Here is a 68,801-nt window from a genome sequence, read left to right as displayed (position 1 = left end):
GTGTGCACAAGATCAGAGTGAAACACGGCTGATGCTCCAGAGGAGGCCTGCCTGTGGCTAATGCCAGAAAGCCTCACTGGCAGCGCAGTGGCACACTCTGTCATCCCGGAGCTCTGGGAGGCTGAGGCAGGAGGGCAGAGAGCTCAAGTTCCATCGAGGCAGCTTAGCAAGCCCCCAGCTCTAGTGAAAAATTTAACAAGGGCTGGGGAAGTGGCTCGGCTGAAGCCATATCCTCACAACAGACACCCCCCTAGGCAGGCTCCGACGACCCCAGTGAAACCAGCTCCTGTTTTTCATCAGGTTCCCCTTGGTGACTCACTGCAGCTGCCGTGGCCGTCACAGTGACAGCAGTGCTGGAGGCAAGGGTGTTTGGAGCTTCCGTCCTACCCTGTACTGCAGTGACAGGGGTGGAGGAGCTGGGACACCCAGGCGCAGTCTAAGGCTGACCCGGGTCATCCTGCTGCCTGGTGCCTGCGGGCTGTGGGGCAGACCCCTGCACACACACACACACACACACACACACACACACACACCCAAGAGTCACACTCAGCCACATGTTTGCACAAGCCTGTTGGCGCTTTCTTTCTGTTTTTTTTTTTTCTTTCTTTCTTTCTTTGTCTTTTTGAGACAGGGTCTCTCTATGCAGTTCAGGTTGGCCTTGAGCTCACTTTGTAGCCCAGGGTGGTCTCAAACTCACAGTGATCCTCTTGCCTCAGCCTCCCAAGTGCTGGGATTACAGATGTGTGCCACCTGGCGTGGCTGGCACTTTATTGCACACTGCCCACATCTGGGTGACACCGAGCAGGGTGAGTGGTGTTTTGCTGAGTGCCATGCAGTGCTAATGACCTTGCTCATTGTCCTGTTTCCCACTGGACAGTGAAATGTACTTTAACCAAAGCAACAATGTCCTCTGTAGGCCCCCATGGGCACACTCCCAAGAGTGGTGATCCTGGGAGTTGCCCAGGAGGGGGTGAGACACTGCTGGGGACACGGTATAGGTGACCTTGGCAGGGCTGTCTGCCTTGTCACTTGTCCTGTCAATGTCCATGAGAAATTTGGTCCCAGGACAGCAGCCTCTGGTTCTTAGCCTGGGTCCCTTCCCTGTCCTGGGCACCCGCTGTGACCCAGCTCACCTGGTGCTTCAGGAAAGCAGGCGGAGGGCAACCCACAAGCCCCTCTGTGGCACCGGCCTTACTCAGCCCCAGATCTGGGATGCCGAAGTCTCCAGAGCACGTCCAGCTCTGCAGGGAGCAGCTGGCCACAATGCCACTCCAGCCGGCACAAGGGCCTCAGGAGTGCTAAAGAGCTGACCTGCCCAGTCGCCAAGCGTGACCCAGGCTGCTGGGCTCAGGACCACCAGGCTGCACAGGACTGATTCTCAAGACCCCAACCAGCCAGGACCTGAGTCTAGCAACCACCTGAGACCTCAGCACGCACCCAAGGCTGAGGCCCTGAGGCCAGAGTGTCCTAGCAGCCCTCACGAGAGTGAGGAGAGCGGCATACAGCAAAGTGTGACACGCAAGGCCAGCAAAACAGGAGACCAAGGCCCAGTTGCACTCTGGGCCCCCAGAGGCCCAGTCCAAGTGGGCTGCCCTACAGGCCTGGGCAGGAGGCTTTCATGTGGAAACGTCCCCTGTGGCTCATGTTTAATTGGATTTAATTATTTTCCATTTAATTGCATTTCTAAAGCTCTCCCAGCAGGTCTCCTGGTCTTGGATTCTCCTCTCCTCTCCTCTCCTCTCCTCTCCTCTCCTCTCCTCTCCTCTCCTCTCCTCTCCTCTCCTTTCCTCTCCTCTCCTCTCCTCCCTTCTCCCCTCTCCCCTTCAGGCAGGAGAACTGATTGTGGCAACAACCTGCAGCAGAGCTCCAGGGCCACGCAGCCTCCCTCTGGGCCTGGGAGGGGTAGCAGGGGTCCTGAAATCCAGTGCTGCCCTCACCGGGCCTGGGGGAGGGAAGCACAGTCCCTGGAGAACCCTGCTGTCCAGACCCACACCTGAGTGTGTCCAGGCCCTCCCCACCTGGTAGGTAGATGGGTAGATGGATGGTTGGGTGGGTGGGTAGACTGGTAGTGGGTGAATGGGTAGATTGATAGTGGATGGGGGTGGATGAGTGGATAGATGGGTGGGTGGGAGGGAGGGTAAATGAGGGGTTGGAGTCCAGGAGAACATCCATGAGAACAAGCAAAGGTCGACTCCCAGATTGGCAGCCCCCCTTGGACAGGGCAGTTCCAAGCACCTGACTGCCAAGACATGAAAGCTCAGGGAGCTGCAGCTCTGGGACCCCTCCCTCTCCCTGGGGGCGATGTCCCCAGTCTCTGCCTGACTGGGTGAGGCCAGGTGCTGGGAGATTCTGGGCACAGTCCCTTCCCTGACGGCCTCTGGGTTAGGCCCTTCCAGCACGGCTCCCGGGTATTACCCCACTAGTGTCCCTGGGAAGCTGAGCCCAGGGGGTACACTGGGGAGGGCCCAGGACGGCAGCCGGCCAGGTTCAATGGCCACAGGACCTGTCCTCCTGTCTTCGGGTCTCTGGTTGGCCCTGTAGGGGCTCCCGTAAGGGTCGCAGAACCAGCCAAGAACTGTGCCGTGGGTCCAGTGCGTCCGGAATACACTGTGCGACTTGCAAAGGTCTCGTCTGGCCAGAGGGCGGCACCTGCCTCAGCCCCGCACCTGTCTCTGAGCCTTGCTGGGCCTCAGTCTCCCCACAGAGGACCCGCTGCTGGCCTCATACCTTTCCATGCTGGGCATGTGGCTGACGCCCCAGCAGACCCTTCCACCACAGCATGCATGACCACTCAAGGCCAGGGTTGCAGGCTGGCCACAGAGCCCACGGACACCCCAGTTCTATCTCTGGGTGCATGCTGGGAAGGTGGGGGGGAGGAGCCCAGGTCTGAGGTCACAGGAAGGCTGGGGACAGATTGGCTCTGGGGCCCCAGCGAGAAAGGGGTGAGGGAGAAGCAGAGCTGCGGCAGCCTGTGCTGGGAGCTGCTCAGTCCCCAGGGCCAGCAGACGTTTCCGGCCTCAGACAGTTTCATGTGGACTCATCTTCTGAATGGGGCTCTGCTCAGCGGGCCTTGGCCCGCCCCCATCCCACTCTGAACAGGGCTGTGGGAGGTGACACTGTGCCCACCTGCTTTGCCCGAGGGACAGGCAGTGGGGAGGCAGCTACCACCAAGGCTCTGGGCTTCACTGTAATGGGGGAGCAGCAGGGCAGCGGAGAGCGGGGGGCTCCCCCTCAGCACAACCCCTGCCACCCAGGCATCCTCCAGGGCACGAGGTCCCCGGTTCAGAGTCCACACCATGACAGATGCCTCGTGCTTACACGAGGGACCCTGGTTCTGTGTGTCCAGGCGGGCACAGCACTGAGGGGACGGCACATGGCCAGCAGAGGCCAGGACCCAACCTAGCCTCACCAAGCCCATATTCCACATCCCTGAAAGACTGAACTGGCAATGGTATCCACCCCCTAGGCCAGCATGTCCCCTGCACAGCCCACATCCACCCTGGAACCACCACTGCCCACACTGGGGTGTCTGCCCAGCCCTGGCGCAGGGTCAGCCTCTGCCAGGACAAGGAGGAGAAGCCAGTGGGTCAGAACCCAGCTGAGACAGTCCCAAGAGCCACTGTCCCTGTGGTTCATGTATCCACACTGCACCTGGGCCACTTAGATCCCTTCCCTTGGTTACCCAGGTGCAGAGCAGGGGGTGGGTGCTGCCCTTCCTGAGCTGTAAGAATTGTGGGGAGTGAACACTGTGTCTGTGGTCCACCTCGCACACAACCCAGACCGGTGCTCTTCCTGTGGCCTGTGCCTTTCCCCAGTGTAATCCACACTGATATTTATAACTGTTGGTTTTAATCCACAAAAAGTTAATCTTTGCGATCCTGGTTTTAAAGCCCTGCCCAGGATAGCAGCAGAGCCTGGGCAGGAAGGGACCCGTACCCCCATTCAGGGAGGGCAGCAGTGTCCCTGTCTCGTGCCAGGCTCCACCGGGTGCAGCATGCCCATCCCAGCTGCTGGCCTGCAAGCAGAATGCAGGGGGCCCCAGCGACTCCAGCTGGGGCAGCTCAGAGACCAGCAGAGCCACGTGGGCGCCTGCTCCCAGAGTATCTGTCCCCACCTAGATGCTGCATGTGAGACACCGTGTGTGCACCGAGGGCAGAGGGCCCTGCAGCCACGTGCACCTTGAAGCTGTGTCGAGGACCCCAGAGTTGTCCTGAGCCCAGTCCCCGTCACCTCTCCCTGCCTCTCCCTGGACCCACGCTCCTGGGTCTACTTTACCCACCTCTCCCTGCCCTTGGCACTTTGCCCCAGCCCTGCACATCACAGCCCCTGAGCTGGAGCTGTGCAGCTGTCTCTCCCAATCCCCAGTGAGTGTCTGGCACCTATGCTGCAGAGGAGGAGCCAGGCCACTCTGAGGAGATGGCACTGGGTGCGGGGCTTGGGGAGAGGAGGGACAGCTGTGGGCCCCCTGACACCAGGTGACCTGGGCAGACGCCTGGCATAGATGCCCTGTTTCAGCAAGGACCTCTTCCTGGGGGCCGTTCCCTGGGGCAGCATCAGGGTGACAGCTCAAGGCAGCCAGGGTCCACGGGGACCCAGCACCACAGGTGCCCTAGGGGCAGGTCTGGCCCAAGGCTACACACCAGGGACGGGGATAGAATGTGCACCTGCGCCTGCACTCAGGACTTTGTGCCCGACTCAGCCTCCAGGTGTGACCCGTGGGTCATCCGCAGGTGTTCGGAGGCTCCCCACCTGGCCCCCCCCACCTGCGTCCTCACGCTTTACTTCCAGGTGAAGGCTGAGGCCGGGTCGGGGCCAGCGGCTGGGGGGAGGTGTGGAGAGCCGGCTCCCGACGCAGTGCCACCTCCTCCGTGGCACTCGGATGCCTGCGAGCGGATTAATGAGGTCCCGGTAACAGCGGCGCCGTCTGCACTTATTTTATCTGCGGATCCTCCGTCAGGCATGAATATGGATGGCGCGGGATTGAGGACGCGCGGGCTTTATCTCGCCCGAGCAGGCTGCCTCTTATCAGCACGGAGCCTGCAGCTGCAGCCCCCGCCACCCCGCCTGCTTTGTAATCAGGGGAGAAGTTGCTGCCTTGATATTCCCATTTTTATCTCCTTTATTTACTTCACTGAACGCCTTTCAGAGAGCATTTTCTGTGCAGCGAGGCGGCCTGTGGGTCGCTCGTCGCTCGCATCTCCCCGGCCCCTGGCCCTGGGCCTGGCGGAGGGCAGGATCCCCGGGTGGTCTCGGCAAGGTGCCTGGCCACAGCTCAGTGCCAGTGCTGGATCCTCAGTCCCGGGCAGGGGCACAGCTGGCCCGAGGGCCCACGACCACAGCGCAGCTGCGAGCACCTCAGGTCTCCACTGCCGCCCCGATTTCAGGGAGAGGCGCTTATCTCCCTGCACAGCAGAGGAAACCCAGGTTCCGGGAGGTTATCGCTGAGGCCACTCACCCTGGCTGTCAGCCCACGATAGACAGGGAGGAGGAAGGACGCGCAGGAGCGGCCTTCAGGCAGCACGTGTGATGGCGCCAGCCAGCAAGGGCCACAGCGATCCCGGTCTCTGCGAGCAGTGGTCCCCATGGGCCATGTACTGTGTGATGCATATCAGGGCTCAGCACAGGAGGGGTCTCTGCCCACTCACGTCCCCCTAGTTTAGGGTACCCAGTGCCCCTGGGAAGTGGAAGGGATCTCCCAGAGGACACATCCACGCCTGAATCTCAGGGCCGTGCGGCGTGGCCTTAAGCCTTAGAAAGCTCATCACAAGGGAAGCTGCATGTGGGTACTGGGGGAGACCGCCTGGATCAGGGTGCATCCGAAATCCAAGCCCTGGGAAGAGAAGGGGGAAGATGGCCATGAGGACCGGGCAGAGGCCAGGGGTGTGACAAGCGGTGCTGGGCCTCGGGAGGGAGCAGGACACGGAGTGTGGCCAACAGCCTCTCAGGCACCCCTGCCCCTTGGAGAAGCCACACTGCTGTTTCGGGCCTGGACATGGCCCTTTGTCCTGGCCTCCTGGAAGTCCACCTGAGCCCAGCTCAGAGACCATGGCACTGGTCCCCGCACTTCCTGGCCCCCACCATCAGGCTGAGGGGGGCGGCTCATCTGCCCAGGGACCCGCCCAGCACCCAGGGCCATTTCCTGGCCCTCCTCTTCCTGAGGGTCTCAGTTGCCTGTTCACTGGACGTGTGTGCAGACAACCTTGGTGACTTGCTGAGACCTGGGGTGGCTTCCCTGCCACCGCCCAGGCCCCCGGAATGGACAAGCAGGGCTGGATATCTGCAAAGGCCATGCGGTTTTTGTCCTTAAGAAAGGTCGTACCAAAAGGACCCTGTGCCCCCTTCCTGGGACACTGAGCTCAGGGTTGGGTGGTCCCAGGGCAGGTGCTGTGCCCCAGAGGCCAAGACTGGGTGCGCAGGAGCCTTGGGGTCTCACTTCTCCAGTGAGTGGAGGGATTCACAGCAGGAAGAGGATGCACAGATCTCAGGACAGGCAGGGCCCAGAGGCTGGGCCTACGAGTCTCAGCCTGGGAGGAGAGGTGGGTGGGCAGGGGTTTGGGGGAAACTTGGGGAGACGAGAGTGGAGACCACGGGCAGACAGCACCACCCGGGGAGCCCAGGTGGGTCTGGGGAGGACACCAAGTGCTGCTGCCCTCCAGGTCTCTGCCCTGCAGTGGGCACAGCCTGACTCGAGCAGCAAGGTTGGACCGGAGACACCCAGAGCGAAAGACCTGCAGGACATGGACACCAGGGAAGCCCTGGAGGAGCCACAGCGCTCAACTCAGTGGGGAGGGGAGACCAGGCCAGTGGTGCCCACAGGGCAGTCGAGGGGCAGAAGGAGCCTGTGATGCGAGCGCGCACACCTCGCCCCTCGAGGAGAGGCGCTTGCCGCAGGCTGCCCATCCGCTGGACAAGGGCCGCCGCCATCCTGCGCGGCTCACATCGGGGGCCACCTCTCAGCACCAGCACTGCCTGCACACCAACCCCACACAGCACATGGCCGGTGTAAGAGGCAGTAGCCGGAAGTGCAGGGCACAAGCACAGCTGGCAGTGACCATCAGCTTTGTCCAGAACAAACAACCCGGCCCCAGGGACTTCCTGTCGCGCCCCACCCCACGAGCTGCCAGCAACAGCCATCCCCTCGGGTTTCATCCAGGGTGAGGACCGAACCTCTGCTCTCCACCGAGGGCAGGGAAGTGGCTGCTGCACCCTGCAGGGCAGGCACAGCACACAGCGGCCAGGCCTTCCTGTTCCCTGCAGGAACTGGGCATGGGCAGCGGAGCTGAAGGGGAGCCTGTAACCTGGCTCTGTCTCTTCCATCACCCACCTGGCCTCTGCTGCCCAGATGCCCAATGCCAGCCCAGCCAGCTGCCAAGTGGCCAATCGCATGCCAGATGCTGGCGGGCTGGGGGCAGCAGGTCCATCTGCTATTTTTAAAGCCAAGGCCTCAAAGCTGGGGTGCAGGTGAGTGGGCACAGGGAGGTGACGAGGTCAGCCTGGCCTCGTGGGGGTGCCTGAGCCTGGGCTCCTCCACCTCCTGCAGGACACCTCTGACAGCCTGGCCCAGGGCTATCGCTTCCTGTCTAGGTCACCCCATCATGCTGGGCTTTTGCCCTCCCTACTTTGCCCAGTGCCCACCTCTGGCAGTTGCTGACATCAAGGACCTGGAGGCAGAGCCGCCCTGCACACTGCACCCCGCACCCACCGTCAGGCCCCACCAGCACCCTGCCTCACACCTCCCCTCAGCATGGCCCAGAGAAGCTGCCTTTCTCCATGGCCCGGCCTAGGACCCCTGCCCCCACCTCACACTCCTCACTCCCGTCGGCACTGGTTTTGAGCCCCGGGCCCTTTGCATCCTCTTCTTGCCTGGGCCTTGCATCCCCCTTCACATCCCTGCTCCAGCAGGGCCTTGGGGATTCGCTGCCTGTTCCTGGGCTCCAACTCAGCTCCCAGGTCAGCTTCCAGAGCTGGTTCGCTGTTTCTTCCCGGGATGGGGCCGGACAAGCACTGCCCTCACAGACACTTGGGGAGGTGGCCCCTCAGGTCGCCATCGTGAAAGTCAGACGGTCTATGGCTGATGAGCGATCACCACATGTCCCAAGTGCTCGTGGCACTGTGCCAGATGAGGCCTCAGGACAGCCTGCAAACCCCACCCCCACCCCAGCCATGGGCTCCCCGCTGGCCTGGCTGGAGGGCTCAGAATGGTGCCAATAGTACCAATGCCATCAATGGCACCCAGGGCTGTGCTGACCCCAGCCCTCAGCCCCACAGGGCCAGTGACCATCTGGACTCCAGGACTGTTGCCAGCCCAAGTCCCTGAACCCGCAGCCAGCAGGGTGGCAGCTGGAGGCAGGGAGTCAGGGTTGGGGTTAGGGTTGGAGACATTCCAGATGGGGCAGAGGGTGTGGCCAGGACCCCCAGTTTGAAGAGCACACTCCTGAAGCTGCTTGCCCTCTGCCCAGAAGCAGGCTGCTGGGCAGGACTGGGACGGTGACAGGGCTGGCCACACTTCAACACTGCCATGCCCCGAACTCACCGCGGGACCTGGCCTTGGTAGCGGACACAGCGCCGCACAGGGGCCAGAGGTGACATGTACAGCAGCCAGGCCTCCTCACTCCCAGACTGACCTCTGTGGGACACCCCTGGGCACCTGAGGCAGCAGGGACTTTGGGGTCCAGGAACAGACCAGACAGTCCTGGTCCAGGGCCCTCCGAGGGCCACAGAGTCGGCCATCCCTGCAGGACCAAAGAGCCACCTGCTGCCCCCAGCCTGGCCCTTAGAACTGCTGTCCCCACAGCTGGCCTGATGGGGATACTGGCTGGAGGCCACCTGGGGACAGGGTATGGGGCCCAATGGGTTCCCTGTGAGGGGCTTCGTGGTCAGACCTGGGAGACTGCGCTCTGGCTGAAGCCTCTTTGCTGGCCTGGGGGCTATGACCATGGCTCTGTCCAAGCTGGAGGCCAAGTGCCAGGCTGGGGAGCAGAGGAGCCACCCTGGTGGGCCCGTGTGTGCCAGGTCTCCCTGCTAGGAGCCCGAGTCCCCCACACTCGGGTGGTGCAGCATCGCCTGAGGCTCAGCAGAGCAAATGCAAGAAGCTCAGTTCCCGTAGGTGCAATGGAGCGCCCAGGTCCGGTGCTTCGATCCAAGCACAGCAGCTCGGTGCGTGAGGCTAGGATTCAGGGCGAGGCCCCAGAAGGACCAGAACCCTCGTGGCGGCTACCCTTACCCAGAGGGAACCAACGTGGACGGAGACACACGGGAGGAGGCTTTGTGGAGACACAAGCGGGGATCCAGTGCTGCAACTAAGACCAAGGAGCACCAGAGATTCCCACAGGCCCCAGTCACTGCAAGAGGCCAGGATGGACCCCCGGAGCCCCGGCACCTGGGCCAGGGTTACTGGAGCTGGGTCCCCCAACTTACCCCTGGGGCTGATGGAGCACCCAGGGGCCCCCACGGGGAAGAGCTCTGCACCAGGGGGCAGCCAGGGCCACACATGCTCCCCGTTCCGGCAGCAAGGGGCTGACCCGTGGAGTGGACCCCAGGCAGGGTGGGTTCTCAGAAAGGAGCAGGACGGGGCCAGGACCCAACTGCTGAAGGAGAGAAGCAGAGCCAGTGAGGCCTGGAGTACGGCTGCGCTGGGCCGACGACCCAGCATTCCCCCCACAGGCTCTAGAGAGAAGAAGGGCTGGGCCCGGGGGTGCAAGTACCGCTCTCCCAGCCGCGCCTGGCTGCACAGCTCACACGCATCTGCACCCTTCCGTTGCCAGCAGACGGGCCCCACTGGTATTTTGGGGCTTGGTTAGACCGGGCTGATTGAACCAATGCAGGCACAGGGAAACCACAGTGCTGGGCACATCCGGGCCTCCCAGCTCAGATCACCAACTGCAGGAGCACAGGGGAGGCCACGAGACAACAGGGGAGGTCTCATGGGGGCACAGGCTTTGCCCCAGGCCCCCTCCCCAGGGCATGTGCTCACTCCAGCCCAGGACACTGTGGGGAGGCGGCTGGCCCAACCCCCTCCATCACCCCATTCCAGGAAGGTGGGGGTGGGAGGTCCCTAGAAGACCGCCCAGGGTGGTCAGCTAGGAGGGGCATGGGTGAGCCCTGGCTCTCAGGCCCCCACGCAGCTAGCTGGCGCCCGCTCTGCTCTAGGTTGGCCACATGCCCTCCTCCCGGCCTCCGAGGGCCACACAGCTTGGAGACGGTGCCATCTGGCCGGGGCTCCAGCTTCCGAGAGATGCTCTGTGATGAGCCTTGTCTCCCAGCTGCTCTCATGGCAGGAAACATTTATGTCCCACTGTGTCCCCCCACGAGGGTCCCTGGGTAAGCAGGCCGGCATCTGTGCCCCTGCCCAGAAGCTGCACGATGCCCAGGGGTAGCCTCCTGGGGCTGGCGAGCCTGTCCCAGCCAGCAGGTCTTGAGCACTCCTGTGCCCTCCTGCCCCGGGGCCTTTGCACAGCTGCGATTTCCCAGCTTGGGTTCAGCTCCAAGTGCACTGTTTCCTCCCCAGAGCCCTCCTCTGGCCCCGCCGTTCCCTCAGGTCCAGGAGAACACAGACCCACCCAGCTCCTCTGGGTGCCCGGCATGGTGTGGAGTCAGCAGGGAGGCAGACCCAGCATGTGGAGTGGGCAGGAGATCGTGTGGGTTGCCGGCCCCCAGCTTTGTGCCTGGAAGTAGAGACAGCGGTGAGCACTGCTCCATGGCTGCCCAAGCCCAGAGCTCGAAGCAGCAAAGATGTGCACACCTGGGCACACACAGGGGCCCAAAGGGGCACGTGCGTTGCTTGAAGCCCAGCCTGCACCTGGTGCAGGCACCACTTCTGATGGGGGCCAGAGAGGCTCCTACGTCAGCGGAGCCTCGGCCCTGCCCCACCCTGTCCTCAAGGAGGAGGAAGAGGGGCTGGGACACAGGGAGGGAAGCCTGGGTGGCTGAGGAGAAGAGCCCAGCCCAGCAGGCCTGGTCTCCACCGACACCCCCGTGAGCCCCACGCCCACCTGGCCCGTGCAGGGCACAGAGGCCCCTTCCTCACAAGCCTCGTCGCACTCAGTGGCAGAGCTTCCCACACCGGGGACCCTGGCCATCGGGGCAGACGGGTCCTGGCAGGGCCAATGCTGCACCCCTAGCACGGCTGCTCAGCCTCAAGATCCCGGGCGGCTGCCGGGCAGGAAAAGGACTGGGGTTCAGAAGAGGTCAGAGCGGCCAAAGGCAGGGCCATGTATGCCCCCTTCCCAGGGAGCCTAAATGAAAACAGGGCCTGAGACCCCATTAGGAGGGAGGCTCCAAGCCCACGGGCCAGCATACACACAATGGGGACTGCAGTCCTCCTCGGGTCTGCGTCTGCCTGGTGCCCAGGCTCTGGGCTGAGGGGGCAGAACATTCCAGAAGGTTCTGGACCGTGTGGTGGCCAAACCAGTCTCTTCCCTTTGATGCCAGTTGGGGAGGGGAAGAGGGCAGACCGGCCTGGAGGAATCGGGCTCTGTGCAGGGAGGGTCCCCTCCTCAGCAGCTGCCCCCAGACAAGCCTCCACCCTAGCCCACGGGAAGTGAAATCAGGTCCCTCCCTGAGTCAGAGAGAAATCACGGAATGCCCTGCCTGCACTAGCTGCTGGGCAACACTGGGCAGAGGAGCTGCAGGCCAGGTTGCCGGCTCCGGTCATGGGGGGAGGCCTCCTCCAGGTCCTGCAGAGACCGTGTGGCCCGAGCCCCATCCCAGCCCCATCCCCGAACAGCAGCTGCCAAGCCCAGGGCATCAGGGCCACGTGCTGGCTGCCAGGACCAGACACCCAGTGGGATGCAGCCACTGCCCCCACCCTGCCCTGGGGACTCTACCCATGGCCCTGGGGTGCACAACCTCAGAGGCAGCCAAGACCAAGGAAACCGGACCACAGCAACAGCTTTGCCAGGCCCACAGCTGGATACAAGAGGGCCGCTTCCCTCGGACTCAGGCGGAGGCTGCCTGGTGGACAAGATGGCCGGGGATCCGCCCCAGCAGCAGGAGCACCAGACAAGGGGACTGAGACAGACACACATCCACCTCCCACCTTGGAGCGGGCAGAGCACTGTGACAGGCAGGGCTCGGGGCTCACGGTACCCTGTGCCCTCTTCCAGGCTCACCTGGTTGCACTGGGCCGAACTCCATGGCTTCCAGTCCCCAAGCGCTGGGGCCCTGACAGGAGGCTGTCCCTCGCCTACCCGAGAGCAGCCAGTGAGGACAGCAACATTGGCCTCTGCCCACGGCTGATGGGGGCAGGACAGGTGTCTGAGCCCCCCACTTATCCACAGCAGCACCACTCAGTTGACGGATATCGGGCTGTTCTGGATCCGACCTGATGTTCCCATCCTGCTGTGACCAAGGACGATGCCACAGCCTGGCTCTCCATTTTCCCCCGAAGCTGAGGAAGGAGCCGATTCTCCCATGGTCAGGACCAGGCATCTGGCACCTGGACATCTGCAGGCCAGCTACTCAGGAGGCTGAGGCAGGAGGATTGCAAGTGCAACCCCAACCTGGACAATTTCCCAAGACTACCACAAATGAGAAATCCAGAGAGCTGGCGGGGTGTCGCCCAGCGTGGAACACTTGTCCCTCAGGCATGGGGTCCCGGCCTCCACCCCTGCACCACAGAAAGGCAACAGAAAAATGTCATTTGGGGAAGAGGGTGTAGAGCCCACCAGAAACCAAAAGGTCTGCGAGCCACACAGGTGTCACCTTCCACCCCCAGGGTCGGGTCTGGCCTGAGCTCCAGCCTGAGAACCAAGCAAGTAGGGTGTGTGCACTGTGCCTGGGAAGCCCGCGTGGAGTCACCGCTCTGGGCTTCTGTGGCCTCCCTAGCAGGCAAGGAGACAGAGCTTGTCTGGGCCTCACTCGACGGCCAGGGCGCATGCTTTTCTTTTCTGTCACCCGTGGCCAACTTCCCATCTGGGATGGGATAAGACACGAGGCAGAGGAATCCTGCTTCCCTCAGGGCCAGCAACGCCGGCCCCCACCCGAGCTCTGTAGCTGGAGCGGTCACCCCAGGGATTCCTCCTTCCTTTGCAAAGGGGTCGGACACGGGGCCTTCCTGATATCAAATTTTCAGCAGCCCAGCAATCTGTGCTTCCTTCACTCGTCCATGCGTCCACCCACCATCCTCACTCGCCCACGTGTCCACCCACCGTCCTCACTCGTCCACGCGTCCACCCACCGTCTCACTCGTCCACGCGTCCACCCACCGTCCTCACTCGTCCACGCGTCCACCCACCATCCTCACTCGCCCACGTGTCCACCCAACGTCCTCACTCGTCCACGCGTCCACCCAACGTCCTCACTCGTCCACGCGTCCACCCACCGTCCTCACTAGTCCACGCGTCCACCCACCGTCCTCACTCGTCCACGCGTCCACCCACCGTCTCACTCGTCCACGCGTCCACCCACCGTCCTCACTCGTCCACGCGTCCACCCACCGTCCTCACTCGTCCACGCGTCCACCCACCGTCTCACTCGTCCACGCGTCCACCCACCGTCTCACTCGTCCACGCGTCCACCCACCGTCCTCACTCGTCCACGCGTCCACCCACCGTCCTCACTCGCCCACGCGTCCACCCAACGTCCTCACTCGTCCACGCGTCCACCCAACGTCCTCACTCGTCCACGCGTCCACCCACCGTCCTCACTCGTCCACGCGTCCACCCACCGTCCTCACTCGTCCACGCGTCCACCCACCGTCTCACTCGTCCACGCGTCCACCCACCGTCCTCACTCGTCCACGCGTCCACCCACCGTCCTCACTCGTCCACGCGTCCACCCACCGTCTCACTCGTCCACGCGTCCACCCACCGTCCTCACTCGTCCACGCGTCCACCCACCGTCCTCACTCGTGCACGCGTCCACCCACCGTCCTCACTCGTCCACGCGTCCACCCACCGTCCTCACTCGTCCACGCGTCCACCCACCGTCCTCACTCGTCCACGCGTCCACCCACCGTCCTCACTCGTCCACGCGTCCACCCAATGTCCTCACTCGTCCACACGTCCACCCACCGTCCTCACTCGTGCACGCGTCCACCCACCGTCCTCACTCGTCCACGCGTCCACCCACCGTCCTCACTAGTCCACGCGTCCACCCACCGTCCTCACTAGTCCACGCGTCCACCCACCGTCCTCATAGTCCACGCGTCCACCCACCGTCCTCATAGTCCACGCGTCCACCCACCGTCCTCACTCGTCCACGCGTCCACCCACCGTCCTCATAGTCCACGCGTCCACCCACCGTCCTCATAGTCCACGCGTCCACCCACCGTCTCACTTGTCCACACGTCCACCCACCGTCCTCACTAGTCCACGCGTCCACCCAATGTCCTCACTCGTGCACGCGTCCACCCAATGTCCTCACTCGTGCACGCATCCACCCAATGTCCTCACTCGTCCACGCGTCCACCCACCGTCCTCACTCGTCCACGCGTCCACCCACCGTCCTCACTAGTCCACGCGTCCACCCACCATCCTCACTAGTCCACGCGTCCACCCACCGTCCTCATAGTCCACGCGTCCACCCACCGTCCTCACTCGTCCACGCGTCCACCCACCGTCCTCACTCGTCCACGCGTCCACCCACCGTCCTCACTCGTCCACGCGTCCACCCACCGTCCTCACTCGTCCATGCGTCCACCCACCATCCTCACTCGTCCACGCGTCCACCCACCGTCTCACTCGTCCACGCGTCCACCCACCGTCCTCACTAGTCCACGCGTCCACCCACCGTCCTCACTCGTCCACGCGTCCACCCACCGTCCTCACTCGTCCACGTGTCCACCCACCGTCCTCACTAGTCCACGCGTCCACCCACCGTCTCACTCGTCCACGCGTCCACCCACCGTCCTCACTCGTCCACGCGTCCACCCACCGTCTCACTCGTCCACGCGTCCACCCACCGTCCTCACTCGTCCACGCGTCCACCCACCGTCCTCACTCGTCCACGCGTCCAACCACCGTCCTCACTCGTCCACGCGTCCACCCACCGTCCTCACTCGTCCACGCGTCCACCCACCGTCCTCACTCGTCCACGCGTCCACCCACCGTCTCACTCGTCCACGCGTCCACCCACCATCCTCACTCGCCCACGCGTCCACCCACCGTCCTCACTCGTGCACGCGTCCACCCACCGTCTCACTCGTCCACGCGTCCACCCACCGTCCTCACTCGTCCACGCGTCCACCCACCGTCCTCACTCGTCCACGCGTCCACCCACCGTCTCACTCGTCCACGCGTCCACCCACCGTCCTCACTCGTCCACGCGTCCACCCACCGTCCTCACTCGTCCACGCGTCCACCCACCGTCTCACTCGTCCACGCGTCCACCCACCGTCTCACTCGTCCACGCGTCCACCCACCGTCCTCACTCGTCCACGCGTCCACCCACCGTCCTCACTCGCCCACGCGTCCACCCAACGTCCTCACTCGTCCACGCGTCCACCCAACGTCCTCACTCGTCCACGCGTCCACCCACCGTCCTCACTCGTCCACGCGTCCACCCACCGTCCTCACTCGTCCACGCGTCCACCCACCGTCTCACTCGTCCACGCGTCCACCCACCGTCCTCACTCGTCCACGCGTCCACCCACCGTCCTCACTCGTCCACGCGTCCACCCACCGTCTCACTCGTCCACGCGTCCACCCACCATCCTCACTCGCCCACGCGTCCACCCACCGTCCTCACTCGTGCACGCGTCCACCCACCGTCTCACTCGTCCACGCGTCCACCCACCGTCCTCACTCGTCCACGCGTCCAACCACCGTCCTCACTCGTCCACGTGTCCACCCACCGTCCTCACTAGTCCATGCGTCCACCCACCGTCTCACTCGTCCACGCGTCCACCCACCGTCCTCACTCGTCCACGCGTCCACCCACCGTCCTCACTCGTCCACGCGTCCACCCACCGTCCTCACTCGTGCACGCGTCCACCCACCGTCTCACTCGTCCACGCGTCCACCCACCGTCCTCACTCGTCCACGCGTCCAACCACCGTCCTCACTCGTCCACGCGTCCAACCACCGTCCTCACTCGTCCACGCGTCCACCCACCGTCCTCACTCGTCCACGCGTCCACCCACCGTCCTCACTCGTCCACGCGTCCACCCACCGTCTCACTCGTCCACGCGTCCACCCACCGTCTCACTCGTCCACGCGTCCACCCACCGTCCTCACTCGTCCACGCGTCCACCCACCGTCCTCACTCGTGCACGCGTCCACCCACCGTCCTCACTCGTGCACGCGTCCACCCACCGTCTCACTCATCCACGCGTCCACCCACCGTCCTCACTCGTCCACGCGTCCACCCACCGTCCTCATAGTCCACGCGTCCACCCACCGTCCTCACTCGTCCACGCGTCCACCCACCGTCTCACTCGTCCACGCGTCCACCCACCGTCCTCATAGTCCACGCGTCCACCCACCGTCCTCACTCGCCCACGCGTCCACCCACCGTCCTCACTAGTCCACGCGTCCACCCACCCTCTCACTCATCCACGCGTCCACCCACCGTCTCACTCATCCACGCGTCCACCCACCGTCCTCACTCGTCCACGCGTCCACCCACCGTCCTCACTCGTCCACGCGTCCACCCACCGTCCTCACTCGTCCACGCGTCCACCCACCGTCCTCACTAGTCCACGCGTCCACCCATCGTCCTCACTCGTCCACGCGTCCACCCACCGTCCTCATAGTCCACGCGTCCACCCACCGTCCTCACTAGTCCACGCGTCCACCCACCGTCCTCACTCGTCCACGCGTCCACCCACCGTCCTCACTCGTCCACGCGTCCACCCAATGTCCTCACTCGTCCACGCGTCCACCCACCGTCCTCATAGTCCACGCGTCCACCCAATGTCCTCACTCGTCCACGCGTCCACCCACCGTCCTCACTATTCCACGCGTCCACCCATCGTCCTCACTCGTCCACGCGTCCACCCACCGTCCTCATAGTCCACGCGTCCACCCACCGTCCTCACTCGTCCACGCGTCCACCCACCGTCCTCACTAGTCCACGCGTCCACCCAATGTCCTCACTCGTCCACGCGTCCACCCACCGTCCTCATAGTCCACGCGTCCACCCACCGTCCTCACTCGTCCACGCGTCCACCCACCGTCCTCACTAGTCCACGCGTCCACCCATCGTCCTCACTCGTCCACGCGTCCACCCACCGTCCTCATAGTCCACGCGTCCACCCACCGTCCTCACTCGTCCACACGTCCACCCACCGTCCTCACTTGTTCACGCGTCCACCCACCGTCTCACTCGCCCACGCGTCCACCCACCGTCTCACTCGTCCACGCGTCCACCCACCGTCCTCACTCACCAACAAGTCCTCTCATCCTCCCATCCACCCATCCATCTGTCCGTCTGTCTTTATCTCCCATCTGGCTATTGCTCACTGGTTCATTTTCCCTCCGTCCTCTCTTTCTTCCCTCTGTCCATCTGCCCGCCCATCCATCCCGCACCCTTCACACACTCATTTGTCCGTTAATGTGCCTTCATTCGTCCATCTGTCCATCCAGCTTTCACTTGTCCATCTGACTGTAATTTATTCATGCATCTATCCCCCTTATCCACCCATCCATTCATCCGCTGGCCATCTACCCGATACATGGCAGATGGGGTGCTCTGTGCTGGGGACTCCCTCCCTGGAGGCCTCCCAATCCCACTCCAGGTCCTCTCCCCACTGCCCCAGATCCTCCCCCATCCTCGGCCACCTGCTGATTCCCACCGCCGAGCCCCCACTCCCAGGGCCAGTACCCCACTGCCCCGAAGGCCCTCCCCAGCCGGGCTCAGTGCAGGTGTGGTCTCCCCCACTCCCGAGGGCAGGAAGGGCTGTCCTGGGCACTGTGGGCCCCAGAGTGGCCCCATGGGCATTTGTGGGAGGGAGGAGGGAGGGAGAGGGAGGGTGCTGGGTGGCAGCAGACAAGGTGGTCTTAGGGCAGTGGTCCTTCTTGCCCTAAACCTAACCCTGCAGCCGCTTCCGCTTGGCTCCTTATCTTCTGGGCCGCCCGGCGTGCAGAAAGCCACAGCCAACGTCTGCTTCCCCACAGCCCTAACTGCCTGGGGGTTCGAGGAGTGGGGAGCGGCCAGGTGCTGGTGCCTCCTGCAGGCGGCTTCCTCCCCTCGCCCGGCTCCAGCAGCGGGAGGGACGAGGGCAGCTCGGGGCAGATAGGGAAGTGGAAGGGTCCCTGGGCTGCGGGGACACCCACCCACACCCGGCCTGTGCTTCAGCCCTCGGCTCAAGGCTCAGCCCCTTCGGTTCCCTGCATGGAGACCCCTGTGGCGCAGGAGGCGACAGTCAGGGCCATGTAGAATCTCACCAGAGCCCGCACTCTGGGTGCCTTGCTACTGCACCCCAGAAACAAGTGGATTCGGGCTCGTGGGGCTGGGAGGGGACCTTTGTGGGACGCAGGCGATGCCGGCTGGTGCCGGACTCATAGGCACACAGAGCAGAGGGCCAGGGAGCCTGGCACCAAGAAGTCACGCCTCCCAGACACGCCCCTCAGGCAGAGCTGTGACACACGTGCCCATCCACACACTGGACCCCAGCACCGCAGTGGCGGGACCTCTGGGGAGACCTGGGCCTGGGGATACACACTAACTGCATCGGTTCCAATGGCCTGCAATCTAGATGGCAGACATCCTGTGTTCCCAGGCCCGGCTGACACCCAGGAGCTCTGGCGGGCACAGCATCCTCAGGGGCCTGGGCAGCACCCACCCTGGCCAACGGCCTGGGTCCCTTCTGCGAAGCTGCTGACCCTTCAACAGTTGTCACAGCCCTGGAGGAAGTGGCTTTTCCCCCAGTGGCACTGGCACGCATCACCCCTCTGCCCACGGGGTCCCCCACCAGCTCCTGCCCTAGGCACCCCACCAGCACCATGCTGACCACAGCTGCGGATGCAGTACAGCCAGGCAGTCTCGGCTCACCCAGAACTGCTGAGCCGCGGTGTCAGGACTGAGCAGGGGCCCGGTGTTCACCCAGCCCTGCTCCAAGGGCACTGCCCACTCCAACAACAGCCGTGGTGGGGCACAGGGAAGAGCGGTGCTGAGTGGCTCAGGGTGCATGGTTGAGGGGTGTGGATCCCACGGCGCTGAGGCAGCCAGGTGTGATGCCCAGAGCCCTGGCCAGGATGGCCATGGCCCCGGAGTCACGGAGACATCCCCCACACCTGCAGGCCGGGCACCAGGGCCACCGGCTGGCAGGGGAGAGGAAGTTGTTGGAAAGTCAGCCCGGAATGGCCTTGGGGGTGGGCAGGCAGGGCCCAGATGGTTCCTGCTGGGGAAGCCGAGGGTGCAGCTGCGCAGCCGCCACGTTATCACGGTGACACAGCTGGCTGCCTCACCCTGGCCGCCGGGAGCCCGCCCCCGTCACATGAGTCCCTGGGCCTCCCGCCCCTTCCCGACCCGACCCGACCTGCAGCCAGGCCAGTGGGGACTAGAAGGAGTTGAGCTTCCTGGGGACAGAAGTGCCGGCTCCAGCTCACCCACAGGTGCTGTCCACTCGTCCCCAGATTCAGGGCCGGCTCCCGAGAGCTGCCCGATTGCAGGACTGCGCCCCCCCAAACCTTCCGAGGCCCATGTCGCAGGTACCCTCCACGCTGGAGAGCACGCCCCTGGTGTCTGTGCCCCGGGGTCCCAAGAAGGGCAGCCCAGGTAAGAGGCTGTTGAGGCCACGGGAGCAGGTGGTGGGAAGGTGGCATCTCTAAGCTGCACCTGCCCAGCTCGGCTGACAGCGTGGCCGTGTTGCCCCACCTCAAATATCAACACAGCAGTGCTGTGCAGCTGGGGCAGGTGGCCTGGTGAGCCTGGCAGGTGCCAACCTGCGTCCGGCCCCACCCAGAGGCGGAGTACCAGCCCCGTCTAGGAGCGGTGGCCACGTCCTCCACCATGGAGACTGGGGCAACAGAGCCTTTCGACAGGCTGGGTGAGGAAACTGAGGCCAGGGCACAGGAGCGGGCCCAGGTGGGCACCTTTGCCCTCCAGGGGGTGGCTGGTTCTGAGGAGGCCCCACCCCTTTCCCCCAGCCAGCCGGTGCAGCCCAGGCCCTGGGGCCCCCGGGGAGATGGGTGGCTCTGCTCTGGCCCTGACCACGTGGCCTCCGTCCTGGAGCTGCAGGCCCCCGTCCCTCATGCTCCTGTGCTGGCTATGCAGAGCCCAGAGCTTGGCCGCCAGCAGGGGCTGCCTGGGCACAGGTGCACAGTGCGGGACCCAATGGGCTTCTCCCAGTGGGGAGCTCTGGGGCGCCCCAAGGACGAGGCACAGCCCACTCCCAGCTTGGTGCCCGTGGCCAGTTCTCCTCTGCCAGGCCTCGGTTTCCTCACATGTCAGACACCCCCACACACACTTAGGGATGTGGCACCCTAATGTGAGGAAAGGGGAGAGGCGGCTTCGAGAGGTGCAGACAGACGCATGTGTTTGGACAAGTGCTGCCCCTGCAGAGGCCAGGGCCAGCAGGCATGTGGAACCCGCTGTGTGTGTCGTGGTCATGGTTTTCAGTGGCCTGCCGGTCTCCAGCCCAGGAGGCTGAGGGTCCCAGCATGTGAGACCCAGGACGTGAAGCGGACTGAGTGGCTCTGACCTCCCTTGAGCTGTGGTTCGGGGTCTCCAGCATGGGGAGCACCCCATGGTGACCACCGTGCATCAGGTTGGGGGGCTCTGTAAGGCTGAAGCCCCCTGAGGGGCTTAGGAGTGCAGGGTGCAGGGTGCAGGGTGCTCCCCACCCCACCCTGCATCGGACCATCAGGGTTGGGTCTGTCACGGTGCAGCAGCCCCCAGAGGAGCGTCTGCAGCCGCACCCATGGTGCGCAGCCATAGCTGTGTGGGCAGCGACGGGCAGGAGGCTGAGGCAGGACGGCGAGCTGCCTGCCTGAGAGCAGGGTGGAGGGCGCCATGTGCACAGACTTGGAAAGGACTCAGAGCCCTTAAGCATGGCCAGTCTTCCATCATCACCTCTCCCTCCTCCATCTCCTCCTCCATGTCCTCCTCCTCCATCTCCTGCTCCACCTCCTCCTCCATCTCCTCCTTCTCTTCCTCCATCTCTTCCATCCAGGATCTTGGAACAGAGACGTGTGTTGTGTCACTGTGCTGGGGCCACAGGTCTGAGACCAGCCATCAGGGCCCAGCTCCTTTCCACACCCCAGGCCCTGGTGGCTTCGGGTGTCCTGACAGACTGCGTCGCTCCTGTCCTTCTGTCTGTCATTTCCTCTCTGCTGCTTTCCATGTGGTCCTGGGCAGGGTGAGCCAGTACAGCTCCAGCTCTGTCCCTTCTGCTGCCACCCGCTGGCCCCCAGCACTGTGGCAGGGCTGAGGGCAGCCGTGATCATCGCACTCCCAGCATGCAGGCCTGCAGCCCTCTGTGGACAGGCAGCTGCACGGAGGGGCCAGGATCCAGCTGGCAGGGACCTCCAAGCCCTGAGTGTCAGGAGACACCGAGGTCACAGCTCTGGGGGAGGCATACAGGCGCCTGGTTGCCTCTGATTGCTGTGTTTTCACCCTGTCCTCACTGGCCCTCGCCTGCCAGCCTCAGGCTGACCATGGCTCCAGGTGCTCTCCTTGGCCAGGTGGTGAAGGAGCCCAGAGCCAGGCAGGAGGCACAGGGCAGGCTGCACCCGGGGAGCCAGCTGCCCCCATAGCCCGGATGGAGACACACAGGTCTCAGAGGCTGCCAGCAGCCCTGCAAGATCCGGTGGCTAAGGCCCACGCCTGTCCCTGGGGCCGGGAAACCTGACACAGGGCACCCTCCGCCTCCCTCCCGCTGTCCCCGGCCGACTCCCTCCGTGAGCTGTCCCTGGGTGGCAGTCGGTGCACAGGCAGGGCGAAGCCCAGGAGAGGCACGCTCAGGAGGAAGTGGCCCCCAGCGGTGCAGGGAGGGCACAGGTGTCCAGGCCGGGAGACTTTCACTTCTCAGCCGGGCCTGAGTCCCGGCCTGCGCTCAGGGCTCTGCACTTTCACTTCCGGTGGGCGCTCTTGACACAGGCACGTGGTGGGGAAGCACAACCCCATTGCGGATCCCCGTCCAGGGCTCAGAGCTGTCACCTGTGGGGCATCAGGGGCTGGAGGGAGGGAGACGAAATCTCACCACCAAGGCCCCACACGCAGCTGCCTGCGTAGGCGTGGGCCTCAGGGCTCTCCCAGGGTGTCTAAGGTGGAGCACAGCCCTTGCAAGGTTCCTGGTTCATGTACTGTCCTGACCCTCCTCCCACCTGGTCTCTCTCTTCTGCAGCCCCTGTCACCCTGTGGTCAAGGCAGGGCCTTTGCACATGCTGTCTCCTCTGTGGAACCCTGTTCCTGTGTTTGCTCAGGCCCTCTGAGGGGGATTCCTGCTAAGGCTCAAATCTTCTGCTAAACTGTGTCCCCAATTTCCCCAGAAGCTCAGGCTGGGCCTTGGGGTACATGCACCATCACAGGCACTGGAGCCCATCCTGGGGTAGTATCTTCCCAAACCCTCGAAGGCGCCACTGTCTGCTCAGAGAAGCTGTCTCAGAGAGGGTGGTGCCACCCACCTGGCCCACCCCTCCTGAGCAGGGAAGGGCCCCCCCCCAGTCCGAGTCCCCAGGGAGGGAGCCCCTGCCCTCGCCCCACCACTGCCTCCCCGGGGAAGCCAAGCCCAGCAGGCAGCCTGGCCCAGCTGGGCTGCACGTCCAAGGAACCCCTGACGGTGCCGCCTGATGGCCCGTAGCTGACACCTGGAGCGAGCACCTCCCAGTTCCCTGCTCATGCCAACAGCATGCCTGGCACTGGCCCAGCCCCACTGCACAGGCACCACTGCCACTCTGGGGCCTCTCCTGGGATGACCTCCATCTGGGCTTCACCTGCTGGTTTCCTTTGGTTTTTCTCTGCACCGCTCAGCACCCTTGGGGGACAGGAACCCTGTGAACACGGGTGACTGTGGGCTGCAGCCCTCGAGGCCCAGCAGCCAAGTGACAAGGCCTGGGCCTGTGCCCCAGAGCTATGAGCCGGGCTGAGGAGGAGACCGTGCCGGCCTCTGTGCTGGACCAGTGCCTGCCCCCGTGCCCTGCGAGGCCCCTGGCGAGGCAGGGGGTGGTCAAGAAAAGGCCGCCCTGACCCTCGCCCTCACCCAGCCCTCACTTGGCTGCCGAGAGCCACTAGGAGGAACTGGGAATCTGCAGCCTGAGGGCTGGGCGCTTCCTCCTGCTGCCAGCTGGGCGCCTTCTGAGTGTGTGGAAAGCCCCGGTCCCACCGGCTGGCAGAGCAGGCTGGCCGTGTCCTGTGGTGCCCTCACCGTGGGCTCCCAGGCTGGCACCACTGCCTCCCAGGCAGAGCCACCCAGGGCGGCAAGGAGTCCAGGCTTCCAGGTGCTCACAGCCCCGAGGTCCAGGCCCTGCCTCCTGCAGGACCTGCTATCTCCTCCCTGGGCTAGCGCCTCGAGGACCCCGTGGCCTCGTCCCACTCACTTCCCAGAGGCCTCAGCCTGGAGGCTGCCTCAGGGTCCCCACCCCGCCCCAGCCCCAGACAGACAGACAGATAGACAGACCACAGGTGGAGCTCCCTCAGTACCGCCAGGCCCAGGGCTGCCAAGACCAAACTGGCAGCAGGAGGCAGAAGACTCAGTGGACCCGCCACCCACCGCTCACACCCAGGGGCTTCTCCAGCCCCAGCTCCCCGCGGTGTCCAGCTGAGGCTGCACCCAGCAGACGGCACAGCAGTGTGATCCCGGGGGACCTGCAGGGGCAGCTTCCTGTCAGAAACCGAAAGGGCCAGGTGTCCCCCACCCCAGGCAGCTGGAGAACCGGCTGCAGCTGCCCACTGCGTCCCCACCCTGCAGACACCTGCAGTCTACCCCAGGGCCCTGCCCCAAATGTGGCCGGGGCCCCCCGCTCAGAGGTGCAGGGTCCAGCAGCCCTGGAGGCAGCTGAACAGACAACTTTCAGTCTTTGTGCGGAAGCGAGGGCCCGAACCCGTCAGTTCTACTCTGAATGTGGGGAAATGGCAGATGTTTTTTGTTTTTTTGAGACAGGGTCTCCCTATGCAGCCCAAAATGGCCTTGAACTCACTATTTAGCCCAGGCTGGCCTCAAACAGGAATCTTCCTGCCTCAGCCTCCCAAGTACTGGGATTACATACGTGCGCCACCACACCCGGCTGTTATTTGGTTTTAAATTATTGTGTAAAAGATTTCCTCTCCCATGAATTCTGCAGCTCGATGCTGGTCCAGGCAAAGGCCATGTGGACCCCAGGGTGGGCATACTGGCACCGCGCACTGCATCCAGCCCTGAGCTCATCACTCCCCTTGTCAGGGACGACGCCCCATTGCTGGTCCCTTCCTGTCCCTTTGTGCCACGTGGCTCTCTCCAAAGCGCTGGACAAGCAGGCACACCAGGACCACACGTGGCCGGGGAGGAAATGCGGTGACTGCCGCCCCCTTGAGGGAAGGGGAGCTTGGTCCTGGCGGCATGTACAGGCCTCAGGCCGCGACCTTAGTCCACGCAGCCCTGGGTGCCGAGGCTGGGAAGGGAGTGCGGTCCTGGGGTGTCTCCTCTTGCTTGCCATGGGAAAGGCCTTCGGCAGCCCACAGGTCCAGCACAGGCGCTGCACCCTGAGTGCAGGAGGTGAGGGGCCCAGACCCGAGTGTGGCTTGTGGTCCCAGTGGTAGGGGCTTACCTCCTCCAGCCCCAAGCCCAGCACACGGTGGCCCTGTGCCATCTGTCCCCGGGCCATGGGGTGACTCAGGAGCCTTGGTGGTGACCCCATTGGTGGAAAGTCCTGGAGTCCCGCAGGCCACTGAGCCTGGGCCTCCTGGGCCCTGGGGAAGTCCACTGCCCTGCACAGGCTGACGGGGATCACCTGGGTGTCCGCACAGGGAGGGCAAGGCGGGGGCGTTCAAGGGGAATTTGCACTGTCTCTGCGGCAGCCGGGGCTGCCCCTACCACATGCTGTCTGCACATCCAGGGAGCTAGGGCCCTGTGGTACTTGTAACACTGGTACTCCCCTGCCCCTCAAAAAGCATTTTGACCCCTGGGCCCCGCTGTGTGAACCCACTCCTGTGAGGGCCACCAGCTCTGCTGCCTACAGACGAGAGGGTCAGGGTGGCCCAGGGCCCTGGAGTTTTCAGACGTAACAGCTCTCTGTACCCTATACCTGCAGCGTGTGTCCTGAGGAAGGATCAGATGCCCACGGGCACAGTGGACCAGTGAGCACACGCCTTGCAGGGCATGCGACCCACACTGGGCGTCAGCACATGGGTCTTGGGTGACAGTGCTGGTTTCAGTGTGCTGCACATCTTGCCCACCTCCTCTCATTCTGGATGGAAACCTCCATGCCAGAGCGTGGGCACACGAAAACAAGGCAGTGTTGCCTGAAAACAGGGGCCAAGCTGGCCCTGGAGCCACCCCACCCCGATGACGTGTGTCAGCTAGCAGTGCCCCACTGTGTCACTTTAAATTCCAGACTGACATAAATGGATGGATAGATGATCAGGAAGCTGAGGTCCACTGTGGATTCCTCCGTGCTGTCTTACCCAGGAGTCCAGGGGCAAAGGGGCAGGGCTGGTCCAGAGCATCTGGTCCCTTCCATCTCTGCACACAGCAGTCCACAGCCCTCCAGCCAGAAGGGCCACAGAGAGGACAGTGGCTTGGAGTGATGGGGAGCCTCTGCCTGTAAGGCCTGGCCAGACTCGGCCTTCAGTGCTCCTGCCTTGTCCTCTTCCGTGTGTGCAGGCCCTGTGCGCCTGCTGGCCAGCCATGGAGGCCAGGAGTTCAGAGGCTGGCTGGGGGCCTGGGTCCTCCCAGCCACTCCACTGTCTGCACACGGGAGGTGCTCAGCAAGCGGCCGCTGCCTTGAGCGTCCCTGAGCACTGGACACTGAGCCCGGGAACCACATGCAGACCATGTAGCCGCAGCTACTGGAGAATCCAGAAGCAAGAAGATCACAGTGATTGAGAAAGCTTGGCAGCCTATGCCAGCAGGGGTCACACTGTATGCCAGGGTCTTGGTGGTTAGGATGGTCAATCCCATGCTGTTTTTCCACAATCAAGAAAAATCTTAACTTTCATTTAAAAAATAAATCCTGGCATAAGGGGAGCTGTGGCCAGGCCCTGCTGTCCCCTAGCTGCAGGGCGGGGACTTGGCCTGGCCTTCCTCCAAGCCGACTGACACACCCTCTGCTGGGCACTATCTCTCGGCCACCTGTGCCCACTTCCTCCTGGCCTCCAGCTTTGCCAGGGAGCCCTGAGGTGTCCTGGCCTCAATGTGCTGCCCAAGGCGGCTTCTCTGCTCACGACCTCCAGCTACTGCCCTGTGCCCACCTCCCCTGCCCTCTGCACGCTGCCATGGAAGCTGCGGGGCACCTAGCAGGCTCTGGGCTCCCTTGAGCACCCTGGGAAGCCACGTGGGCCGGAAAGCTGCGTGGGCTGAGGTGCTGTGTGGCCGTGCCCCACCTGGGGAGCCGCGGACTGTGAGCTAAGTCTCTCCTAGCCATGGTCAGGCACCGCCGCTGCCCCCCTGCACCCTCTCTGGGATGCGGCTAGCACGGCTAACCACACGTGGCCCTTTCTGCTGCTCAAGAGTCCCAAGGCCTCTGTGAAGGCAGCCAGGTGTGGAAGTGGCGCTCGCCTTCAGGGTCCAGAGCCGTGAGCATCACCAGCCCCTCCTGGCCCCTCCGGGACAGGGACTTCCGCCTAAGTATCGCAGATCTGTGCTTAAGTCAAAGGTCCAGGCAGTGGGCAGGCACCATGGCGCTGCTCCCTGCGGGCCTCGCCTGCAGCTGCCCTGTCCTATACACCAGGTCACCTGCTCACAGGGGCCTCTGCATGCTTAGTCTAGCCTGGGCTACTTAACAACTTAGTGAGACTCTAGGTCAACATTAGAAAGGGCCAGAGGTGTAGCTCAGTGCAAAGGCCCTGGGTTCCACCCCAGCAACACAAAGAAAGAAAGAGAGAGGGAGAGAGAAAGGAAAGGGAGGGAGGGATACACACACCAGCCGCGTCAGGATCAAAGCAAGGGCCCCAGGAGTCGGCCCACACCCTGCTCATAGGGTCCTCGGGTGGTCATGGTCCTGTCTGGCTCTGCTCCTGCATCTGCATGTACCACTGCTGTTTGAGTCAAATTCCAGAAAAACAATTATTTTGTGTAAGTTTTCTCCACATTGCTCTGGACATGCTTATACTAAGAGTATACACTGGTGATCTGAGATTCCGACTGTACTAAGCGCGCTGCATGTGTGTTTCCTGAGTCTGGCAACTCTGTCTGGGACGGATGTGAACCCAGATTCGGCGGGATTACACTCAGCTGCAAACCAGGGAAGCCGGGTGGGCGTCCAGTGGGCAGCACCAGCGGTGGGCACCAGGTCTGCGTGCCTTCTGTCCCCCAGAGTCTCACTTGGGCTTCCGCTCCACCTCCGGCTGTGCTCCAGGCAGGAGGAAAAGAGGAAGAGAGAAGGCAGGAAGGCTTGCGCGGAAGCCCACTGTGCAGACTCCTGTTAGGGCCCCGTGACACGGTTTCAGTGTTTGTGCCGACAGCAATGGGTTTTCTGTTTTGTTTTTGTGTCGGTCCTGGAGACTGAACCCAGGACCTCCATCCTGAGTGACATCCCGCTTATTTACTATTTTGTTAACTTATTCACTTTTTTTGGTACTGGGGATCGAACGCATGACCTTGCACTTGCCAGGCAGGCTAAATCCCCGGCCTCACTTTTTTTTTTTTTTTTGGAGACAAGGTCTCACTAAGTTGCTCAGGCTGGGCTTGAACGCTCCAATCCTCCTGCCTCAGCCTCCCAGAGATGTGCACCACCACACCCAGCTGGATTGATAGTGCTAGACCCTGGCCCCTGCTGTCCCTGAGACAGCTCCCTGTGTGGCTGTCAACCCAGTCCCATTGCCCTAGTGATGGCCCAATCCTCAGCCCTGCACAGGGTGAAATGCATCAGGTGTCTTGCCTGTGACTGGGGAGAGGGGCCTGGCCCCCATGTCCACTTGGCTCATTCCACCAGCATGAGCCACCTGAAGCAGGACGGCGAGTCCCTGACTCCAGCCCAGAAGGAGCCTGGCCCCCTGCCCTGGAGGAAGGCACAGGCCTGCAGGCCCTGCACACCAGGACACTGTGAACCAGGAGGGACCCGGTCTGTCCACTCAGGGCAGCAGGGCACGCTGAGTGACTCTGGGCTCACCTCAGACCTGAGACATAGCACATGCTCGTCCCCTCCGCCTTGCAGGGAGACAGATGCCAGGGCTCCAGGGCCGGGCCTCTGCCTCCACCACCACCACCACCCTGGGGCTCCGCCGTGACCTGGGAACTTCTCCTTTCCTCCCAGGCCCAGTTCCCCATCGTGGCCAGGGCGCAGGCCTGCCCCCAGAGTTTCGGTGCCTGGAATTATTTTAGGCTTCGTGTCCCCGCGCCCAGCCCTGCCCCTCCTTGGAGCAGCTCAGGACGCCCAGCCAGAGTCCACGCTGGCCTGCACGGTGCCGGTCACTGAACACACCAGGAGTTCCGTATGATGCACGACAAGGGCACCCACTGCTTCATGCCAGTGTCCCGGCACTGGCACTGCCCTGCCCTGAAGTCTGACCCACTGAGCGGTTGCCTCGTCCACCCTGGCCACCACAGGCCACCTTTCATCTCTGCAGGTCTACGCTGTGGGCTCAGCATAGGAGCAGGAACTGACTGAAGCTGGCCTTCCATCCAGGCCCCAAGCCCACCACACACTACACCCAGGCTTTCGGCTCATCCATCTGTCCATCCAGGCGACGCCTGGGCTTGGGTCAGTCTCCCACACAAGAGGAATCTTGGCTCTAGGGCTACTTCTGGTGGCTTCCGGAGACTGGGCAGGTCAGAGCAGGGCCTCCCGCCAAGTGTCCACTACCAGAAACCTGGCTGCAGCTTGGGACGGTGAGGAGCAGCTGGCAGTGCAAAGTCTCTAGGGATAAAGCCTGCAGAGGGCCTGGCCACCTTGCCACACACCCCAGGTGTCCACAGCACATTCCCAGGGGGCAGGGATGGGCAGCAGCCTTTGCAGAGCCAAGAGCTTGGCAGCCCCACATTGGGACAGGCAGCAGCTGGCTAGGAGCCTGGGGTCCCATCGTGCTGAGTGGCCTGCAGAAGGCGCTGTCATGGACTCCTGTGGGCACAGTGGTCACGCACTTATCAGGGCCTGTTCCCCACCATCTTGGCAGCACCCCTGCGTGGGGCTGGTTACTAGGTTACTAGTGACCCCGCACTGTGACAGCACCCCTGGACGTGCGGAAACCTAGGAGATGAGGCCGGGATGAAAGGAGGAGTCAAGAGACACAATTTTGGAGAAGACCCAGCCAGCCCCTTCTCCTGCCTCCAGGCGCCGGACCTGAGCAGCTTTCCCCCACCACTCCCTCCGCGGGGTCGTTCTGTCCCACCTTGTGCAGTGGAGTAAACCCTCCACTGTGAAGTTGTCCACAGGGACTTGGCCACAGCGACACAAACTACGGCACAGGTCTGGCTCGGCCAGCTGCCCTGATGTGGGCAGCACAGCATGCCGGGCGCACTGTGGATGCTCCTCACCACACACATGGACTGCAGGACACGCAGGAGTGAACGAGAGCTCCAATCAATGGCTCCCATGGCCCCAGATCAACGTCACTTCACCCCAGGCACAGGGAGCAGCACGGGGGACCTGGGAAGCCGCGTCTCCTCCCATGGAGAAAGGCAGAAAGGAAGAGGAGGAGACAGCGGGCCCCTAACCTGCCAGCCTCCGTCATTCCATCTGCAGCCCGTCTGCCCCTCATGGTTTGGCACAGAGCACAGGCAGACTTCCCTGCCCTTGTCCACACGCGTGCCCATTTGAGGTGCTGCAATGCACCCAGCAGCTGCTCCTGAGCAGGCATCCGTGGGGTCCCTAACCTGCCATTGAAAAGGCACTGGAACTGTGAAGATAATGGGCTGGGCAGACACCCACGTGCACCTGCTGCACGGATTTGCAGGCTCCGCCCATCTGCACCAAAGCCCTTCTCCAAGCCACCTGCGCAGGGCGCCCTGCTCCCAGTGTGAGAGACGACTCTGAGGGCTGCGGCCTGGGGCTCAGGGCGCTGCAGAGGCCGGAAGCTTCCTCACAGCCTGTGGCTGAGGGGCGTGCAAGGAGTGAGACTCCTGGAGCCTTCCTTGTCCGACTTCAGGTTGCTCGCTCCTGCCGAGGGCCAGGGCAGAGAGCAGGTACAAAAGCTCCTGGGTGGGCCAGACTGGGCCGGTGCCAGCAGGGGGCCCAGCAGGGGTCGCATCAGCACCCCTGCAGCCACTCCTAGGCCTCCCTGTCCTCCCCACCACAGTCTTCTCTCCAAGCAGCCCCTGCTCCCTTGCCTGACAATTCCCTTGTCACCTGCAGACATCTGCCTCTGAAGCACAGGCCCGCCTGTAGGTCTCTGGAGGTCAAAGAGGTCAGTGGCCAGAAGTGGAGCCCGCCTGCCCTCAGCCTCACTGGCTGAAGCTGGATTCGCATGCCGCACCTCTCCACCTCATTGGCTGGAGCTGCATGACACGCCCACACCTGAGCAATCCCTCATACCTGGATTGAACTGGCAGAGTCCAAGCCTGGGAGCCCAGGAGAGCTAAACAAGAGAGACTGAGCCCAGGCCCAGGAGGGATGGGAAGCCAGAGGCCAGGTGGGACCAGGAGCCAGGCAGCCTGGGGCCCCTGCAAAGACCCCTTTCACAGGAGCTGGTTCCACCAGTGACCGGCAGAGCCGCCCTGGAGCAACACAGGACCTTCTCCTTATACTGCAGGACTGATGCCGGGCATGGTCCCTCCCGAGTGACTTTCCCTGGTGTGAGCTGGGCTCTGCTCGGGCCTCACCTCCCAGGAGCAGGGCCATCTCCTATCTGGGCCGGGCCAGCCTGGCCGGGGAAGACGGCCCAGGGGTAGGGAGCATCTTTCCCTGCCCTCTGGTAAACCTTGTAGGCCGCCTAGAGCTGGGCTGCTGACTTGGGCACTGTGCTGTCTTTCTAGCCTACTGGACTTGCGGAACAGGGCAAAGGCCACATCCCTGCCAGGGCCAGGCCTGGCGCCCACCCCACCTCTGCCTCCACAGAGAGTGGGCCTTTCCTCAGCTCTGGAGGATTCTGGTCTTTTTGTGCATCAAAACCACAGGACACAGAACTGTTTTGTCTGACAACAGTCACTCGAGGTCATTTCCATGACCAAACTCAGCGAGGCAGGCACACCGCATTCCTGGGATGTGGCCCCTTCCTGAGCCGCTTGCTGTACAGTGTGGGGTCCAGATGATGTCACTCTGAAAAACAGAGGGACTCGGGGAATGTCGTGCAAGGTTACACACACTGCGCTGGGGATGTAGCTCAGAGATGCAGCGCCTGCCTGGCAAAGGCAAGGTCCTGAGCTTGATTCCTGGTACCCCCCAAAAAAGTCTACACAAACTACTAACAAACGGGGGCCACTCCTCCTGTTGGGCTTACTTCCCCGCTGGGCAATTCTCAGAATGTACAGGGAGTTCATACTTGTTTATCATGCTAATAACAATGACAGCCAGCCCAGCAGACACATTTTAATTTCAGAAAAATGTTTAGACCTCGGCATGCTGATTTATTTACATCGTTTTGTAAGCAAACGGAGACCAGCGGATTCTAACGGCTCTCAGACATGAAGGTGCAGAGTCTAGGCTCTCAGACATGAAGGTGCAGAGTCTAGGCTCTCAGACATGAAGGTGCAGAGTCTAGGCTCTCAGACATGAAGGTGCGGGAGTTCTGTGGGGTGAGGAGAGCTTGGAAGGGAGCTCTGAGGATTGAGAAAGAGGAGCCAAGGCACACACTTGGGAAGTCGGCTGCTGGGTTTTTCCAACGGCTCAGGCCCCGGGCATTTGTGTAAGATGTTTAAAATGTCGTTAGGCAGAGCATGGCATCACACGTCTATAAACTCCACGCTCGGGAGGCTGAGGCAGGAGGACCGCTGCAGTTTGAGGCTAGCCTAGGCCACATGAGTTCAAAAAGACAATAAATAAATAGTCATTGGCATTTGTGGTTTCGTTTACTGGGCTTTTTTCACTTACGAATTTAAATTTTAGAGCAGCTTCAGGTTAGCAGAACACTGAGCTGAACGCAGAGTCCGTAACCTCTGGTGCTTGCTCCTACGTGCCCCGCAGTGCCCGCACCCTTGTGGGGCTGTGCTCCCAGACGAGCTGGCGCAGACTCGCTGCTGTTAACCAGAGCGCACAGGCCGCTTCACTTTACTTATTTTTTATTCTGAGACAGGGTTTCACAAAGTCACTACGTTGCCTGGGTTGAGTTCAAACCCAGGGTTGTGACATTCCTGCCTCAGCCTCTTAGGGTGCTGGGTTACAGGGACGTGGCCCCAAGCTGGCGGGCTCCGCTTTGGGGTTTCACATTCTGTAGGTGCAGACACTGTGTGACAGCCCGTGCCCCCGACCCCTGTACCCTGCAGGGAAGTACCTCCCCCCATGTGTGCTCCCCACCCACCAACCCGGGACACCTCAGATCTCTGCCCCTCGAAGCCAGGCGGGGGCAGTCCTGCGGCCTGGCCTTTCCACGTGGGCTTCTGAGAACATGCGCTTACGTTTCCCTCCGGTTTCTCTGGGCTACAGCTCATTTCGTGTCTGGTGCTCACGGACTGCTGGACGGTCTACTGAAGGACGGCCCCGCCATTGCCAGCTTCGAGCATTTATCCCTCAGGCTTCCCTGCCAGCCCGCGGCAGCCTTTCATGTGCGTGAGTTCTGAACTCTCTGGGGGAGCATGAAGGAGCCGGGGCGCAGGGTCATACAGTGGGGTGCACTCAGCTGGTAACGGACCCCCCAGCCTCCTTCTAAGGACGATTCCATTCCCCACCGGCGCCGACCACTTCCGGCAGCTCGTCCATCCGCTGCTGCAGGGTTTGGGCTGTGTGGCTGTGCCAGGCGGGGTGCCGTCTCTCCATCTCTCCGTTGTTCTACACTGCACTGCCCACCCGCCTGCCGGCCGCCTGGGTGCCTTCTCGGGGCGGCTGCCTGGTGCTTTCACCATGTGGGGTTGCATCCTCTTGCTCAGTCCTGAGGCTTCTTGGTACATCTGGGATAACGGCCCTTTCCAGGCCAGGGCTGGGCTTCTGGGTTTTGTAATAGCATCTCCTGCAGAGAGACGTTTCAAATTTTACAAACTCAACTGACCAGACTTTTCTCTCTTGGATCTTGCTTTTGGTGCTACTTTTAAAACCTTATTGCTTAGGTAAGGGACTCAGAGGAAATTCAGACGTTTAAGGACAACTTCTTGTCATATTTTTAAAGTGGATCGTGGTGGTTATTGGAGCTCTCACAGAATGTAGACTCTGGGGATCCTCTTATTTACAGTTTTGAGTATGTCAGGTTTTATGCTCTTGGCAGCTATGTAAACTTCTGTTGAAAATTTTTAGACAGAGAAATGCTCTGGGATGCCCACAGCCATGCAGGGCCCTCAGTGAAGGCCAGCAGAAAGTGGACCCTGCTCCACCAAGGATCGGTCCGGGCTGTGCCAGTCCCCAGTTCCTGGGCCCAGCATCCTCATCAGACAGATGGGGCTGGCGGAAGGATGTGGGGAACTTGTGAGCCACAGGAGGAACACAGATCAGGGCTCCTGGGTAAACCATTTTACTGTGAACCCATCTGTGTCGAGCCCCAAGCTGGGGGCTATGGGTGCTGAGGGCTGCAGGTGCTGCCCTTTGGGGAAAGGTCCGGCTGTTCTCCTGAGGGTGACACGGTGGCCTCAGTGTCCCAGCCACAGTTCAGCTTGGGCCTGTGCCCTGGGGCAGGCACATCTGCTTGGGCTCTGTGGAGCGGCATCCCCAGAAGGCCTCAGGCCTCCTTTTAACTGAACTGAGTCCCACCCTATAACATCTGGCCCCCGGAAGCCACAGGGAACCTGACTCCCCAAACCTACAGCTGTATCCGTGCGGCCCTCCCGACCCTGTGACCAGGCCTCTGAGTCAGTGGCTGTGCCTGAGAAGCAGACTGCATGCAGTGTACATGGAGTCCTCTCCTGTGTCACTAGCAGTGTGTAGGAGGTGCAGCTTGGCCAATCCCAGCCTGAGAATCCACTCAGGTCGGGACACCCTGGCCTCTCTGCCCATGACATGGGTCCCGGTCATGTCTGTTCCTGGTGGGGAGAGGCAGACATGGAGCCCACCAGTGCTGGCTGCTGTCAGGGCCCATGGAGATGGAGACAGGGCAGACACAGCGGGCACGGACTGGAACCTACTCCAGTGTGCCTCCCTACCCACCAGCCAGGGTGGGGCAGTGTCACAGATCCACCCATCTCCAAAGGCTGTGAGTGCCCAGCTAGGACTGGGTCACTGCACTGGTCCCTCAATAAGGGTTTCAAGAACCCAAGACCACGGTGTGGTATTTGCACTGGCTGAGGGATCGGGAAGCCAGCACTGGCCCAGCCCTTGACTCCGGGAAGCTGATCTCAGGGCTATGGGATGGTTGCAGAGCTGCCCCAGAGCCCATATCTACGTGGCAACATCTCTGAGGTGCGAAGAGGCATGGGGTCCTGGCTGCAGTGGGTTTCGGGAGAATCAAGGTGCACCCCAAACTCAACAGTGCAAGAGCCCCAGACTCGGGCAGTGTGGGAGGAGCAGAGTCAGAGTGGACAGCCGAGTGGTGCCCAAAGCCTGTGTGAAACACGCTGGGCCCCCACCTTTCCCGAGGACGGGCAGCAGCTCCTTGGGTGAACAGACTGCCAGTCTGAACCCAGAACCCGGGAGATGTGTGTCACAGCCTCACGGCGCTCCTCCTTAGCAGCCCAGGCTGCAGTGGGGCTGGGAACAGACCATCAGGACACCGGCAAGGGGCCTTCTCGGGCCATGCTGAAGGTCCTACAGGCAACTGGAGACCTTGGGTCTTCATATGCAGATTTATGTCAAATGAGATGCAAATCAAGGCGCTGTGCTCTTAAGTCCTGGCCCCTCCGGCTCCTAAGATGATGACCCCGGGACCCCTCTCATCTCCAGGATACAAAATGTGCGAGAGCCGAGAGCCGGGCGGGAAGAGAAGGGAAAGGCGCGAGGCGCTGAGCGCGCCTGGGTGGGAGACAGCGCGGCGGGGCCGAAGGAAGAGGAGAAAGTGTGGCGCGCCAACGCGGGCAGCGGCCTGGGGGCTTCCTGCAGGTTGGCACGAACACGACTGATATGCAAACGAATGCAAAGCAGACGCGGCTGCGGGCCCGCGGCGGCGGGGCGCCGGGCTCCTGCGCGCTCCCCGCGGGCGGCCCTTCGCCGCTGGCCCCTACCCGAGCGCGCGGCGGTGAGCGCGCGCCCCCTGCCGGCCGCGCGCGGAGGTGGCCCCGGGCCCCGGCGGCCCAGCGCGGGGAGGGCAGGCGCGGGGGGCGCGGCGGCCGGAGGAGGCGCGCAGGATCCCCGCCCGCCGGGCGCGGATGCCGCGCTACGAGCCGCGAGCCCGGCGGCCGCGACTCTCCGAGGTGGGTGTGCACGGCGGCGCGGGAAGCCCGCGCGAGCCCCGGGTGGCCTGCAGCGGGCGGGGGGGAGGGACAGCGCCGCGCCCCGCGCCCCTCCCTGCGCACCCCGCGCCCGACCCGCGCGGAGTCTGCGGGGGGCGGAGCGAGTCCTCCGGGTAGGAGCTCCGGGAACCGGGCGGCAGGCGGGTTGGGAATCTCGGGGGGCGGGGATCCCGGGGCGCCCCCTCCTCGCCCGAGGCGGGGCGAGCGCGGGGTGCAGGCGGGAGGCAGGTGGTGCGCGCTCGGGCAGAGGTGGCGGCGGCGGCCGCGAGGCCAGACCGCCCGGCGGGTGCGCGCTTTGTTCCCGCGCGGCGACCCCCGCGTGGCCCTGCGGCCGCCAGCGCCCCGCCCCGCCCGAACCAGAGGAGACGGTGGCCGCCGGAGCGCTGGGGCGCAGCAGGACGACGAGGAGAGAGCGCCCGCCGCCGGGGGACAGGGACCGGGACCCGGGCCGTAAGTGCCGCGTCGCCGCTGTCGCTGGTCGCGCTGTCGTCGGAATCTGCGCCGCACCCCACTTCCACTTTGCAAAGTTTGTGCCCGCGGCCGGGGCAGCTGCTCGAGCCCGCGTCCAGCCCACTGCACCCTTGGGTGGGTGGGGAGCTCGACCCGCCGGGTAAGAATGAGCTTGGGGCTCCAGTCCCGGATATTGGGGCGGGCTCCACAGCCTAGTGACAGGCGGAGGCGACCCTAGCAGAAAAGAACCGAAGCCTGGCTGGGGAGAGGGTCTGCACCCTCCTACGCGGCCCTTTCCTGTTTTGACCCCTGAAGTTGCCAGACCAGGTTGGAGGTGTAAGGGCCCCCGCGCTCCGGGGTCGGGACAGTGAGGCGCTCTGTGGGGCATCCTCCCCCGGCCCCTGGGAACCGTCCATCTGTGGGGCAGGCTGGGAGCCAGGCTGTGGGAACGTGGGGGAGGTGGGAGCCGGTGGAGGACAGATGGCTGGAAATTCAGCCTAGCGGCTGGCTGTGGCACAGAAGGCACCGGCTGGTGTGCCCAGCTCGAGCGAGTGCCCTGGACCCGCAGCCCGGATGTGGTGTGTGGTGGGCCAACCTGCGCAGAGACCCTGCCCTCGGACTGTGGGAGTTTGAGGCAGGGTGGGGGTGGGGGCTCCTTGGGAAGGGGACATCTTTGCTGGTGTTTGCCTGGAGGATCGCAGTAACCGTCAGACCGATTCTCCGACCCCACAGCCAGGATGTCGCCCCATTATGTGTGCTGGGCGTGGGTTTCCTCTCTGGACCCAGAGGCGGGAGGTTCCCAGGGCACTGCTCAGAGAGGGCTGGCTGGAGGGAGACAAAGGGGCGGCGACGTCCTGGCGCTGGCCTTGTGAGTTGCTGGGAGGTCTGGGAAACTAACTCCTGGAGGCTGGCTCTCCTCTGTCTGGCAGACCCCACGCAGTGGGCAGGGCTGCCCGCCATCCGCTTGCTGGCCAGGCAGGGGCCGGAGGTCTGTGGGAGTTGCCAGGCTCCCCAGTGGAGGGCTGGCATGGGGTGCGTGGCCCCGACATCATCCTCTGGGTGGCCTTTGGAAGACTGGAAGGGGTGGCCCTGTGCTGTGAGCCCCTGCTGAGAACCTGTCTGAGCAGGAAGGACCACGCTGCCAGCCTGACGGCCCTTCTGTGCTGAGCGCTGAGCGTTAAGCGGCCTCGGGGAGAGGGGAGTGGGGGCAGGGGCAGCAGATGTGGCAGACGCTGCCAGAGTGAGGCGAGACTCGGGAGGGAGGACAGCACATCGCAGCACCATTTCCTGGGGAATCCGCAGTGAGCTCGTGTGACGGGAAGGACGGAAGGGTCCTGTGAGCCGATCTGGCCCTGGGGCCGAGGACCGCCACACACCCAGCCAGGACACCCCAAGCTCTCTCCCCTGTCACCAGGTTATCCGTGTAATTCAGTTACCAGCCAGGAAATCTCCCCGATTCAGCGCCACAGATTTTCATTCCCGCATGACTGGAAGAAATTAATTTTCCTTCCTACACAAGGATCTGGAGACACCGGCAGGCTGGGTCACTAATCTGCAGGCCCCAGCCGGCCGGCCGAGGTGGAGGTCAGGCTTCCTGCTGCGCCCTGGCCACGAGGTTTCCCTGCCACCTTCTGGAACCATCTGGCGCTCTGGACTGCCTCCCCTCCCTCGCCGCGCTGCGAGCAGGTTGAGTTTGGGATTCTGATTCATCCGCCTCCCACGCGTCCTGGGTGGCAGTAGGGTGGCGGGATTGTGCCCATCTGAGTCTCCTCCCCAGTGGGGAGAGTGGGGAGCAGGTGTGATCGTCCCCACTCCACGGATGTGTGTGTACACACAGGTGTGCCCAGGGCCGGCATCAGCCCACATGTGCAGAACTGGAGGCCCCGGGTGGGGGACCGGCCTTCCTGTGGGCTCCCTGTCGTGCCTGCCATCACTTCCCATGGCTCTGTGCTCACGCTCAGGGTCTGCTGTCCCTCGCCACTGCCAAGCCCCCCGAGACCTGGGAAGAGCTGGCACCTTCCCTCTCTCTGTGCCGACATCTTGCGGTTCTGCTGCGTCCTGCTGGCTCCATCCCTGGGTGTCAGGCCCTGGGGGCCCCGAGCACCATAGTGCTGCAGGTGACTAGGGCGGGGGACCTGTCCTGTATGCCTCAGGCAGGTGGGGCACAGGGGTCCCCGATGTCAGGGTCACCTGCTCCGGACCGTGTCTGGGGCTTAGGGCAGCCCCATCCCCACCACCCCTGGGCCTGTGTCTCCCTGCTGGGTTCCCACACACCCTGCTGGCTGTCCCAGCAGACACGGCCCACGGCTGGCAGAGGCCCATGGCCGCTGCATCCCGTTCTGGGCTGTCACTGGGAGGTGGGGTGGCTCTGCTGGAGCCACTCTGCTGCCCGAGGCTCCGGTAGTGTTTGCCAACCATCACACATGCCCTGGGCAAATATTGACTGAACACCTCCTCCTTGCTGGGGCTGAAGAAGAGAAGACTAATACCGTGGGCTCAGGGGGCCCACATGTGGGGCGCCAGGCCGCCATGCTGGCCTGCACTTCTCGTTGGGTCCTCATGACAACCCAGGGTCTCTGCCTTCCAGACCCCGAGAGGTCAGCACCTGCAGCACAGCAGCTGGGGCTGAGGCCCCCACTTCACCCTCCCTGCGCTGGAGCCTGGGTGCCCTGAGGCTGGAGGATGCTTCGAGGCTTCAGGAAGGCGCACCGCCCCTCGGAGGGACCGGGGCTCACCCAGAGCCGTGCAGAAGGCCTGGGGCTGCTTTCCTCCAGGCTGTGGGGTCTCCATCAGGCCGGGCAGCCGCTTGTGGGCTTGTGCTCCCTGCACTCTGCCTCTGGAAGGTGCCAGCGTGGGGCAGCCATCAGCACTGGGTGGGCCCCTGGCTCTGCTGTCTGCAGTCACAGACGACTCGGGACATCCAGCGTCCCTGGGAGGAGAGCAAGGCAGATATGGCCAGGGTCAGGACGCCTCTGCTCAGATGCAGCCTACAGTGCCCCAACCTTGGCCAGTGCCACACAGCTGTCAGCCTCTGTGGCTGCTGGGCCCCATAAGGGCATGGTGCCCACAGTCCCCAGGCGGCCAGGCTGGTGCTGAGGGCAGCAGGAGAAGGAGGCTAAGGACATCGTGTAGGGCAGCAGAGGCCACTTGCAGGCCACTCCCAGACACCCTCGGGGCTGGGGAATGGGACTGGGTAATGGACGACTCCTGAGGACCACAGGTGGGACAGGCGTGGCCTCGCCGGGCTCCCGAGTATCCCCATGACAGGCGGGATGTGGAAGGCCCTTCACCTGGCCGTGGCCCCTAGCTCTTCCAAGGCCATGGGGAGAGGGAGCAACCCCGTGTCTGACCCCTCCCCTCAGCTGTGTGACCTGTTCACCTTCTCTGTCCTCGGGTCTGGGTGGGAAACACAGCTTCAGCTGATGCCTCTTCCGATCATCGGGAATGTGCAGGCTCTTGGGGGTGCAGAGCAGTGTGGGCAGGTGGCTGCACCCTGGCCCCACCCTGGAAACTCACCATCCCCCATCCTCCCAGGCAGAGCAGCCCCAGACTCCGTGCTGGTGTCCTGTCCCCTGGAGGGCCAGCCAGCAAGCAGGAGCCAGGCCCTGAGCCAACAGAGGGGAGGCCGACACTGCATGGGGCAGAGATGAGGCTGAACCCTGGCTGCAAAGCCACAGCAGCTCAGCCCTGCGGCCCTCAGAGCCCGGGCTACCACCTATACATGTCCCGCTGACCCCACGAATCCATGTCCCCTCTGCCTGTGGCCAGGTGCCTTCCCAGCCTGGGAGTCACAGCCATGAGGGCCGCAGGGTCCCCCGTGTTTCTCTCCATTTTCCGGTGCCCTGAGCGTTGTGGCACCACTGCTCCGTAGTCACAGGAGTGGAGTGCTCACATGGTGGCTGCGGGCGTCATGCCCTGGCCTCCAGGTGACAGAGCCAAGGCCCCTGTGCCAGGCCCCTTGCTCAGTGGCCATGTGAAAGGGGGGAAAGAGACCAGCAGACTGCAACCGCATCCTGCATTTCCCTCAATCCCACTGCGATGTGGATGTCGCTGGGTCCCTTCTCTGTGTGCGCTGGCCCTGAACTTGGGCCTCTGGTCTCTAGGTCCAGCGGGTGCTGCCCCCTGGGCCCATCCCCACAGGTCTCGCAGGCTCTGTGTTTGGCAGCGCAGGGCACAGGGACCTTCCCGATGACCACAGGAGCAGGAGAGGTGACTGCTGTGGCCTGGGGGGGAGCACAGTGGGGAAGGAGGGAAGCAGGATCCCAGGTTGGTGGACATTGGCCTTCTTCCCTGGGCCGCAGGACTGGCCATGGAGGGCCATTGTGGGGGACGGAGAATGAGGGGTGCCCTGCGGTGACCAGGAGCGTGGGGCCTTGCCCCTGACTGTTGCCGAGGTTCCTGTGGTGCCACAGCACTTGGCCACACGCAAATTCCCATTGACACGTTTGCTCTGTGCCTGGGCAGGGGCTGAGTGTGCGTGGGTGTGCACAGGCCGGGACCTTGTGACCAGCATTTCCACGTCCACTTCATCCACGCCGTGCAGTGTAGCCACCCTTCACTTCATTGCAGTGTTGGCCGACCCGGCTGCATTTCCGCCGTCTGTGGGTCACTTGTGGGTGCGCGTGACGTATGTTGTCACCCCTCAGTGTGGTCCCCGCAGTAGGCCCTGGGCTGCACGGCCTCCAGGGCCGCATCCCTTGGGTGCCAAGCAGTGGGTCAGGAGCCGGGGACGCCCTCGCCAAGTGCGGGGGGAGACTGTTTGCATGGCCGTGACCCAGCTGCCTGCAAGCTGTCATTGTATTTGGTTCCACAAACAGTCGCTGGATCTCGCCAGCACCTGCTCCCACCCCCCTGGCTTGAACCAGATTCTGTACCTGACTTTCCTGCTTGTTCCTGGACAAGGGCTGGGGGACCCCTTGGTGTCCAGAAGTGGAACAGAGCACAGCTGGGCCCCATCCCGCCTGCTGTCCACGCCACCCCACTTCCTAGCCGCCCCTGCTCAGGGCCTTTGCACACTGTCCCCTCTGTTGAAGATGCTCCCTGGGCACGTGCACGGCACCCACCTTCCTCCCCTTCAGGTCCTTCTCCAAGGCCCCTCTTCAGTGGCACCCACAGGCCCACCCTCTTCCCCCACCATATTTTCCTGCTGGTTGTGGTCGCTTCCCCTCTGGTCACTCCGTATGGTGGGTCTTGTTTGTTCCATACCCTTGACACCAGGGGGCCTGGATTACAGGGACTATGCCTTGTGGTAGGATTAGGGGCCTAGGGCCACTGACGGCCAAGGGATGACCACACAGGTGCCTGGGAAGGGTCGAGAGGTGGTGCCCATCTGCCTGCCAGCTGCCAGGGTGTTTGAGCCTGTGCTCAGCCGCTGGGTTCTTTCAGCTGGCTTTGGGGTGGGGGCAGCTCAGGCTGATGTGGACAGCTGGTCCTCAGCCCGAATCCTTCCCCTTTAGACACATGTCCTGGGGCTTTCCAGCCAGGCAAGGGGCCGGGCCTAGGGGCAGCGCCAGAATGACCGCTCTGGCACGTTCTCAGGTCCTTGAGGATGGGGCCTGTGGGGCATCACCTGCCAAGGCTGTCCAGAGCCATGCAGGACGGTGGTACCATAGCCACCACTCTTCATGAACAGCCAGAGTGACCTTCTGCCTGACAGAACCAGCCAAGGTGGCCTGGGGTCCACCTGGCTTAGGGGGCACTGGCCACTGCAACCCCAGCTGCTGTCTCCCCCACCTGGGACACCCAGGCTGCACCGTGAGCAGTTGGAAGAGGAGACGTGGACAGAGGCAGGGCCCTGCAATGGGGACCCACATGCTGGGCAGCTCTGATTCACTCCTGTGCCAAGTGATGGGGGGGTACCGCTGCACCCTACCTCATCCAGCTCCCGGCAGGCAGACACTGCCCTCAGGGACAGTGGCGGTGTCAGAGAGAAGCAAGCAGAGGGGCAGAGGGACAACTTCTGCTCCTGCGGGGATGCAGGTCGAGGTCACCATCTGGCTCAGGCCTGGTTTCTTGGATAAAGGGACAGAGGGGGTGGCTGTGCCAAGGCCCTGGGGCAGGAGCGAGCCTGGCCTGAGGAGGGACATTGAGGGGCCTCAGAGTGGAAATGTCCCTGGAGGCCATGCTGGAGAATGTGGGCTGAGGCCACAGAGGCGTGGGGACAGGAGCCCAGTGTGGCACTAGAGCACTGTGGGCCGGGCTAGGCTCGCCACTCAGCCTGCGCTGCGGGTCTCCACCTGTTTGGGAAACCAAGGCTCCAAGTGCCCCCTGCAGACCACAGGCAGCACTGTGGGACGTCCTGCAGGCCTCCCTCGCCCTCCCACAGCCCTGCCCAGGCGGCAGCGACAGGTTTGGAGGTGTGAGAGCCAGCAGGCAGGGCACGCGGCTTGGGGACACTGCTCAGCTGCTAATCCCCTAAGGCAGCAGCAGCACAGAGCGGGCGTGGCACAGGTGTTTCACTCCCAGCCACACTCCTGGGCGTACTGCAGCAAGGTGCCAGAGGGGACCCTGAACTCAGCTCCACAGAGTCACACTGGGGTCCCGGGGTGAGGTCTGCACGCAGGCCGACAGGTGATCTCTCCCAGCCTCAGGTTCCCCACACCCCCACCTGCCCGAGCTGTCCCTGCAAGCAGAGGCTGTCGCGCCAAGGGTCCCCCTCCTGGCACAGGCAGGCCCCTTCCCGGGAGAACCCCGAGGCTGCTTGGTGGGGCCGGATCTGCTGGCAGCCCCGCGAGAGCATTTGGAGGAATGAGTCAAAACATCCAGAAGGTTCCGCCTGGAGGGCAGGGGCGGAGCCGGCTCTGTGTCTCCCCCAGAGCAGCTGCTGCCCCGGCTGTGACAGCGCCCGTGCCAGCGCCCGGCCCATCTGGCTGCCTGGCGACTTCCCAAGGCTGGGCTGGCAGAGTGATGGGCCCCCACCCAGTACCCCACGCGTCAGGGACACTGGGTGACACCCCCTGGCAGGACGGCGGGGAACCCTCCACGTCAGGACCCTGACGTGACCCGAGAGCGTGGGGCAGCCCTGGCTGCTGGCCTCCAGGACGGTCCCTGTGCCTTCCTTGCCCTGCCACTGGCACTGGGGGTGGAGGACTCCATGACCCTGAAGCAGAGGACACGTGGCCAGGCAGCAGCCCAGCTGTGCATCCCTCTGTACCCCACCCTGTTCTGTCTGCCAGCTCCGAGAATCCCTGCCTGATCAGCCTTCTGGATGCTGGATGTGCTCCTTCAGTCTCAGTGGCATTTGTGCCCTGGCCTGGGGCACTGGGAAGGTGGGCACATGCTCAAGGCCCACCCTGGCCACTCTTCATCCCACCCTAGGCCCACCCTAGCCGTGCTGACTTCAGGAGTATGAGCATCATGAGCCTACGCCTGCCCTGTCCTCAGAGCTGGCTGGTGGCTCCTGTGGTCAACACTGCCCGTGGTCTCAAGGCATTGTCCTGAGAGAGATGTGACCACGGGCCCTGCTCAGCCGCCTGCACTCCAGTCCTGCCCTAACCTCTGGGTGGGGTGGCACAGAGCCCTGGTCACCTTGCCCCCCCTCCATGTGCCACAGCCCCAAGGGATGGGCCAGGGGGGCACCCTGCTCTGCATCCCCCCAGTGGGAAGCCCAGCGCTCGGGCCACAGCCTAGCCCTGCCTCAGCAGCTCCAGATGTAAGGGAGCCGTGTACGGAGCTGCACATTGATTTCAGCACATGTGGACTCTGGTTCCGAGGCCTCCAGAGAGGGCCCAGACCTCAGGACACTCACAGGCAACGGCAGGGGGTGCACTGGTGTGTGTGTGTGTGTGTGTGTGTGTGTGTGTGTGTGTGTGTGTGTGTGAGAGAGAGAGAGAGAGACAGAGACAGAGACAGAGAGAGTGAGCGAGCACGTCCAAGGCCCCCAGCCAGGTCCCACTTGCAAATCGAAGGCAGCAGGGAACCGCCAGGCTGCTCGGCTGAGGAGGAGGCGGCTGCGGGGCAGAGCAGCCCCGGCCTCACACCTGCAGCCATGACCTCCCTTGCTGGGCTGCGTGGCCTCAGCTCACTGTGTCCGCCTCCAGCCCCGTTCCTCCGCATGGGCTCTGGGACTTCAGGGTTCCCTGTGGGGCTGGGCCTGTGTGACAGGGTTTCTCACGCTCCCTGGCTGCCCGTGCAGTGCAGATTGCAAGGCTGCTCCGTGCCGTCCTCACCGGCTGTCGTATGGAATCAGTTAAAGCTATTACCTGTCCGCCTCGTAGCAGAGGCCAGGGACGGAGGCCAGGCCAGCAGCACTCGAGGTCCTGCCTGACGCAGACCCAGGCCCAGGACTTGACCTTGGCTATGCTGCTGCCCTTGTGCCAGAGGGCATCTGAACAGGCCACGCACAGCAGTGACTTTTGCCACTGCGGATGGCTAGTGGCACCAACATCCGTGGAAGACTGTTTCCTGGGGCCGCACCCCCACTTGGCCACGGTCATCCCCAGTGGCCCTGCCACCACTGACCTGATTCCTGGGGTCCCCCCTGCCACACAGGCCACAGGTTACAGGGGGCGTGGGGCGTCGGGAGGGGGCTGCAGGCCGGACCCACCAGGGAGGCCGGGGAGGAAGTGCCCATGTGGCTGCAGGACCAGGAAATCCTGGCTGGCAGGGTGCCACCATCGTCACCAGCCAGACGTGCTTCGGATCCTTGCCAGGCGGGTGGGGGTGGGGGTGGCACCGGCTTCCCCACTCCATGCCATCCTTCCTGCTGCCTGCGTGTAATTAACAGAGTAATTAAAAACAGGATGAGTTAATTGGTATTCATTTATGTGGCAGATGTTTTTAATTGAGGCAGGAAACAATTTACCTGTTTACATAAACAATGGCAAAGGCAGCCTTGTAAAACACTTCTTTACCTCTTCCTCCCCCTGCCTAAAGAGAAGAATCGAAAGTGCCCATCCCGGTGGTCCCTGCGTGGCCCGGCCATGGCCTGTGGAGGAAACATCTGTACTGGGCTTGCTTCCTCCCGAGCAGGCAGGGAGGTGGTGTCCTAGGTCTGGGGCCCCGCAGCCAGCAGGGGAGACCCCAGCCTCGGGGAGGGCCGGAAGGGCCAGGCGGGCTCGGCGTCCATGGTGACGCCGTGCAACAGGACAGTGGCCACCTCAGCGTGGTGGCTGAGATTCATTGAAATCAGGTGTACAACGCGGCTCCTTCTTGGATAGTGACCTTGCGCTCTCGCAGGCAGGCCTGGAACTTCACACCGCGCTGCCCTGCTTCCCCTGGGACACAAGGGCGCTGTGACCAGCCCAGGGGAGCACGCTGGGCTGCCTGGCCTTGGCCTGCAGGGGGCGCTTGAGAAACGGGGCTGCGGATGCCGCCTGTCTGCAGGTGGGTTCCACTCGGCACCTGCTGGGCACTGGGCCTGCTGCTCCCAGGCCCAGTCGCTGGGCTTATGGATGACTCTGATTCCTGGGGTGATGCCTGAGGGAGGGGAAACCGAGGCTTATAGGCTCAGGATGGGGTTGTGCGCCAGCAAAGGTTCCCTGGCTGGGGTGGAGATGCCCATTGTGCCATCCATGGCAGCAGCTGACTGAGTAGTGGCCCTGGCCAGTGTCTGGAGCCACCCCGATGCAGGGTTGGGGGCCGTCTTTCCCGGACCCTTACTCCCAATACTGCACTGCCGTATGGTGCTGACTGTGCGGTCACCTGGTGCCAGCCATCCTCACCCACAGGAGGAAGTGTGGCAGATAGAGGTGGCAGCTTGGGTCCCACGGGCTGTGTGGGACCTGCATCGTCCATGTGCACATCAGGCATCTGCGCTCGGCCTGAAGCCTCTGCTGCCCCAGGAGGCGCTCCCACCCTGCCAGACTCATGGGCCCACGTGAGCAGCGTGTTCCTCACAGTCCAGGGCGGGTGCGGCCTCCCCACCAGCCTTGGCCCTTGCCGCAGGCACAGTGGCCTGGCCTCTGCTGACTCCAGGCTCAGCAGTCAGGACAGGGAGGGAGGATTCGTATCCAGGCCCATGTCAGGCCCAGAGGTAGCCCTGTGCATCTGTGCATTAACCAGCAGCCTCCCTGTGGGGATGGACTGAGACGGGCTCCCTGGGATGTCAGCTTGCCGCTGAGGGGAGGTGCACAGAAGGTAGCGACCAGATCCCTGCCACTGCCCTGTGGAGGGGCTGTGTCCTTGGCCAGGGTCAGCACCTCCTGGTCAGGGAGAATCCCATGTGGGCGTGTGTGCACACAAGCAGACAGGTGTGGCCAACGCGTGTACATATGCAAGTGTGCACATTCACATATGCATGAGCACCCACACATACACGTGAGGGCATACACACATGCACAGTGCATGCACAGGATCATACATGGGTATGCACACACACACAAAGCTGCAAGCTGTGGTCAGGCTGTGTGTGACTGTGCTCCTGCCTGGAGTACCCATAACGCCCCCATGACACTCAGAAGGGGAGCCTTGTGACATCCCAAGAGACCATGCACAGGACCCTTGGAGATGACCCTGCTCAGCTGAGGGTCCCCAGGGCAGCCCCTGTGTGCCCAGCTGCCTGCCGGCTCATGGTCATCCTTGTGCCCATCGGCCCCACCGTTCGCACCCACTGAGCCCTGCAGGGAGTGTGGGAAGGGGCCAGATGTGCCTGGCCTAGTGTGCCCTCCTCCCGCCACCCTGCCTGGCTGGCCACCTCCTGGCAGCGGGCAGCCCAGATGGCGGGTTCGCCTCCCCCAGCTCTCAGGGAGCTGTGGCTGTGCGGCCGGCAGCTGGGCAGGGAATGTGCTTCCTTCAGGCGAGCAGGGCCGCGGGTGAGCAGCCCTGGACATCTGGATCCCATCTGCGGCCCTCAGGGAGCACAGGCAGCTCCAATCCCAGCCACTCTGAGCCCCTCCACAGGCAGAGCGCCAGGGAGGGCGGGCATGCCTCCCCAGGCCACACGGCCGAGAGTCTGGCTCACTGCAGCTGTGGGCTCCCAGCTGACCTGAAGCCCAGCTCTGGCAGAGAACCCACAGTGTCTCTGGGCTCTCCGGGACCCCACACACCCTCTGTGTCTGTTTCTCTGCGTGGTGTCAGCACCGGGTGTCCATGGCTCCATTTGGGCAAGAGAGGGAAGTTCAGGCTGAACAGGAAAGTGCCAGCCGATCGCTTTCACAGCGTGTCCTCAGCAGATCTGCTGGACTCGGGCCTTGCCCATCAGAGAAGCTTATGACGAGTGTGTGAGTATTCTCCCAGGGCATCCCCTCACGGTCTGGCCTCACCAGCATGTGCATGGTGTGTCCCTGGTGCTCTTGGCTGTGTTTCTTTTTTGTTGCTGTATAGTATTCTACCGTATGGCTGAACCACAAAGCACAGTCATTGGAGAGGTCCAAGCTGGGCCTCTTGGGATGATTAGCTCAGAAGACACGAGACTGTTGGCTCTGCAGAGAAAATGCTGGGCTGGGGTGCAGGTGTTCAGATGGGCAGGTGCTGGCAGAGGCACAGAGAGAGGCACTGTCCTCCAGGGCTCTGGGGGGAGCAGCTCCATCACCACGAGACAGGTCAGAGCCGGCATGTCCTCTGCTTGACAGCCAGGGACCGCTGTCCCCTCCCCAGGTCTCCCTGAACTGGTCCCCCTGTCTGTGCCGGCCCAAGCACACTGCAGCCTGCGGGTAGAGTGGCCCTGCTGTCCCTCGCTCAGGGCCCAGTGGTTCTTGGGACTGTGTCAAGGTCCCTGTCCTGACAAGAGGGCTCCACCATGGACTCTGGGGGGCATCCCCGCCCCGGGCTGCAGGCCACTCACAGCAGCCCAGACGCAGTCTCTCCCTGTCACCTGAGCGCATGGACTCCCGAGGGCTACGGCCCAGGGCCCTCCCCGGGGCCCGCACGCAGGGTTGGAAAAATAGTTCCAGCATGTGAGACCCGGTAGCCCCAGACAACGTGGCCAGACACCAGGGTCCAGGAGGAACCCTGAACCCCAGCTTTCTGGGAGGCCCCAAGAAACCCCTACCCAGGTCACCTGCGGCCTTCAGAAAGCACCTGCAGGGGCTGGTATTTAACTCAGCGGCATAAGCGCCTGCCTGGCAAGTGCAGAGTTGTGAGTTTGATCCCCGACACCAAAAAAAGAAACAGCACCTGTACCCATGGGTGGCACCATGGTGGCAAGGACCCTCCTGGGCTCTCGAGTCCCTGGCGCCACCACACCCGGCCTTTCCAGGGTCCACAGAAGCAAGGCTATGGTGCTGAGCACCCCGCATGCAGAGCCCACGTCCCCAAGCAGGACGATCCCGTCACGCCGCCTGGCAGGCTCTGGGCACATCCTGGTCACCGCCAGCCTCCCCCACTGCGCGGTATGGTGCTGGCGTAAGCTCACAGTAGTTCTGGGGTCCTGGGCCGGCATGGATGCCCTCTGTCCCCATCCCTGAGGCCTGGGCCTGGTCCCTAGGCCTTCACACAGGGTGGCTGCGGAGGACCCTGGGCCAGGACATTGGGCGGTCCCTCGTTGGTCCCTCGAGGCCATGGGTCAGCGGGTGTTCACTGAGTTCCTCTGCATGCCCGGTGCCATGGTAGGTGTTGGGGATGTGGCCATGTGGAGCTGACCTGGAGACAGATGGCATGAGGCACTATGGAAGGGTGAACTTGGCGAGGACCCTGATACCTGAGGCCAGGTTCTAGCGAAAGCGGCATAGATGCAATGGACTGAAGAGCGGATGGGGGCACTGCGGGAGCCAGCGTTGCGGCAGAGATGACAGCAGTGCAAAGGCCCTGGGGCCACGTCCCGGGCTCAGTGACCTCAGGGTTGTAAGGCAGCTGGGGGCCTGCCCTGGTGTCCTTCCTCCCTTTCTCGTCCTCACTTTTCCATCAGGAAGATGACGCAGGGAAGGAGGAGAAGGCAGCAGCCTGGGTGGCTCCTGTCCCTGGTCCTCTGGCACCGTCATTGTTCTTGGGGTGAGGAGCCGTGTGCGACCTGGCCCCACACCCAGTGTCCCCGACCCACAGTGGGGAAACTGAGGCTGCCCTCCCAGGCCTCAGCCTCCAGAGGTGGCCCGTTCACAACCAAGTCAGGGAGGAGACGGAGGCACAGTGCTGTCCTGGGTTGTGGCCCAGTGCCTTTGACAGTGTGCATGGTTGCCATGGGCATGTGGGGCACGGCTGCCGGGTCCAGGCCCCTTCCTGGCCCCACACGTGCAAAGCTCCTGCCCATGCCGGGATGAGCTGAGTCCATAGGGATAGCCTGGCGCTTGGGGGCAGCACCCGAGGACTTTGCCCTATTGTGCCTCAGTTTCCCCATCTGCCAACCTCAGAGTCATGCAGGGGAGGAATGAGATGGTGTGTGGGTCAGGCCCGACACCCCAAGGACCAGATGCCGCAGCTGGGTCCCCAGCCTGCCCACCTCGCTGTCGGGGTGTAGGGCTCGCGGCAGGGGCAGCGGCACAGAGCCTGGCTGCCTCCTCGAGGGCTCAGGACACAGCTGGTCTGGGCTGGGCCAGTTCCCGGGACCTAGCACAGGACAGTGATGGATGGCGGGTGGCTTGGCCACTAGGGCACATTCCACCCTTTCCCACCACCACCCACAACTCCCCCACCCCCTGCCAGGCTGGGAACAGATCGGGTCTGCTGTCTGGGAAGGCGTGGGGTCCCCGGGCGCATGGGGCCTGGGAACTCTCCAGGCCGGGCGGCGCCTCGTGCACCCTGGGGACTGAGGCTCCCGAGCGAGCGAGCGCTGGCCCGGCCCAGCCCGGGAGCACATCGGGCCAGGCAGGAGGGTGGAGGGCCTGTCCCATCTGCCTGCTCAGCTCTTGCCTCAGTGTCACCCCACGAGGGCGTGGCAGCGTCTGCTCCAGGGGCTGCTTTGGGAAGGAAGTTCTTTAACCTCGGCCCCACCACCCTGAATGCACCGACCTCCTCAGCGTGCAGGATTTTTTTTTTTTTTTTTTGGACAGGGTTTTTTGCTTTGCTTTGTATTTCGGGAGTTTTTTGCAGTCCTGGAACTGAACCCAGGGTCTTCACACTGAGCTACATCCCAACACTCGTTAATTCTTACTTTGAGACAGGGTCTCCCCACGTTGCCCAAACTGGGCTTGAACTTTCGATCCTCCTGCCTCCGCCTCTGAGTGCTGAGACGACAGTGTGCACCCCCTGGCCTGGCTTGAAATACACTTTTATGCATGGGCTGGGGCTCTGGGCTTGTTGTGACCCTAAGCCTGCGCCTTGTGCCCCACTTCTGATCCAGGGTCACACGGAGCATCCGGAGCGTCCCCCCACCCCAGTGCTTTTCTGAGCCAAGAAGGGCTGTGACACTGGAGGCCCCCTAAGGTGAGCGCTTACCACCCAGGACTCCCTGCCTGGGGTCAGGTGTCCCTGCCCCTTCAGACCTTACACCACATCTGCACATGGAGCTGGGCTCAGTTCAGGAGCTGGGAGTTGGGTCCTGGCCCCTGTGGACGTGACCTGTGGGGACACAGCCCACTCCCTCAGTTTAGGTCACATGGAGAAACTACATCCTGCGTGCCTCCTCACAGCACCCCCAGGCCCCCCTCCTGCCCTGCCTGGGATCCAGGGCCTCCACGCCCCTGACCACAGCTGTTCCCCAAGGCGGTCAGGCCTCTAGGGCACTCGGGGCTGGTTGTGGTCGTAGCCAGCCCGGCCTCAGGCTGCAGCCAAAGTGCTTGAAGTTCAGCCAAGACTCACGTGGCGCTGTCCACTACGGTCCCCATGGCCACAACCCAGGATGGGGCAGCTGGGGCACTGCCACCAACACCCTATGAGCTTTCCCAGGCCAGAAGTGCCACCCGCAGCCTCAGGCCACCTCTCCATGAGCAGATCTGGGTGCCCAAAAGGGAAGAACATTGGGGACAAAAGAGGCCATGAGGCCCTAGCCAGCTGGCACTGTGTGACCTTCAGGAACGGAGCCATACCTGGCACCAGCCCCGTGGGGTCTGCAGGCAAAGTGTACGCGGAGAGCCGGGCTGCTTAAACCCACAGCGCTGTCCTCTCTGCCTGGGTTGGGGGGTGACACCGAATCCCTGCCAGTCACCGAGTACCAGCAGGGCACCATATGTCCCAGCCTCGGTGTCTGGAACACCGTGGACACGGGTGGTGTCCAGTGAGCATTCGCCGAATGATTTGGGATGGGCTGTGTCGCTGTGGGCGCCAGGTGCTTGACAGCCCGTGTGCCCATGTGGCACAGCTGGTCACCGTGTGTCCTGTGCTCTTGGCCCGGCTTCTCCACACGCGTCTGCCGTGTTGGTTCCAAGCCACCTCCGCAGAAGCGATCTGGAAACCCTGAGCAGCGGTGTCCCCAGTGTCCCAGGCCCATGACCCAGAGCCAGCCTGGCCTGGCCCCACCTGCTGCTGCCCAGGGACGCCCGGTCAGATGGGGGCTGTGAGGCTGGGCCACTTCCCTTGGGAGCACCTGCACATTTGCCTTCTTTGGTTGTCACCAGGCCCAGCCGCTGGCCCTGCAGCAGGCGCAACGTTGACAGGTCCCCACAGCTGCGGCCACACATGTGCCCAGCCATCAGCCTGGGACAGGCGGTGGGGGAGGCGCCCCGCGGAGGGAGGCCAGCGGCTGCAGCTGAGGACGGCAGGTGCCAGGCCAGGCGTGGGTAGCGGAGGAGGGCACGTCCCCACGTCTCCGAGCTGGCCTTTCCTTGCCAGTGCGGGTGCTGTACAGTGCTGGTGGGGATTGTCCTACTGGCCGCCGTCCACAGGCTGGGAGATCCAGACCCTCATGTGCTTCTGCGTCCATACAACAGTGCCTGGGCATTGGGCCAATGGGGGACACCACAGTGGCCGAGACAGCTGGCAGGCATGCAGGCCCCAATTCTAGCTCCATTCGATCTGCCCCATGGCATGGGGGTCCCTGGCCCACTGCAAGGGCAGTCTCTGGCTTGGCTTCGCCTGGCCCTGCCTGCCTGCCAGGGGCCCCTGGGACCCTATCCTGGGGCCTAGGAACTCAGGGGCTGTGCCCAGCCCTCTTTATCTTCATGCTCGCTCTCCACTCCCCGACCCTGAGGGGACTGAGCTGAGCCGCAGGACCCTGGCACAGGGCCTCAACTGACACAGTCCTGGCTGAAAATGCCCAGCTGGCACGAAGGTCCTGGGGGCCTCGGTGATCAGAGGTTCCTAAACCCCAAGTGCCACTTCCTCTTTTAGCATCAGAAAACTTGGAGACCTCACCTCGGATGCTGGGGGCTCAGAGTCTCAGGACCCTTACTGTGGAGCAGCTCGGGGGACCCTGCCTTAGGGGTGCCGAGCACCAACTGCAGACCAGAGCCAGGTGCCCTGGCTCACCTGGTCTGGCCGTGCTGGAGTCACCTGCAGGCTGTGTCTGTGAGGGGCCTGGAGCACCGTGGGGACCGGGGACCTGGCATCAGCGTGCCCCTCACCACCTCTCTCTCTCTCCCAGCCAACAGGACAGATAAGGCCGCAGCGATGCCCGACTCCCCTGCAGAGGTGAAGACACAGCCTCGGGCCACGCCGCCCAGCATGCCACCCCCACCGCCCGCCACATCCCAGGGGGCCACACGCCCACCCTCCTTCACGCCGCACACACGTGAGTAGCCCAAGGGCGTGATCGACCCTCATACCGTCTTTGTGGCCAGGAGCCCACCCTGCACTGTCCGGCTGTGTGGCTCTGGGCGTGCTCGCCCCCCCTGCCAGCCAGGGTTCTCATCGATAGTGTGGGGTGTCCAGGGTTCTGACACCTGTGGGCATCCCGAGGGCTGGCTGCACACAAGAGTGTGGGGTACGGCCGTGGACATGTCAGGGCGAACTGGTCAGAAGCTATGGGTGTGCTTCCCAGAGCCCTCAGGGTGTCACACGAGTCTGGTGCAGGCGCTGCTCGCCGGGCCACAGCTGCCAAGGGAGCCCTGTCCTTTGAGGCCCTGACTCCAGCACTGAGGTCCCGAACAGTGAGCAGGCGGCTGGCTGGCACCGGAGACTCAGGAGTGCGGCCTAGCGTCTCCAGGGTTGAGCGGGAGAGCCACACAGCCCCACCCACACTGCTCCTGCGATGCCCCCCGGGGACAGGACCTTGGTTCCCAGTCCCAGCAGCCCATGAAACCAGAGCTGCCCCTGGGGCACCCTTCCCGGCACTCAGCTGGAGCCTGGCTTTGGCCTTTTAGTCGCCGACCAGAAGCTGGGCCGCCCCAGCTTTGTGCACAGAAGGCTCTGCCCATGGGGAGGACTGGCTGGGGTGGCTGAGTGCAAGGCCAGCCTTGTCCCTGGTCAGCAGTGTTAGCATCCCAGCCTGTCTCCTGCTGGAGGTAGACAGAGGAGGAGCGGAGTGCTGCCTGCTTCCAGCCACGGCCCGCCAGGGACATCCAGGCACCGGCGCCTGGAGGAGCCTCAGGCCTAACATCCTGCATACTTCCACCTGTCTGCAGTCAGGGTCCGGCTGGACCCTGGTCCCCAGGTGGCACCAGCTGGGCCTCTTGCAGGGGGGCCCTGGGCCTCAAGGTCCAGGAGGGTGGTGGGCACGCTGGGCCTGCCCTGGGCCACGTTGCTCTAGCAGAGGCAGCTACACATACACCGACCTCCTAGACAAGGCGGCTGTGGGCCACTGACCCTCTCTCTGGACCGACCCCGGCAGTCTCACTCCAGTGGCTGGCTTTGAGCTGGTGCAGCAGGTGGAGGAGGTCTCTGACTGCAGGATGCAGTTGCTGCTGGTGCCTGAGGGCTTTGGCAGCCCCGGGCAGCGGGAAGAGGTCCAGCACCTAAACAGACACCCACCAAGCACACTGGGGCTCCAGGCGGGCCGCACTGTCCCAGCTGCCCTGCCCCAAGCACTGGCTGAGCTCCTGGGGGCTTTGGTTTTGTGAGGCCATGGATCAGATGGGAGGCAGCTTGTGTGTGGCTGGCTTGGTGCCCCGCTCCTTCCCACCCCTAGTGACCCACTTGGGTCATGTTTGTCATGTTTTCCGGTGAGAGTCTCACTCCAACTGTGCTGTGAGATGGCTCCTCCTCCCCAGGCGGCACCCTCTGTTGGCTTGGCAGGCATGTCTGCCAGAGGTCTGGCCTCCTCTGGGTGGCCTTCATGTTGTCCCCGAGCCACATGTTTCCCCAAGCGCCCAAGGTTCACCGCACCCTCACCTGGCTGGCAGCAGCCCCAGCCAGGCCTCTGCAGCCCCCTGGACATCTCTGAGCTGAGTTGGTGAGACCGACCTTGACCTTGGGCCTGAGGCCACGATTTTCCTGGCTTGTCCTCAGCCCTGGGCACAGCTAATCTTGGAGCTGAGCCACAGGTGGCTGGAAGGTGGGCAGGGAGGCTGAGGCAGTGCAGGCAGCAGGGACCCGGGCCACACTTGTCCACAGCCGGAGCCCTCTGGCCCGGTCTCCACACCACCTTCCCACAGGCTCCCTACCTGCACAGGGAACCCACCAGCCCGCCGGGCTCCTCTGGGCACGCCCCTGCCCCAGGCTCTTGCCCTGGGCATAATTTTGGGACCTAGTCTGAGCCCATCACTGATGCCCACAGCTTGGGCCCGGGGAGCCCTTGGAAGAGGGCTTGTTGAGAACCGGGGATCCCATCCGCACTGATGTGGAGGCTGAAATTCCGGTAGACCCAGAAATGACCTTAGAGATCCTGCAGCCCATCCTTTCCAGGAGAGGAAACTGAGGCCCGAGGGGCGTGGCCCGGCCCAGTGGTGCCTCCTGACAGCGTGTTCTTCTTATTTTGCTTACAGATGGCGAGGATGGACCTGCGACGTCTCTGCCCCACGGCCGTTTCCACGGCTGCTTAAAGTGGTCCATGGTCTGTCTCTGTAAGTAAAATAACAAGAACGGCGGGCCGCAGAGGCCCCGCAGTCCCGCACTCTCAGAGGGAGGGCCAGGCCCCAAGACAGGGCCTTGCACACTGGAGCCTGCTGAGGTGCTTCACTGCGGCTGCCTGGCTGGCAGGGCTGTTCCCAGGGCTGTGAGGACAGAAAGGGCACATCAGGCTCCGCCACTCCAGGGCCTGGCCCAGCCCTGACCTGGGGGCGTAGGGCCACTTGTGCCTCAGTTTCTCCCAGTGAAGCAGACGCGGCCAAAACGCTGAGGATGGACTGCGAGCCATCACTGTCAGTTCCCCCAGAACATGGGGAAGGAGGCCGATCTCAGGGGCCCCGTCCTGAGACTGAGCAAGCACCCTCCCGGGGTGCTGAGAGGAGGCTGCAGGGACCGCTGAGGCCCCCCTCCTCTGTGCGTTGCATGGGGTCCCAGACCGCACCCCGTGCAGTGGCCGTCCGCGTGGCTGTGTGGTTCTCACTGCAGGGACGCGGTCTTCCTGCTCCAGAGCTGCAACCCCGCTGCAGGGATAGAGCAGCTCGGAGGCCACTTGTGGGTTCCTCCGTCCCACTGAACCCGCCAAGGCTGCAAGCCTGGGGAGCCTGGGGTGTCGCGTAGGCCCCCACACCTCGGCTGGGACACGTGTGTGTCTAACTTAGTAACGCACCTGTCGCGGGAGCGAAGGCACTTGTGCCGGGGGCTATTTTCGGCGTCTCTTTAGCAAGCTGCTGAGGCTGCTGGCAGCCGGGAGGACAGACAGCAGCGAGCAGGCCACAGGGACCCGGGCGCCCAGGCCAGGCTGGTAAGCAGCCTCGGGAGGGCGGCGTCGGGAGGGGCCTGGCTTGCCCGTCTCCAAAGGCGCTGGGGTCCACAGGACTCAGGGAACCAGTCCACCGCGATGGTGAGGTCTCCTTGGCAAACGGAATACTCCCTGGCGGGGCTGATGGCACATGGCCATCATGAGCCCTGACCAGGCGTCTGTGAGTCAGTGGCCGCTGTGAGGTCAAAGCTCGCCTGTGAGAGGGAAAGCCAGCCACAGTAGGGTCCAGGGCTCGAGGGGCCTGGGGGACCCGGTGCCCCGAGGCAAGAGGGATGCTGAGTCTGGCGCCCTTTTGGGGCCATCCCTACTTGCGTGGCCCGTGTCCAGGGCCCAACTGTCTGTTCTAAGCCTCGGAGGAGCTCACAGGTCATCGGGCCAGGCTGGCAGGCTGGTCCAGCCCTCGCGTGCCCACGGCAGCACTGCCCAGTACTGCAGCCTGAGCAGGGCAGGCACAGTGCTCAGCTCTCCACCGGAGAGTGTCCTGAGGGCACCCAGCCTCCTGGCTGGTCATGGGGAAGCCCTGGGGTGTCCTCGGGGAGGGGGCTGGAGGCAGGCTCCAAACAGAGGGGACCAGGGCACAAGGCCCCCTGGTTTCTCCTCTGGTACATGGTGGATGGGAGCTGCAGCCAGGCCCTGTGTGACCTAGGCGGCTGTGCCCGCCCTCATACATGAGCACCTGAAGGTGACTGCCAGACCCGTGGGCAGAAGAGAGCACGTCTGCTTCCCTCAGAGTCCCTAGACTGAGGTCCTGCCTGACACCTGTTTCGGCTGGGCCCCTGGGTCAGCACGGTGTGAGGGACAGCTTGGGACTACCCCTTAGCTGTGTCTAAGGTCCCAGTGTCCCTGTTCGGCCTTCAGGTTACAAGTAGCTTCGTGGGGGGTGGGCCAGCGTGGTCCGCCTGGGTGGTCACCTATGGGGCCTCAGTGATATCTGACCACAGGTAACAGAGGAGCCTAAGTGTGAGCAGCCTGACATCCCATGGCTGGCCACATGGGCCAGGGCCCCTCCCCAGGCCTGCAGGATGGACATAGGAGTGACCAGACCCAGCAAGCAGTTGGCAGATATCACACCCCATCCCTGGTCAGGATGGAGAGGGGTGTTCTGCCTGGGACCTCTGGGGTCTAAGCACAGGCAGGAAGCAGCAGATGCCCAAGACTAGATCAGCAGAACCCTGGGCAGCTGCTCCTGGATAAGGGGACTCCATGCCCCCTCAGTACCCACAGGCCCCATCAGGCCTCGCCGCAGAGGGCAGAGGTGGCTGAGCCTCCAGGAACTCGGCCCTGGGGGAAGAGGTGGCCCTGACCGCCCACACCGCATCCCTGCATTCCCAGCTTGGACCTGGGAACTCGGAGGCAGCACAGCAGGCCGGGGCAGGAGCAGAGTAGGTAGGGCTGAGCAGGACAGGCGCGTGTGCGTGTGCATCTGTGGACATATCTGTGGTCCACGGCCCAGTCTGGCTGCAGCCCTAGGGCTGGTCACTCGGGGTCCCCAAGGCCGGCACAGTGCAGACGCACGAGCACAGTGCTGTCGGCTGCCACGGCACCCTCTGCCTCTGCGTCTGTGCTGGGGATCAGTACGTGACTGGGACGCCACACCACAGTGTCCACCAGGGCCCAGGGACACTGACCTGGTGCTGGGGCCAGCCAGTGTCTTGGGGACAGTGCTGGCCCTGCAGTGTGTACATCAGCTGTCCCTGCCTGTCCCCAGCATGCCCCAACCCAGGGCAGTCACACGCCTCCACATGTCCAACCATCTTGGCAGGACCCAGCCTGCTTGTCCTGGAGAGTCCCGTCCTGTGCCCAGCCTGTGGGTTATGGGCCGGCTCAGGGTTGGGGGACATGATTCAGGTGGGGGACGTGGCCGGGCAGAGCGATGTGGCCGGGCTGCTGCACAGAGGCAGGGGCTATGGGCCCCTCCTCATCTCCACACCCAGGAGGAGGCGACAGGGAGCCTGTGGGTAAAGAACCCCTAAGCCAGTAACGGGGGCCCTGACCTCCAGCTACACACAGGTGCTGTCACTTAGGGCCACTGCTGAGCCATGAGCCTCCCTCCCCGCACCCTGGGCACAGCCTTCCTCTGGTGCCATTTCTGGATCTGCGCGGCTGCAGGAACCTCACAGCAACGGGCTCTGCACACCAGGCAGCTCCACTCTGGACGGCCCGGGACGCCCATCGTTCGGTCACGTCGCGGTCCCTCTGTGTCACTGCCTCTGTACGTCACCACCTGCCTCCCCCTCGCCCCTGCAGTGATGAACGGCGGGAGCCACTCGCCCACGGCTGTGCACGGTGCCCCGTCCACGCCCAATGGCTTCAGCAACGGCCCGGCCACTTCATGCTCGGCTGCGCTGTCCACACAGCACCTGCCCCCGGCCTGCGGGGCCCGGCAGCTCAGCAAGCTGAAGCGTTTCCTCAGCACCCTGCAGCAGTTTGGCAGCGACATTTCGCCCGAGATCGGGGAGCGTGTGCGCATGCTGGTGTTGGGGCTGGTGGTGAGTGGGCTCCCTCCACGTGGCTGGGCGCGGTGGCAGCCCCCTCGCCCAGAAGTGGGTGGCGATAGGCTGTCGCTGACCCGCAGTCTCTTTCTCCCAGAACTCCACGCTGACGATCGAGGAGTTCCACTCCAAGCTGCAAGAGGCCACCAACTTCCCTCTGCGGCCGTTCGTCATCCCCTTCCTGAAGGTAGCCCCAGCCCCACCCCGCGTCTGACGGGTGTCATCCCTGAGGGAGCAGTCCTGACGTCAGGGCGGATTCCTGCCAGGGAAGGCAGCACACTTGCTGTCAGAGCCCACGAGTTAGCACCAAACTGGGGACTCTAGGGCAGAGTGCTGGATTCAGCACCACATCTTTGATGGCCACGGGTGCCGGTCCTTGCAGCAGCCACCCCCAAGCAGCACTGCGTGCCAGCAGTTGAGGCTTAGAGGCACAGCCACAAGTGGCAGGCATGTCCTCCTCAGAGCTCGGTCCCGGATAGGATGCACCAGTCAGCACTATAGACACCAGAATGGTGGGCAAGGAGGAAATGTTGTAGAAGCCCGCAGGGCAGGGGACATTACATGGGGCTTAGGAGGAGCAGGGAAGGGTGGTTGACAGAGCCCTCCAGGCAGCAGGGACAGCATGTGTCAAGGTCCTGTGGCAGGAGGGGCAGCAGAGTGCGGGTGGTAAGAGTCCAGGGAGGCTGTGGGTGTGGACAGGCAGTGGGCGCACAGCTAGGCTGCAGGTGGATGAGCAGCCGTCTGAAGAAGGCGCCACCTGGCTCCTTCCAGGGGTCCCCAGGTCAGGCTGGAGCAGATACCCAGGCTGCCGCTGTGAAATGGGGACCTTCGCCTCTGGGAAGCCTGTACAGGGGCGCAGCACTTGTGAGGCACAGTGACACTGTGGGGTTCAGCGTGTCCCCTGGATGAGGGGCCAAGGGCACAGGGGTCCTGCTCTCTCCACTCTGGTCTTCTCTCCCCGTGGCTCCCTGTGGCTCCAGCTCTGTCTAGCCCCATGGTGGTGGCAGGCACCCCAGGGTAGCTGTGGTCACAGGTGGGCAGGACACCAGCATCACCAGCACCCAGCGAGCACCAGGGCCGCACCAGCCCAGCGGCTCCTGACCTCCTGGGCTGTTTCTCTCTGCCCCCCACAGCTCTTGAAGGTCTCGCCCTCACCCCTGCCCCAAAGGTTCATCCCCCAGGACCCCAGAGAGGCACCCTGCCCTGCAGTGCATGTCCTGTCCTCACCAGGGTGCAGGGTTGCCCTGTCACCCAGGTCACCTCACACCGGGGCATCACGACTCTCTGCCTGTAGACAAGGCTGAGTCTGGCCGTGGGACCTGCCCTGGGACACGCAGCCCACGGGAGCCCAGCAGGCGCCCAGCAGTGCCCAGAGCTGCTGCAAGTGTTGCAGAATGGTCCTCATGCTGCTTTGCAGATGCGCCTCCATGCAGAGGTGGAGTGGGACCCAAGGTCCTGTGACCAGTGCCCGGTGCTCCTGGGAACAGGGAGGGGACCTAGACCCTGTTTTGGGTAGGCAGGACCATTCCCATCAAGGGCAGTTGTGTGTCTGGACTATGCCATGGATGCTGCCTGTCCCTGGTCCCCACCTCCCTGCCTGATCTGATCGCTGTACTGGCCGGAAGCCGGCTTTCCAGAAGCTGGAACAAGCTGCCTGCTGCAGCCCTGGCTCCCAGTTGGCCCAGGGACCAGGAATCCAGATGTTTCCACGGCTGCACAGTGCCTAGCCAGTACTGGGCCTGTCCCCACCCTGCCGCGCTGGCCAGAGCGGGGATTCGGGCTCCTGGGGCCTCCTGGGACCTGGTTCCCAGCTCCAGCTCCTGACGCATCAGGCAGATGGCGGCTGGCCCTCGTTCAGCTACCAGATAGGAAAACAGGCCTGGCAGCTGGCGCCGCCTGATGGGAACATTGCAGGCCGGGTAGACGCGTATGAGGGCTGGGAGGCAGAGGCGGGAAGCCACCAGCAGCTTTGAAGTGCATGAGAAAGAAGGGAGCTGCATTTGTTTACAAACGCTTGGAACTGCTGGCCCTCCCAGGCGGCCTCCACTGGGCCCTGCGCCAGCAGCTTGGGCCCAGCCTGCCCCATCCGCTACGCGTGGCTCTGGGACGCCCAGCGGTGAACAGTGAGGCTGAGCCAGAAGTGGTGGCCGGGACACACTGTGTGAGGCCCAGTGCTCTTACTCACAAAGCCTGGTGGCCTGCAGAGCCTCGGTGCATGCTGACATCCAGCCCCAGCTCCAGGCTTCCCTCGGGTGGGCCTGGACACAGGAGGCCAGCACAGGGATGGGGTGGGGGGCTGGCATCCCTCAGCACCCCCCAGGGGCCAGAGCAGAATTTGCCCGCCTCCTGCTTCTGCTCCCTGCGCCCCTGTTTTGGTTCACTCTGTGCCTGGGACTGGTTGCTTCTGCTCCCTGCAAGCCTCAAGTTCCTCCTCTGTCCAGAGGCACTGTGATGCCTCCCCAGAGAGCATGGTGACAGGATCAGGTAGGCCCTGATCCTAGGACCAGAGTCGCTGTCCTGTTGGCCTCCCATGCACCTTGTGGAAGCAGCAAGGTTTCTGAGGAAATGACTGGGGACCGAGGCCTAGAGCCCAGTGGCTGCCAGCCCAGGCTCCACACACTCGGCTTAGTTGTGCGGGCCCCACTGTCGCCCCACACAGGCCAACCTGCCCCTGCTGCAGCGTGAGCTACTGCACTGTGCCCACCTGGCCAAGCAGACACCCGCCCAGTACCTGGCACAACACGAGGAGACGCTGCTGGACACCAGCACAACCTCCCCTGGGGACTCCTCCGAGCTCCTGCTGGAGGTGAACGAGAACGGCAAGAGGCGGACGCCCGACAGGTACTGCCCCCCACCTGGCCAGAGCAGCCCCATGGAGGGGCTGAGTGACCACCACAGGCACCTCTGCATCCCGCGGCACCTGTGCTGCCCAGCTGGTGACCAGGCCACAGTTCAGGCTGATGGTCTGAAGATCCTGACACCCCAGGAGCCCCTGGGCCTGTCCACAGAGGCCAGGCCTCCAGTGGCCAGGCTACGCCCCTCTACCTGCCACAGAGGAGCTGTGCCCTCCTTGCCTGTGCTGCCCTAGGCAGTGGCACCTACACCAGGGGCCTAGGTATCCCCTCTTCCCAGCCCCTCAACACAGTGCCCTCCGCCCTGCATGACTGGAGTCTCAGTGCACTGCCTCCCTCCCACCTCCCGGGCCTCTGTCCATGGCTGGTGGCTCTGACTGTTGTCCCACCTGGTTTCCGGGCCAGGACCAAAGAGAATGAGTCGGACAGTGACCCGTCACACCCTGAGCACCTCAGCAAACGGCCGTGCACCCTGAGCCCCGCCCAGCGCTACAGCCCCAGCAATGGGCTGCCACACCCCATGCCACCCCCACACTACCGCCTGGAGGACATGGCCATGGCCCACCACTTCCGAGACCCCTACCGCCCCCCTGACCCCCGAGAGCTGCGGGAGCGCCACCGGCAGCTCGGTGAGTAGTGCGCAGAGATGGGATGCCATGCCAGCCCCGGGCTGCCTGCGGGGGCCTAGGTGCCTGTTTAGGTCACACAGCCTCTATGTGCCTCAGTTTCCACCAAGGTTACTCAAGGAACAGAGGTCGTGTGAGGACCGGGGTGTGTTGACATGGAGCTTGCCCTGGTCACAGTGACAACTGCTGGCGAGGAGACCAGGCCGTTTCAGGCTGGCTCCTCCACGCCACCCTGCCTGGCTGACCCCTCTGTGCTGGAGATCAGGAGGTGGCCAGCCAGCCCCAACCCAGGAGGCTGAGGGCCCATGGAAACTGCCAACCCATGGGTGCCCTCGCACCCCAGGGTCTGGGGCAGGTCATCTCCCACCCCCATCCTGCCAGAATGCCCCAGCTGAGGCCCAGGCAGCAGGTGACAGTGGCTGGCTGGCTGCAGCTGGGTCAGGCAGGTGCTAATTCCCACCCATTTTTGCTCACACAAAAATAAACACCAGCTGTCGGGAGATCTCAGCCACTATTTTGGGGCCCAGCTGGGGCCCAGCTTTGCAGGCGGCCAGGCAGGCAGTGACATCGGCTGTGGTCCTGCTGCATTTTGTGTTCCGGGCCTACAGACTCTCTGGCCAGTGGCCCAGAGAGAGACCCAGACTCCCAAAAGCCAGCTCCACAAGTCAGGGCACCCAGGGAGAGGGTACATGTGGGGCACCTGCCATTGTCCTGTCCCCACCGTCCCCTACCAGGCCATGCCCTTCCTCCTCCATTTGGCCACCTGCAACTCAGTACAGACACAGCCCCAGTGGTCCCAGTGTGCCCATCCCAGACTAGGACGATGATGAGGGCCCAGGCTGGAGGCAGAGGCAGCTCAGAGTGCACAGACCTCTCCCCAGCGCACTCTCCTCTGTGGGCCCTGGTGTTGCTCTGCCCTGGGGAGCCAGCCGGGGTGGGGAAACTGAGGCACAGAAGCAGAGGCAAGCCCCATGGGGAGTGAGCATCTTCGCACTGACTCTGGCCAGTGCCTGCCCTTGGAGCTGATGGCTCACCACGGCCAGCAGGCAGAACCCATGGCCATGCTTGGGTGGGACAGGGGGGCAGGGGGACCTGGAACAGGACCAGGGCAGCTGCCTGTGGCCAGGGGCTCAGGACATGACTGCTGGCACTGGGCCCTGGGGTGCAGAGAGTGCAGGCGGTTGAGGGGAGCCTCTGAGAGAGGAGACAGGTGGCCCGCGGGACTGAGGTTGCTGAGAGCCGTGAGGTGTGTGGTGAGGTCTTGGGGACCGGGGCAGGGTGGCCACGCTAGCACTGGAAGGGGACAGGTTTGTGTTTTCCTCTGGAGTGTTGAGCTGGGTCCTAAGCTCTGGGGCAGCAGGCAGAGGGCCAGTGCTCCGAGGCCCCCACGCCATGCTGATGCAGACACAGCCCAGGGAAGGGCCTCTGGGGAGAGGGGTCCGGGGAGCAGGGGCGGAGGCTGGACGGGGCTAAGCCTGCACCACCCTTTGCAGCAGTACCTGGGTCCCGGCAGGAAGAAGTGATCGACCACAGGCTCACGGAGCGCGAGTGGGCGGAGGAGTGGAAACACCTCAACAACGTGAGTGTCTGCCTCCCAGGTCCAAGGTGGGCCCCGTGCAGGCCTCTCAGGTTCAGGACCCCATCTGGGCCTCCCTGGGTCCCCTGCATGAGCCCTCTCTGTCCCCAGGCCTGTCGGGGAGCCATGGGGGGCAGGAAGGACAGGGCCATCAGGCAGGCCAGCTGTCTCCCCTCCTGCTCAGTGGCTCTTTCAGGGTGGAGACCCTTGGGGAAGAATTTCTGGGGCTCTGTGTGGCCCCGGCTTTAGGCAGCATGGGCAGTGGCGCCCCTCAGGGCCCCCACTCCACCATCCACAGGGCCACTGACACCACCCTCACCCACTGCCCCGAGCCGTGACGGCCAGCGCCTGCAGCTCCACCACCAGGCTCTGCGCCCTGAGCTGGCCTGGTCCCTGCCGTGCCCCTGACGGCCGCAATGCTGCCCGCACGCAGCTCCTGAACTGCATCATGGACATGGTGGAGAAGACCCGCCGCTCACTGACCGTGCTGCGCCGGTGCCAGGAGGCCGACCGTGAGGAGCTCAACCACTGGATCCGGCGCTACAGCGACAGCGAGGATGGCAAGAAGGGCTCCGCTCCTGCCCGGCCCCTCAGCAGCTCCGGCCCCGAGGGGTCTCAACTAGGTGGGCAGTGGGGAGGCCGCGCAGGGGCCACGGGGGCGCCTGCTAGCCGAGGTGCTGGGGGGGGGGCCTGATTCCCGTAGAGCTGTCACACGGGAACGCAACCGGAATTCAGCCGAAGGAAGATCCTTCCCCTCGCCCCTGACCCAGGTCTGTGGTCCTCTGGCTCGAGGTTAATGCGTAGCCCATGGTGTGCCTGCAGACATGGACCACCCAGCCTCAGGCCCTGGGCTGCCGAGCCACCGTTAGTGCCCTGGCTGGGTGCAGGTTTCTGCCATGGTCCCTAGGGACTGCCACGGAAAACTGAGGGCCCAGCAAGGGTCAGAGAGCCCCAGGGTGAGCAGACAGCCTAACCCTAACCCTTCCGTTTCAGACCCACACCGGGAGCTCATGCCCAGAGCGCTGTCCGGCTACATGCCTGAGGAGATCTGGAGGAAGGCTGGTGCGTGGGGCAGCAGGGACACAGGAACAGCTGAGCCCTAGGCATCTCAGACACGGAGGATTCCTCCCAGGGGTGCCCAGGGCCGCATCATGCATGGTGGAGCTTGCACGGGAGGCTGCATGGTCATGCACAGGCTCTCAGGCCAGGCAGACAGCCAGAGCGGGAGCTCCTCAGCCGTGGGGAGGGCTTGTAACCCTTTGCTGGCACAGTGGAGGACACACTCAGTCCAGAGGGAACTGGGCATCACAGGCAGACGAGGTGGCTGCTTGGGCAGAGGGGACTGAATGTGTTTCAGTTTTGAGGGATTCGTTGAGAGGCGTGAGGGGGAGGGGAGTTGCAGTAGAAAGCAGAGAGAAGGGGATCCCAACCTGGAATTGGGGGCAGTGGCCAGGGGCCAGGTACGGGTCCAGCCTGGACAAGGGACAGCTGTCCCCATGCTGCACTCTCCTCATCAACTCACCTTGAGACCTCAACTAATGTCCACCTGGGGCCTCGCCCAACAGGGACCTACTGGCCGCAGATCAGGGGCTCCAGACCCTGCTAGGGGTTCAGCACCCCAAGGATGCAGATGCTCAGAGGGGAGACCCAGGGATGTCTTAGCACCCCAAATAAGAGTCCCATGTGTCTCACTCTATCTCACCAGAGCCAGTTCTCAAAGACAGTGCTACCAGGTAAACTGAGGCAGGCATCATTGACCTTGGTGTAGTTTAGCAAGAACTCGAGGAGGGCTACAGCAGATCAAAATGGATCCACTTGGGTCCGGGCCTCGCCCTGTGGCTCCCAGCAGACCTGAGAAGTGGTCATGGGGTCCTCAAGAGCCTTAGACTGCCAACTCAGTGGACATAGAACCCGGCTCCCCTGGACCCCACGAGCAGCATGGTGGCAGCATGCGCTCTGGGGAGGTGGACAGTGCATGGGCGCGTTGGCTCCCACTGGGCCGCAGAAAGGAGCAGGGCCCTTGCAGGGGCAGCCTCCCCACCCTGTGGAATCTGCTCCACGAGGTCAAACCCCCAGGAACCCATGCTCACCAGGGCTGGGGAATCATGGCAGGGAGAGCCGGGCACCTGCAGAAGGTTCCACAGGCTCGAGCGCACTTGCACACACGCGCTCAGGATACGATTGCCTGGACACCGGGATCTGCACAGGCTGAGCTCTCAGTGTGCCCAAGCGCACATGTGGAGAGGGCCGGGCATGTGTGCTGCAGCTGGGGGCCCCGCCCGGTGTCAGGAGCCCAGGAGACATAAGGCCCAGCCCTGTGACCACAGCCCCACCACGCTTTGCAGAGGAAGCTGTGAACGAGGTAAAGCGTCAGGCGATGTCAGAGCTGCAGAAAGCCGTGTCGGATGCAGAGCGTAAAGCCCACGAGCTCATCACCACGGAGCGCGCCAAGATGGAGCGGGCCCTGGCTGAGGCCAAGCGCCAGGCCTCTGAGGACGCCCTGACCGTCATCAACCAGCAGGAGGACTCCAGCGAGGTAAGGGCAGCCATGCCCATGCCCACTCTGCCCTGGCACCTGGCAGCCGCCACATGAGCAGCGCAAGGGTGGCCCAGGGTGCCAGTGCGGGATGCTGGTGCAGGGGCAGAGATCCCGGGGCGGGGCCAGGCTCTCCCAGCATATGGCGCAGCCCTCAGCACGCTCCTCTGCACAGTTCTGCCAGCCACATCTGGCTATGGAGGAGCAGGCTGGTCAGGGACAGGCGTCTGGGTGGGCAGAGGAAGGACTGGCACAGCAGGTGTGGCGGCACACACCTGTCATCCCGGCTATTTAGCCACAGAGGTAGGAGGATCTAAAGTTCAAGGCCAGCCCAGCAACCAGGCAAGACCTTGTGTCAAAACAAAACATAAAAACAGGGCTGAGGATACAGCTAAAGGGTAGCAGCAGGCTCCAGGCCTTGGAATCCATCCACAGTACAGGAAAACATAAAGAGGAAGATAACTTGACACAGGCCCAGCACTGAGTGTTTCAGGAGTGGAGACGGGCTCAGGGAGCTGCTCACGGCCAGTGACAGCAGCGGGGACAGGGAGCCAGCCCCCCTGCCTCCCAGCCACCCTGGGGGTTGGGAGGCAGAGCCAGGCCGGCTGAGCCACGTGGGACGTGGGCCACGTGGCTGCGACCCCTGGGCAGGGCCTGCTCTGGTCTGCACTCGGGCCGGAGGAGCAGCTCCTCACGGGGAAGCCGCAGTCCCGCTCTACCCAGGCCTCCCAGACACCAGTCACAAGCAGCAGCGTCTGCCGGGACCAGGGCCATGCCGTGGGAGGTTTGGGGGCAGGCCTCCCTCCTCGCAGTGCCCTGACCTCCCCGCGCCCCACAGAGCTGCTGGAACTGCGGGCGGAAGGCCAGTGAGACCTGCAGCGGCTGCAATGCGGCGCGCTACTGCGGCTCCTTCTGCCAGCACAAGGACTGGGAGAAGCACCACCACGTGTGTGGCCAGAGCCTGCAGGGCCCCACCGCTGCCGTGGCTGACCCGCTGCCCCGGCAGCCGGACGTCACCGCCAGCCCCAGTGAAGCTGGCTCCGCAGGGCCCTCTCGCCCAGGCTCCCCCGGGCCACCTGGCCCTCTGGATGCCGCTGTGCCCCGCTGACCCTTCCAGGCCCTGATGCCCGGCCCATGGATGCCACGCCCCGCCAACCCTGGCCCAGTCTGGCTGCCGGACGCCTGGCCAGCCGGCGGGAAACACTGCTGCTACTGCTTCTGTCCAAAAGCATCACAGAACCAACCAGAGCTGCACGGCAGCCTCCTCAGCTACCTGACACGACCGTCCACCACGACCTCTGCCTGGCACCCTCCTGAGCCGGTGGCCAAGCTCCAGCAGCCATGGCGCCAGTGGAGCGTGCCAGCTCGCCCACCGTCTGTCCCCCGTCCCGTGTCTGTCTTGTCTGTCTCCCACTGTCTCTCATCTTCGTTCTGTCTTTATGACTTCCACACGCTTTCCCTATGAGGAAGAAAGCCTAACTGGTGACTCGTTTTCAGTGAAGAATTTGGAGGATTTTGCTTTGTTGACAAAAGAGCTTCTCAGAAAAGGACAAGGATGCCCGTGGGGTTCTCCCGCTTCCTGAGTGAAAGGGGAAGAACTGATTCTGTATCCAGAGACCTGAGCTCACTGTGCCACCCGGGCCACCCCAGGGGCACCCGGCAGACGCAGCCACACAGTGAGGAAGATTTCAGTTTCCAACTCAAGAAGCATTTTGGTTTCAGGTTATTGTGGTGGGGTTTGTTTGGTTGGTTGGTCCTTTTTTTTTTTTTAATGTCAGACTTTTTGGCTTTAAGTAAAAATCCAAAAAGGTTTTTTTAAAAAGCAAAGGAGACATACCTGTAAACTACCTTGCTAGCTAGCCAGCCAAGGATACCGGACACACCTCTGCTCCAAAGGAAACCCAGAAAGCAAACACAAGAAGTCAAAATCCAAAACGCTTTTCCACTGCCAAAGTATTCCTTTCACTGTTTCAGTCCGGCCTGGGTTCATTTGGATGCTGGTCTTTTGTTTGGTTTTGATTGGGTGCTGGGATTCTGGGGTCCAGAGGGTCCGGTCCCAGAAGCGACCTCCCGTGTCCCTGCAGCTCTGCAGCCCCTCACCAGGCAGAGCCGGCAGCGCGGCGTCCCTGGGCCCGCACCAGTGTGCGTCCTGCCCGGTCAGGGAGACCTGTCTGTCCTCGAGCCTGCAACTGTCCATATTTCATTTCTCTACTTGTGAAAAGAAAAAAAAAAGTGCTAACGTGTTCTTCCCGGAGAGAGCACAACTCTGAAACAAAACTGTGACAATCTTTCGGGTTGATTCCTGCTGTTTTCAGAGCGGAAGGCGGCGGCCGCTCCCGGAACCCTGCCTCCATCCTCCACTGCTACCTCTCTCGGCTCCCACCGGACACCTTCAAACTTTGCAGGAAAAAGCAAACTCACAGATTAAAGCAGCCGCCCTCCCTCCCCTCAAAGACTCATGCTCAGCTGTACATAACCCTGTGTCCATTGTCCGTCCAGCCAGCCAGCTATTCTTCAGCCCTGGGGACAGGACACTCCCCCAACCTGTTCTCCCACCCTACCCCCACCCACGTGACGCCCTCGGCATCTTGAGATGGAGATGCGGGGGAGACTCAGCACCCAAGACAGACCGGGCCTGCTCTCCGCATGCAGCAGCAGCGGAGGCGTGAAGGACTTGAGTGCAATAGGGGTCCGTGGGGCCCGTGCCCACGCGAGGCCTGCGCGTGAATGTGAATGTACATAGCTCTACAGAGGTCCAAATAATGGTGTCCACAAGGATGGTAAAAGGTATTTGCCAAATAAAGAGAAATCACACACACGTGTGATGAAGCGGGTTTTCGGTGAAATCTGCAGCTCCTCAGGCGGGGGTGGCTCTGTGGGCGAGGCTTCCCCAAGTTGCAGAATCCATCCTTGGAGCGAGAGCCAGCACTCACCAAGTGCCACCAGCCCTGGGATAGCAGCACCCGTGCCCCAAAGGTCAGGAGAGCGCTGTCCGGCCCTCCAGGAGGTCCCCAGGGCCACAGCCCTGAGCTCTGCTCCTGTGGGTCTCAGGAAGTGTCGGCCGCCAGGGAATTGGCTCTGGTCACACATGGCAGCCTGTGCTGGTTTCCGTTTGCTGGTTTTCTCTATGCACCCATGGAGGAGACTGTGCTGTGGGTGCCTCGTGAGACCTCCACTGCCTTGCTGCACAAAGCCCCCAGACCCCTCCTGGTTACAATTAGCAAAGGGCCCTGAACCCCTGGAGTGGTAGGCACTGCGCCTGCACAGGGCACCCACGGCCCTCAGGTTGTGTGTCCTGGCAAGGCCAAGCTGCAAGCTGTGGCCTCTGGAGCACCACGGCCTG

General features: G+C 63.4%; 1 protein-coding gene and 1 long non-coding RNA gene across 9 annotated transcripts; both read left to right on the top strand.

Moving 5' to 3' along the window:
• Positions 1 to 19,436: 19,436 nt before the first annotated feature.
• Cbfa2t3 (CBFA2/RUNX1 partner transcriptional co-repressor 3) lies at positions 19,437 to 68,276 on the top strand. Of its 8 annotated transcripts, XM_013145935.3 has the most exons (13): positions 35,744 to 35,866; positions 50,019 to 50,101; positions 52,197 to 52,343; positions 54,475 to 54,552; positions 57,624 to 57,865; positions 57,966 to 58,055; positions 60,528 to 60,709; positions 61,126 to 61,349; positions 62,840 to 62,925; positions 63,356 to 63,545; positions 63,916 to 63,984; positions 65,268 to 65,458; positions 66,297 to 68,276. In XM_013145935.3, the coding sequence occupies exons 3-13, from the start codon at positions 52,223 to 52,225 to the stop codon at positions 66,564 to 66,566; spliced, it is 1,743 nt and encodes a 580-aa protein (XP_013001389.2). In that variant the 5' UTR covers positions 35,744 to 35,866; positions 50,019 to 50,101; positions 52,197 to 52,222; the 3' UTR covers positions 66,567 to 68,276. The 8 variants fall into 8 exon arrangements, with proteins under 8 accessions (XP_013001377.2, XP_013001368.2, XP_013001381.1 ...); XM_013145923.3 differs by lacking the exons at positions 35,744 to 35,866; positions 50,019 to 50,101 and adding an exon at positions 19,437 to 19,659 and having other exon boundaries at positions 62,843 to 62,925; XM_013145914.3 differs by lacking the exons at positions 35,744 to 35,866; positions 50,019 to 50,101 and adding an exon at positions 19,439 to 19,659.
• LOC134475832 (uncharacterized) lies at positions 36,033 to 50,008 on the top strand. Its single transcript, XR_010047105.1, has 3 exons — positions 36,033 to 37,552; positions 37,828 to 37,983; positions 38,454 to 50,008. It is a non-coding gene; the product is annotated as an uncharacterized LOC134475832 (long non-coding RNA).
• Positions 68,277 to 68,801: the final 525 nt, after the last annotated feature.

Source organism: Cavia porcellus, unplaced genomic scaffold (assembly GCF_034190915.1).
Source record: "Cavia porcellus strain 051 isolate PalLab524CR breed Dunkin Hartley unplaced genomic scaffold, mCavPor4.1 scaffold_4, whole genome shotgun sequence".
Taxonomy (NCBI): domain Eukaryota; kingdom Metazoa; phylum Chordata; class Mammalia; order Rodentia; family Caviidae; genus Cavia; species Cavia porcellus.
This window is presented reverse-complemented; position numbering and strand designations above follow the sequence as displayed.

Coding starts and splice junctions, on each gene's coding strand:
- Cbfa2t3 (XM_013145914.3), top strand. CDS start 19,584: ATGTCGCAGGTACCCTCCACGCTGGAGAGCACGCCCCTGGTGTCTGTG. Junction 57,866..57,965: donor TGCTGGTGTTGGGGCTGGTG/GTGAGTGGGCTC, acceptor TCTTTCTCCCAG/AACTCCACGCTGACGATCGA. Junction 61,350..62,839: donor GGAGCGCCACCGGCAGCTCG/GTGAGTAGTGCG, acceptor CACCCTTTGCAG/CAGTACCTGGGTCCCGGCAG.